The sequence below is a fragment of the Rhinopithecus roxellana genome, chromosome 2 (genome assembly GCF_007565055.1).
Source record: "Rhinopithecus roxellana isolate Shanxi Qingling chromosome 2, ASM756505v1, whole genome shotgun sequence".
NCBI classification, from domain to species: Eukaryota; Metazoa; Chordata; class Mammalia; order Primates; family Cercopithecidae; genus Rhinopithecus; species Rhinopithecus roxellana.
The window spans coordinates 83024022-83095922 of NC_044550.1; the positions used below are offsets into that span (position 1 = coordinate 83024022).

Consider the following 71901-nt stretch of genomic DNA (forward strand, 5'->3'; position numbering starts at 1 on the left):
GCAATTACCCTTGTGAAATAGAAATTCATGAAAATTCAGAGAGGTAGATGTTAAGGAGTGACAAAAGTAGAAGTTTGTGTATTATGGCACATGTGTTACAGGGATAAGCTTTTGCACAGGCTTCAAATGTAGCTCTCTTGAATATTCACTGGATCATAAGGAGTGGTTTGGGAAACCTTTGAAAGATTCATTTTACTACAAAAAGGAACAGACTTTCTGGGGTCTGAAGGGATTTGTACTTGAAGATGCTCCAGTCAGCAGAGGGTCATGTTGAGTATTCTGCAGACAGAATTGTTTCAAGTCTGCAGCTGCCTGGGAAACTTTTACGCACTTGAGCCCGGCCTCCAGCTGGAGCTGTTGAACCACTTTCTTCATAGCGGCGACACTGGAGGAGCCAGACATGGTGCACACGACGGCCGGGCCGATTCGTGGGTCGGTGGGTCGTGGGTCGGTGGGTCGGCGGGACCAGACAACTGAGCCGGTCATTCCTTTTAGAAGGACAACTCTGACAGTATAGCATGTGCTTCTGCTTTTCAGTGTGATTTATGTGACTTCTGTCTGCTGTCTGCTTTGAGATCCTACGTGCCTAAGTTCCCTGGTAATAGCCAGGTATTCCTAGTAAACTCAGGTATGAACAACTCAACTGAAGAACATCTTGGTGCAGCAGCATTTGTTTTTGCAGGAGTATTCAAGATTGGCAGGCAGCTATTGAGTATCATTTTACAACCTGAATGTCCCACTTATATAACGTATAATGTGTGGGGCGACAGGGTGAGATTGTCTCAAAAAAATATGCCTTTCTGTTCTTGGAGAGAATATTATTTTTAAGAGGTTGGAGAGAATATTATTTTTAAGAGGCTGCAGTGCTTTTGAAATTAACTTTATAGGAAGAATGGTTTCAGATTCCATTTTTTAAAGTTACTGAATTTCTTATCTTCCACAACTAAGGTATGTTAAGTTACTTGAAATATTTCACAGGCGTAGCTAACTAATTCATTATCTGAGTGACTTGGTCTCTTGGGTTGCTCTAACAGAATACCACAGACTGGGTAATTTTTATTTTCATTTTTTTTTTATTTATTTCAGTAGTTTTTGGGGTACAGGTGGTTTTTTTGTTATATAGATACATTCTTTAGTGGTGGTTTCTGAGATTTTGGTGCACCCGTCACCTGAGCACTGTACACTAGACTGGGTAATTTTCTTTCTTTCTTCCTTTTTTTTTTTTTAGACAGAATCTCGCTCTGTCACCCAGTCTGGAGTGCAGTGGTGCGATCTCGGCTCACTGCAAGCTCCGCCTCTAGACTGGGTAATTTTCAAAAACAGAAGTTTATTTTCTCACAGTTCTGGTGGCTGGGAAATCCAAGATCAAGGTGCCAGCAGGTTCAGTTGTCTGGTGAGGGCTACATCTTCCAGAGAGGAGGAATGCTGAGTCCTCACGTGGCAGAAGGCAGAGGGCAAACCAGCACACTGCATGAAGCCTTTTTTTATGCAGGCCTTTATCCTGTTAAAGGGCAAGTCCCCATGGTCTGCTTGCCTCTTAAAGACTCCCACCTCTTAATACTGTCCTATTGCCAAACACCTGAATTTTGGAGGGGACACATTCAAACCATAGCACAGGGTTTTGTGGCCTTTTCTTGGTCTCTTTTCTGAATAATTAATCATCATAGTAATCTCTTGAGCTTTTTCCTTTGAAGTCTCTGTTGATCATCCCCACCTAGTAAAGGAGGAGCTAGGACTCAAGTTCAGGCTCAGCTCATAAGCCTTGTTAAGAAACCACTCTGGTGATTATGTACTCCCTTAGGTTGTTGACATTAATAACATATCTCCAGTTTAATTTTATTTTTATAGTAAAACTAATGGATTCATATGGAATACTGAGGTACTATAATATCTCCTGTACTGCCTCTCACCTTTGAACTTTTGATGGCCCCATAGGAAGTAATAGACTTCTAGGGATTTTAATCTGTTTGACAATTGATTAAAGTAAGAACATTGTGTTCAATATCTTCTCAGTACCCATTTTATTGAAGAGATGAACCAGCCTGACCTTTTTTCTCTGTAGTCTTTAGGGAAAATTTTTCTATTTATAAAGATAATACATGTTTTAGTTTTGTTTTAATTTTAGAAATGTAAAAGGAAATAATAGAGAAAAGTATATAGAAGAAAGCCAAGTCTCCCCAATGCTACCATCCAGAGACAGTTTACCAATTTTGACCTCTATATAACCATAATTTGACATAAATGGAATCAGCTGTACATGCAACCTGATTTTTTTTTTTTTTTTTTTTTTTTTTAAACCATGAAACAATGCATTTAGTTTTGTGACAATATAGAGGGTTTAATGACTGCATAGGAATCTCTTGTGTGGCTGTACCATAGTTTTGTTTTTACTTCTAACCAATTTCCTGTTATGGACATTTAGGTGTTGACCTGTTTTTTGCCACTATAAACAACTCTTTTACTTTGACATATATTGTGAACAGTTGACTAAGCATCTCTTTAGAATCAATTCCCTGGGCTAGGATTTACAAGTCAGAGAGTATTCCATGGCCCTGCCTCAGAGAACCTGGGTTTGTCCTTCGTGTTCTCACCAACTCTTGTATTAGCTTTTTTTCATCTTTTCCAATCTAATTGGCAACAAGTAATATCTCGTTCTACATATATTTTATTTGTTTACTAATGAGATTCAGCAGTCTTTCACATGGATAGTAACTATAATTTTTTTTCCTCTTATGAATGTCTGTTTGTGGCCTTTATACGATTAAAACAAAATGTTCTATACTATTAGATAGCCTTACCAAAAGAACGTGCTTATTTTGTGGTTTACAAAACACCAAAAAAAAAAAAAAAAAAAAAGAAAACAAAACACAACGTACAAGAAAAACCTCCAACTCTCTGTAGCAGCTTCTGTTTAAGAAAATGTCTTGTTTTGGTTATGTATAGTAGGTTATCTCATGGAGAAGGAAACGGTTATATTTCTAACCCCCTGGGCAGTTTTTTTGTTTGTTTGTTTTTTGTTTTTTGTTTTTGTTTTTTGCCTTTGCTGTGAGAATAGATACTTTAATTAGAAGTGAACTTTTTTTTTTTTTTTTGAGACCAAGTCTCACTCGGTCACCCAGGCTGGAGTACAGTGGCTCAGTCTTGGCTCACTGCAGCCTCTGCCTCCCAAGTTCAAATGATTCTTCTGCCTCAGCCTCCCGAGTGGCTGGAATTACAGGCACCCACCACTACGCCCGACTAATGTTTGTATTTTTAGTAGAGACGGGATTTCGCCATGTTAGCCAGGCTGATCTTGAACTCCTGACCTCAAGTGATCTGCTTGCCTCTGCCTCCCAAAGTACTGGGATTACAGGCATGAGCCACTGTGCCCAGCCTGGACATTTCATTTTGAAATTCTTTTCATTAGTTTTCAAACAGGTTTGCATATTGTGCCTTAGAAGTTTCTTGCTCATTTATAATTGTGGCTTGTATGTAAAATAATACAGCAGGAAATGAGCTAAAGTTATAGCGTAAGCTTTCTTTGGCTAGGAAATAATTTTATTATTCACAGTCCATTCTGGTTCTTTGAGAGTTTACTGCTGTTAGCAGAATTCTGGTAGATTAATGTCTTATGCTGTCATTACACACACAATTTTGAAAGGAAACTTTTTTGTTTAGAGGATAATGGGGGCAGAGGCAGAGAGTGAGGAGCATATTAATGAAGTTAAGACATCAAATGAGAAACTATAGTCTCGACTAATTAAATCTAGTATTTGTTTTTACTTAATTTTTTTTTCTAGAAAATACCACTTTAAATTAGAGACAGAGTTAGAGGCTTGCAGATTTTCATCTTTTGAAAAAGATCATTAGGTCAAATTTTACAAAATTTATACCATCTTAACACAATTAAAGATTCACTCAAACTGTTTCCTTGAAAGCTCCCTCGAATGTTTTTGGCCATTTTCTCTATTAGTTTTGATTGGAAAATATTATAGCTATAACAAAACAGAACAAGATGTGTTATAATGCAATATGTTGCCCTATATTCTCAAGCTGCTCTTCACTGTGAGTCACAGCTTTAAGATGTTCTTTCGGGAGCACCTGCTGTCTCCTCTTCTATTATTTTAACAGATTGTGGAGACTTCCTTTTAACCCTGGAGTACATTCATCTGCTGTAGTAGATGTTGTAAAAGGATGAAATAAATCTGCCAGACCCGTATTTCACTTAGTGGCTGAAGTAGGAAATGCCACTGGAACCAAGGATCATTTGTTCATGCATAATTGCCCACCTTGTGCTTAGCTTTCAAAGAATGGTATTTTTGTTGGATTAGTCTTATTCTCTTACTTTTTTGAATGCTTTAAAAGTTGCTATGTGGTCATACATACCGTGAGGGAAGTGACAGTTTGTTGTTTTACCGGGTAGTAGTGGGTGCGTGACTACCTTCCTAGTCTTCATTCAGATTGGCATAGAGTTGTTTTGTGCTTAAGCTGTTGAGTTTCATTTATGATATGAATTTTTATATTAAGCATCTAAGAGCTAATGAATAAAGAGATCGTCTGCTCTAAGGTATACCTTGTAATTTTCAACTCCTACTTGCCTTGTATATCTTCTTTTTGACTAAATATGTCTGCAGGGGTCCTGGCTTGCCTGGATGGCTACATGAATATAGCCCTGGAGCAGACAGAAGAATATGTAAATGGACAACTGAAGAATAAGTATGGGGATGCATTTATCCGAGGAAACAATGGTAACATTTCTTCACCCTACAGTACAGCATTCATTCAAAATAAGCCTTTCTGTTTGTAATCCAGATCACCAAAGAGTTTACTAGATAATTTAAAAGTCCAGTTTTAGGCTTGATTATTTTAAAATGCTTATATGTCAGTTTGACCAGTTATTTTTTTAGATACATCATGCAATTTTTAAACTAAAATTCCCTCCTTCCCTTCCTTTAGTGATGAGGAACTGGGGGCATTGTTCTCCTGACCCAGAACCCTGCTCTCTTGAATATAGTGTATTATTATCTCCCCAACACATATTCCTGCTTCTTGTAGCCTGGAAGTTGGAGCTGTAAGAATGGGCACCATTTCCCTGCTGTCTTTGATTTGCATAATTTGGCAGTTTGTCCTATTTGTCCCTTCTCTATTAAACATTCAGATGCTTTCTGTGCAGATTTGCATCCTTTGATTTGGCAAAAATGGCAAAATAGAAAAAATAAAGTTACTCAGTTTTTTAACAACTAATAAATTGCTATGATTTTTATGGTTATTTTTAAGTGCCTAGTTTCAAAATGAAAATTATGATAAAGTCATATTTGTATTTTTGGTGGGGAGGGAAAGATAACAGAATTACGAGAATTACCCTACTTTTTGGTTCCATCTTCCAAATGAAACTCTGGGATTCTTGAGTTCAGATTTTTTGTTGATTTCTTTAATTCTGGATGTCTTCAACCCCCTAAATAGTTGGATGTCTTTGCTATAAACTAAACTTTCTGACTTTTATAATAGTCTGTCCCCTGTGCTTACAGTACCATATTTCTTCATATCATATTTTTACATACATTATTTCCTGACTTTCTAGTCCTTTTATTTATAGAATTACCCTATTTTTCATATCCTTATTTGACCTCCTCTTTTTCTTAAGAAATGTTATGATCTTGCCTTGCCTCAAGACAGCTAATGGCAGCAGTCACCAGCAGGTTGGGTTCTGTGCGTGTTGATAGGGTAGATCCTTTAATGTGCACACTACACCTAGGACTTGGGGGGCAGGGTTGGGGGGTGGCTGTACTGGCATTCTGATGCTTCCCTTCATGTCACATTTCCCATGATGTAATCCGTGACACTCATCTTTAGACTCCCTAGTTCACATCATTGGCTGTTAAAGAGGATCTTGACTTAGTTGATTGATCTGTGCTATGTTCTTTGATGAAGACACCTTACTGTTCACTTTGAGCAGACCTCTCAGAAGCCGAGTAGGCATGGAGGGTGGAAGGGAGAGCCATCTCTAGTTTGGCCAAAGTGACTCAAGCATTTCATTTTGTTTCATTCCTACGGACCACACATCGTAAGAGTTCAGGTTGGTAGTCATGAGAGGACCAGCTAAGCAGAACACTGGGTAACACCAAAGTATAAGACTTTAAAAGGAACTCAGAATAAGGACTTTGGTATCATTAAAAAAAAAAAAAAAAAAAACTCCTCAGCTCTTGTTTATCTAACTGTTGCAGTTTAGAACGTAAACACCAAGTTTAGAGATTGTATTGGGGAGATAGATGAAAATACGTTGTTTATTCTTAATTTGAGATCTAACCTGGTTAGATTTACTGATTTACTTTCTGAAAAGCATTTTTTTTTTTTTTTCCTGAGATGAAGTCTCGCTCTGTTGCCCAGGTTGGAGTGTAGTGGTGCAGTCTCAACTCACTGCAGCCTCTGCCTCTCAAGCTCAAGCGATCCTCCCACCTCAGCCTCCTAAGTAACTGGGACTACAGGTGCATACCACCATGCCTAGTTAATTTTTTTGTATTTTTGGTAGAGACGGGGTTTCACCATGTTGCCCAGGCTGGTCTCAAACTTCTGAGCTCAAGTGATACACCTGCTTTGGCCTCCCAAAGTGCTGAGATTACAGGCATGAACTACCATGCTCAGCCCTGAAAAGCATAATTCTTATACTTCTAACTATAGAGCATTCTTAGATGCCAGGGACTTTCACATATATTTTATTTTATCTTCCTGGTCACACTTTGCAGAGTAAATCAGACACATGGATGAGATTAGGATAGTTTTGTAAGACATCAAACCGGGGTGTAGATTCATAAAACTAGTGTCGTAGTACTTCTAGAGTTAATTGAATGATATGAGAATTCCTTTTAAATGTCAGATGTATCAGACCAAAACCTGTTGGCTTTTAAACATGCTACTATGTATACTTACAAGCAGGGTTTTTTTTTTTTATTTCAATTTATTTTTTTTCTTTTCAGTGTTGTACATCAGTACACAGAAGAGACGGATGTGAAGACACCAAGAGAGCAACGCTTTTCATAGTTGGATATATTTTTTTATGAATTTTTTCTAATTTTTCCTTCTTTTGTGATACAATTTGTCCTGTTTTTATAATAGTTGGTGATTTTTCACTGACATGTAAGACAAATATACACAATTGTGGATTTAATTGTGAAATGTTCTTTCACATTTAAGTTTCAGTCATTTTCTTATACCTCGTTGTCAGTGTACAGAATGCTAAAAGAATAAAAAAAAAAGACAAAATATATCTCTTCCTACAAGATTCTTTAACTTAAGTTTCGAGGAGTGTCATTTCATTTGACTTGCTTTTCATATCCAATATTTTATATAATGTATGGGCATATAATTAAAACATTTTAGAGGTATCCTCTTTTATTGCATCCTTTTCTGTTATACAAAATCCTTGGGTGAATATGTTCTAAAAGGCATCCAGTTTCAGTCTGAAGCTACAAAAAGGGGCCACAAGATCAGAAGTTCAGCCACTGATTGAGTCACCTAAATAGAAAACAGAATTGGAGAGCTAAGAGTGCCACTTGCACCTAAGGAGTGGGAATTTGAATTGAGGTGCTGGAGAAATCCTAAAGATGAGCAAGAGGGAGGAGAAAGCCCTCCTGTCAGCAGCCCACCTGCATCTCCTATGCAGTTAGACTTTTTAGGTTTCCCTGCTCCCTTTCAGGAGCATTGGCATCAATGTTATTCTCTCAGTTTATGAACACAGTAGGGGAGGGGCCATTCCTGTACATCTCCCACAGTCAGATTAAAGCAAAGCCTAGAGTTTGTAAACATAATTCAAGTTCTAATTGCCGAGCTGAGATTGGGAAAGAATTTTTCCTAACTTGCTTAGCAAGTGGCTGTAGGGAGGCCTTTCTCAAAAATCAGCTGTGTTTGCATGTGACATTGACCAGGAGCAGAGCACCAGGCTTTATGTTGCTTGGCACAAGGCATCTCCTCTGGTTATATGACTCCTGCTGAGAGGGTTTTCACAATTTATTAATGAGCTTTCCACAACCCTGCTTTCTTCTCCAAACAGTTTTACGCTGTCTCTAGGAACAACAAATATATCTGGGCACTGTGGTTGAATGAATACCAGACAATTGTGTGAATGTTGTATTGGACTTCCTCTTCCCTCCCTCCCCAATCTAAATAGCATTCCTGTTTCAGGAGCTGGTGGTGTGATTTGAAACAACTGCCTGGTTGAAGGATATGGGGGCAGGATCGTGAAGGAGGGAGGGAAGTGGCAGTGCTGATTCTGGAGAGGTGTATGTGGTATTTTGTCTTGGTTTATTTTAAAGATCAGAGAGTAATTTGAAACAATTATTTTTTAATTAATAACTTGGGAAAGGTGAACAGAAAGATTTCACAGGGTTTTACCGTGTGCACACTGAAAATAAAACACTTTATGCTATGCTTCAATAATTTATCACTTCTTGACAGGGGCTTGGAAAGGGTCCAGTCTAAGTACAAATCACCAATTTGCTCTTTTATAAATGAGTTCTTTTGAGGAGAAAATGGATGGCCCTCCAAGTGGAGCATATATGCTCTCATTTGTTTTGTAGAATATGTGGGGCTGCCAGGTTATCATGTCCTTTCATTCACTTACATCAGCCACCTCTAAAAGCAATTCCATTGTAGTCTCCCACCAATCTGTAGCATCCTATTTTTTCTAACTTCTTCTCTGACCTCCCCTTTGGTATATGAGTCTTTATTTTCCCCTTGCCGTCTCTCTAGTTTAATAGCTCTACAGTGGAGTACTGTTTTCAACCATGGAACTACTTTTAATCAAGATCGACTTTGGGAAATGCTGCCATTTTTATGGTAATAAAGGAGTGTATTATGTACTTGGACCCGCGCAAGTCGTCCCCTGTGTATACCTTCACATAGTAGAACCATGAAACAAAGTGTAAATGCCAAAATTGCTTTGTTCTTAACTGTAGTCTCCTAGAGGTCAGTGAATGATTTCTAGTTGCATTGTAGCGAAGACATTTGTTCCAGGTTGAAGAATTTTTTACTTGAGGATATAACATTTTCCCTGTCTCTGTGCCCCCAAACCCTGGCTGCCACACTCTTTCTCTTGGGCTGTGACAAAACAGAATGTTTAGCGAGAAACAAAATTGTGCTTGATTTTTCAGACTATCTGACTTCACGTTCTGTTTTGGTCTTTGAGCTATTCCTTGGCTAATCTTCCAAGTTGAATTGATTCTTATTTCAAAACTGTTTATCCAAAAACAGAGCTGTTGACAAGTACAAATACAGATGGCAGACATGTGGTATGATTTTCATGTTCTCATCTCAGCATTCAGGAAGGGAATGTTATTGAAAGATGGTTTACATCTGAAGCTTTCTGCTCAAGGCAATATGGAATGCATGCTAGGAGTGCTTAATTATGCTTAATTAATAATAGTAACAAATGCTTACGGGATTTCCTTAAGGTCTAAAAGTGCAGCAGCGTTGGACTTGTTGTGTAAGGCTTATCACCCTAGAGGCTATAATAATCTGTAAGAATAGAAGCAACCTCTAGGGGGTAAAATTGTCTTTGATAACCACTGACTCTTGAGTGACCTCCATACAGCATTCCAGGCCAAAGATCCAGATTGTTCCCTTACTGCAGGCAGACACGCCCATGATTGCACTGACCTTTGTCCTCCGAGCAGATGATCCTCAAGAGTACTGGCTAGCTCTTATATTTAGAGGTAAATCCCAGCCCATGCTGTGGCCTTGCTGTTCCCCACAGCCCAAATGCATTAACTATTATTTTTTTTCTCCACAAAAAGAAATTGTTGGTGAAAGGAAAACAAACTGCAGTTTTTCTCCCCACCGATCTGGTTTCAGGAGGCCGTGTGCTCTGTGGCGTGCCTCTGTCTGTCTGTCCTAAGCTTGCCCTGACCATTGTGGAGGTAGACACCACCTAAGAGTGGCAGGGTTAGTCCTGACCTCTGGGGTCTGAATATCCAGCAACTCCCTTAATTCCAATCGCTGCTGTCTTTTGTACCACCAGTGCCCAGCAGTACAGCTGTGTCTCTGTTGTTGACTGACTAACTTAGACTCACTGTTGAAGTCCAATTAGCCAGAGTGGGGGTGAGAATACAAGAGTGGACGGTGAGAGTGGTACATGCCATGTATGAGAGGACCGTGGAGAAAGCCCTCTCTTATACCTGTTATGTCCCTCCTTTAAAAGATGTGGGAGGTGGCCAGGGAGTGGGGATTTGAGAATGTGGCGACAGTAACCAATTTAGCATTTATTGGATGACAGCTGTAGACAGGCACTGTGCTATACCTTATGGGGGGTAGATACAAAAGGAAATATGACGTTCACACCTTCCTTACTGAGTTTGTAAGTTTGGGTATTTATGGGGGAAAATGGTACTCTCCATCCTTTTTTTAAAAAATTGGGCCAAAATTGTCAGAATTCTTTTAAAAATCTGAACATTTTAGATGGATTTGGTCATCTCAACTGTCTGTTCGTATCTTGAAATTCAGGACTGGGTAATTTTGAAATCTGAACGTAACTATGCCCTATTTACCCACAGACCCAGGTAGTTCAGCCTCCCATCTTTGTTTTTTTTTTTTTCTTCCCCTAGCAAAAGCCAGCCTTTGTGTGGTTTAGCCGAACAATCATGTTGGATGTTTTTTTTTGTTTTCTATTTGAAGACCCATTTTGATTCATCTGCAGCATTAAAGGATTTTCTTCATAGTAATTTGGGAGTTATAGCAGCTAGAAAGGCAGAGGCATATTCTAAGAACTTCATGAAATATAAAACACTGAAACACTTGGGATAGATTAGTTTTCAGTGCTTAGGTTACACAAATGTTCAAATTCACATGGGCTTCGTTTATTCCAAGTTTTATAATGGAATGGATGCTGGTGGGTTTGGCAATATTTTATACCAATAATTTGGATTAAAGGAGAGGTCAGTTTATGAAAAGTTCACATAAGAATCTTAGAGGCAATTTTATTACCATCACGTGCATACGGTATTTCAAGTCACTATTCAGTGTTTATGTCAAATAGGTGTTTTATTGAACTTGGAAAAATGAAAAAATTAAAAATGTGTAATATGTATGGTTGAGTGGATGTTGCTGGGATACAGGGCTCCTTGTACCCCGCCCACAGTAGTGTGTTAGTCACGAACCCCAAATCTCAGTGGTGTGAAACAACTAATGATCTTACTCTTGCTCCATGTGCACAGCGACCCATAGGTGGGATTCCGCTGATTGCGGTCACCTGGGGGTCCAGGCTGAGGGAGGCAGCACCTTATGTTTCCACCATCTCAAACTGAGGACTCAGCATCTACTGCAGCAGGGGAAGAGCATAAAGAATCACTCCCTGGCTCTTAAAACCTTTTGCTTAGAGCTAGTGTCATTCCTACCCCGTTATTAGGCAAAGCAAGTTACACGGTCAGGGCTTGCTTTAAGTTTTCAGAAAAGTATAATCCTTTCATGGACCCAGGAGAGACAACCAGAAATACTGGTGAACAGTGGTAATAACCTACCACATTATGTGTACTAGTCATGGTTCCTCCAGAGAAATAGAACCAATAGGATGTATAGAGAGATTTGTTTTAAGGACTTGGCTCCCACAATTGTGGAGGCAAGCCCAAAATCTGCAGGGTAGGCTGGCAGCCTGGAGACCCAGGGAACAATTGCTATTCAAGTCTGAAGGCTAGCTGCTGGAAGAATTCCCTCTTCCTCCAAGGAAGTCAGTGTTTTCCTATTAATGCTTTCAACTGATTGGCCGAGGCCCACCCACATTATGGGGGGGTAATCTGTTTTATTTACTTTAAATAGGTCTACTTATTTAAATTTTAATCTCCTCTTTTAAAAATAGCTTCATAGCAACATCTAGGGTAATGTTTGACCAAATATCTGGGTACCATGGCCTAGCCAAGTTGATATATGAAGTTAACTATCACGGTATGTTAACCATATCCTTCACATTATACATTTTCTTAATCATTAGTAAAGCATTCAGAAGTATAAAGCCTTGATGTGATTTTTACTGTATTGAAAAAAGAATTCTTTCTTTGTTAAGACTTGGGTTGAGGGACCTGTGCTCCTGGTGTCTTAATCTATTTATCATTAGATTCCAAAGAAAATAGTAACTGGTTTCTTCATGGTTTCAGAAGCTGAGTCTGAATAGATTGTTTTGATTTGGTTTTGTTGCTGCAGTTTAACTTACAATTTTCCATTTAATATATTCCTATAATTAAAAGAAAAAGCAGAAGGTAACAATCTTTCCCTAGACCAGGTAATTTTATCTCAAGCCAACCAAATGTGTTCCATCAACATACTGTGAGGAGAGATGATCATGGAGTCTTTAGTATACCTCAGAACTTGCCATATGTAAAACGTGTCTCAAAGGCACAGGGCATGTTATAGCTAAAACTTTACCTTACCACTTGATACAGTGGGTTTTTATGGCTCTCCCTCTTCAGGATATTCAAAACCCTTTACAAGTATCTTTCTCCTGAGAAAGTGAATGTGCTCCTGTCTTGTTTAAGATGTCCCATCAACAGGACCTGATCTCCAGTTTGCTTTTGTCTTTCTCCTAATTGTGATATTCTTGGCAGACCCTGCTTCACGCCCTGTTCCTTGTCTCCCTGGCACTGGCATAGATAGATAGATTTCTGAGATGATTTCTCCATGCTGGGAGTGCAGTAGAGGAGCCTCATGAGGATCAGACCTCCACCTTGGTTTCATTAGCCAACTAAGCTAATCCTCACATTCTCCCCTCGTGGTCACTGAACAAGGTAGTCCCCTTTTCCACATGAGGAAACCTGAAGCGAAGAGGTTAAGTGACTTGCCCAGGGTTACTTGAGGAGTCGCTGCAGCTACAGTAACAGTTCCCTCTGCTATTTGATCAAGTGTACAGGTGTGGGCTCCATCAATTTCTTCTTCTAGCATGCATTTAATCAATAAATCAATCTTCTCTTATGATTTCATCCTACCAGTAGTCGAATGAAGAAGGTCCCAAGATGTGCACACAGACTGCTGTCCTCTACATTCAAAGATGATGTTGCTGACAGTGATTTGTTATCCGGCTTGAGTGTGACAGGAAAGATGAATAGTTGGCCAACAGTCCTTTATACACCGGGCCAAGGTAGAAAACTGCTCCTTGGCTTGCGTCTGCAGGCACTGTTTTCAGAGACTAGCAGTTTTTGAGATGACTGTCTCTTAGAATTTGTTTTTTCTTCCCTGGAGTCTCTCTCATCCTAATTACTACTCAACAGGCTGTTTCCCAGCAGCCCTTTGCTGGGCCTTTGTGTTGGAAGCTGTACATCATCGGACCCAGTAGGTCTGTAGGAGAGAAGTGGAGACAGGCTGTGTGTGCATCTGAATCAGCTTTCCCTCCCTGGCCAACACTGACTGAATCTGTGGTTCTTTTGTCAGCAACTCATTTGCTCAGATGTTGAATGAAGACTGAAGTAATTTATTTTTATTTTTTATTTTTGAGACAGAGTCTCACTCTGTTGCCTAGGCTTAAGTGCAGTGGCATAATCTCAGCTCACTGCAACCTCCTCCTCCTGGGTTCAAGCAAATTCTACTGCCTCAAACTCCCCAGTAGCTGGAGTTACTTTTTGTATTTTTAATAGAGACGAGAGTTTCACCATGTTGGCCAGGTTGGTCTCGAACTCCTGACATCAAGTGACCCACCTGCCTTGGCCTCCCAAAGTGCTGGGATTATAGGCATGAGCCACCAGGCCTGGCCCCAAGACCGAAGTAATTTAATGTCTTTTCTCACGTGAGATTTGCCATGTCACTTGGCCCCCTTCTCTGTATCCCTCATTCTCATTTTGTGTACTTAGGACTTTGCCAGGCCCCATTCCTTGAGCACAGCCAATACCCCAAAACTGCTCTACCCTCAACCTTGGGCACACATTGCGTAAAATCACCATGCAATCATTTTAAATTCAACCATGTTAGGTTGTGCATTTTGTGTTAAATACATTTTTTTGTGACAAGTTTACTCACAATTTCTCTTTTCCTATTTTCCTTATCATTTTTCAGTGTATTATAAAACATTAAAACTTTTTTTAAATTTTATTGAAACTGATCACTTTAAGTACTGTGAGGGAAAAATGCAGGATGTCAAAGAGATACATCAAACCTTGATCAAAACGCCGTATTGTGTTTGCATTTCCAGAAAAAAGGGGAACATCTATTGTAAAAAAATTAAAATAGATGGGTGAGCGGTTGAGAGAAAATAGAGAATACATAATAGATACTGTTTCCCATGATTAGAACTGTTTTCCTGAGTGAACCTGTATACCCTGTTCAGAGAAATGAATTTATTTTAACTGAAAGGAAAACCAGGTTGAATGAGTATCAGGTAGACAGTTTTTTGGGAGGGGGGATGGGGAGCGGACAGAGTCTTGCTCTGTTACCCAGGCTGGAGTGCAGTGATGTGGTCATAGCTCACTGCAGCCTCAACTTCCTGGCCTCAAGTGATCCTCCCACTTCAGCCTCCTGAGTAGCTGAGACTACAGGAGCACACCACCATGCCCATCTAGGCAGATAGTTTAAAAGCCATTCTTTTTAATTAAAAACCAGTGCAGACTTTTTTTTTTTTTTTTTTTTTTTTTTTTGAGACGGAGTCCCGCTCTGTCGCCCGGGCTGGAGTGCAGTGGCCGGATCTCAGCTCACTGCAAGCTCCGCCTCCTGGGTTTACGCCATTCTCCTGCCTCAGCCTCCCAAGTAGCTGGGACTACAGGTGCCCGCCACCTCGCCCGGCTAGTTTTTTGTATTTTTTAGTAGAGACGGGGTTTCACCATGTTAGCCAGGATGGTCTCGATCTCCTGACCTCATGATCCGCCCGTCTCGGCCTCCCAAAGTGCTGGGATTACAGGCTTGAGCCACCGCGCCCGGCCCAGTGCAGACTTTTAACATGATTAATTTTGCTGCTGTCATTCATTTCCCTTTAATGAAGTGAAATTTACGCCAAATTAAGATTATCTTCCTTCTCCCTCTTTCTACTTCTGCTTTATGGGAGAAGCCAGCTTTTGAACTCTGTAGTTTGAATCCCCTACCCCCACCCTGCCTAAATTATCTAGGCATTATTTCTCTCCTATTTGCCCTTATTCTGAATTTCATGTCAATTTATTTATTATTTTACCAAGCTGACCCTTCCTCAAGCTTTCTGTGTGGAGGGGAAGGGGCTGTGCTGGAGTCCCTATTGTATCTCAGTGGAACCTGTACTCCTGACATAGTTGGTGACCTTGGGAGCAGTTGGTGTGTGAATGCCACTGACCTAGGTACTTTAGGAACTTGACAAAACCTGAAGAAAAGAGTTTCCTATCAGGCTTTTACAACAGTGAGACCAGATCAATTTCAGTGCCATTGTATATCGGAAGCTCCTTGAGGGCAGAGCTGTGTTTCGCTTGGCTTTTTATTTCCAGTGCCTGGAGGTGCCTGAGATATTGGTGTTCATTTGCTGTTTTCCTGCTGACAAATAATTACACAGAAACACAATCCTGGTGTCTTTAGATAATTTACCTAGGTTTTCGGTAAGCATTTTGGCTTCCAAATAGAACTGCTCTCATCCTCAGCATCAGGCTCATTATTATTATTTGAAAATTTGAAAAAACTGGCAGAGGCAAGTTGCAGTGCAGTAATAAGGTCCTTAATTTTCTACCATCTGCTGGAAGTTCATTCTGCTGCAAGCTGACCATCTGATGCATTTTTGGTTTGCTGGGCTGACAGTTTCACTGCTTAGAAATCAGAAGAAACAACAGGAGTGGCTGGTACTGGACTCATAAGGAGAGAAAGCTCACTGAATGGGGAATTGATGGGAATTTGGGAGAAAAGGTGGCTGTCAGCTTGGAGAGTAGGCCAGGGAGTGAAATAAATCTTAAGTATAGTCAGACACATATCCCAGCCTTTGTGAAAGCAGTTATAAAATGTTCAGTTCAGAAAAAAAAAAAAAAAATCATCTTGTGGGAAGACACTCCAAAGTTTAAGAAAATTTGTAAAGTCTCTTTTTGAATACAAACTCCAAAGAGAAAGAAAAAGAGATCCTTCAGAGAGCTAACACATATTCAAGTCTTACTTTGTGCTGGCCGTTGTTCTAAGCTCTTTACAAGTAATTTAATCTTCAGAACAACCCTATGAATTGATATTATTATTCCATTTGTAAATGAGGAAATTGAAGCACACACAAAGGAAGAAACTTGCTCAATATCACCAAGTTAGTTACTGGCAGAGGTGAGATTTAAACCCAGCCGTCTGGGTCCAGAGACTTTAAACCACTTGCACCTGAATATGCCAAAAAGCCCAAACCCATTTTTGAGTTAATTTTTATATATGTTGCAAGATAAGCATCCATTTTCATTATTTTGCATGTGGATATCCAGTTTCCTGGCACCATTTGTTGAAGAAACAGTTCTCTCTCCATTGTGTGTTCTTGGTACCTTTTTCTAAAATCAATTTTAGATGTGTGGGCTTCTTTCTGGAATCTCTGTCTGGTTCCATTGGTCAGTATGTCTGTTTTCGTGCTAATACCATGCTGCTTTGATTATTATAACTTTGTAATAGATTTTGAAGTCAGGCAGTGTGATGCCTCCAGCTTGTTTCTGTTCAGTATTGCTTAGCTATTTAGGGTCTTTTGTGGTTCCATACACATTTTAGGATTGTTTTTTCTATTTCCTTAAAAAGTGATATTGGAATTTTGAGAAGAATTGCATTGAATCTGTAAATTGTTTTGCATAGTATGGACATTTTAACAATATTAATTCTTTCAATTCATGAACATGGGATACCTTTCCATTCGTTTGTGTCATCTACTATTTCTATCATCAATGTTTTATAGTTTTCAGTGTATAAATCTTTCACCTCCCTGGTGAAATTTACTCCTAAGTGTTTTTTTTTTTTTTTAATATGCTATTGTAAATGAAATTGGTTTCTTCATTTCTTTCTGAGATAATTCGTTATTAGTGTAAATAAATGTTACTGATTTTTTTTTCTTTTTTTTAGACAGGGTCTCACTCTCATCACCCAGACTTGAGTGCAGTGATGTGATCCCTGCTCACTGCAGTCTCAACCTCCCAGGATCAGGTGATTCTCTCACCTCAGCCTCTTGAGTAGCTGGGACTACAGGTGTGCACCACCATACCTGGCTAATTTTTTGTATTTTTAGTAGAGACAGGTTTTTGTCATGTTGCCCACACTGGTATCAAATTCCTGGAATTAAGTAATTAACCTGCCTTAGCCTCCCAAAATGTGTGGATTACAGGTATGAGCCACTGTGCCCAGCCAGAAATACTACTGATTTTTGTGTGTTGATTTTGTATCCTGCAACTTTACTAAGTTCATTGATCAGTTAGACTTGAAACTGTAAAACTACTAGATGAAAACATAAGGGAAATACTCCATAACATTGGTCTGGGCAAAGATTTCTTAGATATGACCCCAAAAGCATAGGCAACAGAAGCAAAAATAAATGAGACTGCATCAAACTAAACAGCTTCTGCACAGCAAAGCAAACAATAGAGTGAAGAGAAAGTCCATAGATTGGGAGAAAATATTTACAAACGATGTAAGTGTAAGGGGATAATATCCAAAATATATAAGGAACTCAAACAATAGCAAAAACACAAGAACCCAATTTAAAAATGGACAAAGGACCTAAAGAGACATTTCTCAAAAGAAGACATACAAATGGCCAACAGTAAACATGCTCATCATCAGCAATTATCAGGCAATGCAAGTTAAAACCACGATAATATATCACCTCACACCTTCCAGAATGGCTATTATCGAAAAGTTGAAAGATAACATGTGTTGGTGAGGGTGCGGAGAAAAGGGAATCCTAGTGCACTGTTGGTGGGAATGTAAATTAATACAGCCATTACGGAAAGCAGTATCAAGGTTTCTCAGAAAACAAAAAATAGAACTACCCATATGATCCAGCAGTCCCCTTCTGGGTACATATCAAAAGGAATTGAAATCAGTATGCTGAAGAGATCTCTGCACTCCTGTGTCCATTGCAGAATTATTCACAATAGCCAAGATAAGGGAGGAACCTAAGTGTCCATCAACGGATGAATGGATAAAGAAAATGTGGTGTGTATATATATACAATGGAGTACTATTCAGCCTTAAAAGAGAAAGAAATTCTGTCATTTGTGACAACATGGGTGATCCTGGAGGACGTTATGCTAAGCAAAATAAGCCAGGCAGAGGAAGACAAATACTGTGTGATCTCACTTATAAGTGGAATCTAAAAAAGTCCAACTCAGAAGTAAGGAATGGAATGGTGGTTACCAGAGGCAGGGGGAAGGGGTGGATGGGTAATAGGGAGATGCTGATCAAAAGGTACAAAATTTCAAGTGGGAGGGATAAGCTTTAGTGATCTATTGCACAGAATGTATAATAATGTATATTTCAAGATTACTAAAAGAATATATTTTAAATGTTTTCACCACAAAAAAATGATAAATGTGTTAGGTGATGTATTTGTTAATTAGCTTGATTTAATCATCTCACAATGTAGACATATATCAAAACATCATATTGTATCCCACAAATATATATACAATTATTATTTGTTAATTAAAATTTAAAATAATTACTTAAAAAAAAGCCCAAACTCCCAGACATGCTGAGGCTTTTCAGAATAAGGTTAAAAACAAAGGGACAAGGCCACTCGTTAATGAGGATAGCCTGGTGTTAACAGATGGCATGGAGGCCGGGCCACTCGGGTCTTATTTTGTTTCTTTATCCTTCAAAAAGAATCATCTCCAAGCTGAAAATATTTCTAGGGGAGAAACATAATCCACCAAAATAAAGACTACTGGAGCTCCTCTAAGTTAAGCTCCTGGGGCACTGATGACATCACACTGCACAAAGCAACTTGCAGGTGACACAGGAAACACCGTTAGGAGCCTGTGAGACAGTGAGGAAAATGAGACATGAGCAAATAAATGCCCTGGTTTTAAAAAGGAAGAAAAGGCAGGGAAACAACAGACCAGTAACCTTGATGCAAAAACCATGAATACTCAAGAGAAGTAGAAAAGATGTAGGAAAAAAAAGTTGTGGTATTCGGAGCCAATATGGGTTCACTTAAAGAAGGCATGTCAAGACCACAGAATATTTTAATAAGTCTAGAAACTATACCTATTAAAATATGTAGAACCTATACCTTCTACACTACTAAACTAGAAGAATATCGTAATTGTAACATCATTGTCATCATTGATGCCACTATCATCATCATCCTGGGTAACAACTACTGAGCAGTTTCTTTGTTCCAGATGCTGTATGTCTGCAACACTCAGTATAAACTGTCTCATTTAATCCTTAGAACCAACCATCCTATGTTATAGTATGGTCTCACTTAATCTTAGCAACACATTGAACAAGATTTCTTAAGTATGTGGACAAAAATAAAATAGAGTAGTTGTTAGTATGACTGAGGATTTATAACTGCTTGGAAAAGAAAGGGCAGTGCACATAAATACAGCTATGTGGGCAACTGTACTTAAAATGTATCACAAGCTCCTGTACTTGGTTCTATAGAGTTTATTATTTTCATCAATTCCCAGGTAATAAAAGATTTTTTCACATTATGTAGTGTAAGGAAGGATGGATAATACTAGGAATAATATAATCAACAGTAGAAAAATTCAATAAGCTGGAATAAGAGAATGAAAGCAATAAGCTGGAGACAAAAGGCATTTCAATTTAGGATTTTTTTAAAAAGCTATGTAACACAGTTTGGGGAGACCCAGAATTATTGAATCTCATTGTTGGAAGAAATGTTTGGTCTTCTAGCCCACCCAAGAAGTCCCACAAAGTAGTTCTGTAGTTCAGTGTTTTTCAGTCTGTATAATATGGCATGGGAAATGAAATCAATTTAATGGTTGAAGGTCATCAACAAAAAAATGGAAACAAATCAATGTATACCATTTATAGCATTTAGTATTATTGTGTTAAATGTGCTTCCATTTTATTCTTGGTGTGGGTGCACTTGGGGCTGATAAAAAACATATTTTCTCCTATAGGTTGTGGTCGAAAATTTTGAAATCCACTGCTATGGCCAATACTTAAATACCTTTCTTTCATTGCCTCATTTACAGATACTATCTACAAGGAAATCTGGGGGGGGGGGGGGGATCCTTTGTGTCTTTGTATACATCTAGCTCATAGGGAGATATTTTTCTTTTAATAGTGAATTTAAATTTGTCTCACTGTAGCTTGAGCGCCTTGGTTTGTGTCTCAGCCTTGCCACATACTGGTCATAAGATCTTGCTCAAATTATTTTACCCCTTTAATCCAAAATTTTTCTTATTTGTAAAAATGGCAATATTTTTAATAACAGATCAATATTTTCCATACCTATTATGAGGGTAAAATTGATTTTTTAAAATAAAAGGCATATTAAAAACTGAAGATTTTACAAATACTATTCTTTATAACCCTTAAGTTTACCTTAAACAAACCTAATCTTTTGTTGTCGACCCTTCAGATATTTTAGGAAGCTATTATGAATCTTCTGTCCTCAAGATGAAACTCCTTGTTGGCTCAACTGCTCTTCACAAATGCATAATTTGGAGTCCATACACCACCCTGGTCGCTCTCTTCAGAGTACACTCCCGTTTGGTACATTTATTCTATTTTCAACTGTATGTTGATTTTAAAGTACAGCATGCAACGTGAAAAATAACATGCACGCAATGAGAGGAGCTGTGTTAGGTGAAGGAGCTTATTGATGATTTCTTTGCCTTTTCAAAAATTGAGTTTAATATTGACATACACCCTATCTTCCATAGAAATAAAGTAATGTGTTCAGGTAATTTCAAACGTAGACTAGTAATCTCAAAGTGTAATGGGACAATTATATCCCTTGTTCAGGAGACAAAATTGCCCCTAAAACCTTTTTTTGTTCTGTTTCTTCGTGGCATATTTTAAGCTTAAAACCCTAAAGGTTTGTTTTGTTATGTTTTTAAGTGCCTGCTTGTGAGCCCTATCTCCTCCATCCTGGCTTTAAGCCATTGGTTTTTTCTGACCTAAGAAACGCACTTAACATTTGTCCTTGTTTAATTTCATCTTGTTAGATTCAGCTCATTGCTCTGGGCTGTCAAGATCATTTTTCATGATATTCTGTCATGCAGTCATCTGCCTGCTCCTCCCAGTGGCTGGTCACCCACAGGCCAGAGGTGCATGCCCGCCACACCTTTCTCACACAGTGCTGGAGGGAAGCCATAGGGAACCCCTGTCCAGGTGACATGACAGCTGACAGCATTCTTTAGGGGATGTTCTGCAGCCAGTATAGAATGTATCTAGTTGTCTTTGTGTTATTTTAACCAATTTTTCTGTATATGGTCCCTAAAGGTAATGAGAAATAGGCAGCTGATTATGTTTACCATTTTTACTTATCTGCCAGGAGGCTCAGAGTATGGGCCAATGGTCCATTTTTAATGGGTCTAAGCCACTTTTAAAATCTAGTAAAAATAAAATAGTAACACATGGTATATTAGGGTTCTCCAAGAAACAAAACCAACAGGAAATAGACAGATATAGATCTAGATGTACCTATATAGAGAAATATAGTACTCCCTTCCTATCCGTGGTTTCATTGTGGTTTTAGCTATCTGTATCAGCCATGGTCTGAAAATATTACATGGGAAATTCCAGAGATAAACACTTCATAGGTTTTAAGTGTGCCCTGTTCTGAGCATGGTGAAATCTTGTGCTTTCCCACTCCATCCCACGTGGACGTGAGTCATCTGTTTGTCCAGCGTATTCATGCCATAGACACTACCTACCCATTAGTCACTTGGTGGCCATCTCAATCACCAGATCAACTGTTACAGTATTGCAGTGCTTGTATTCAAAGAAGCCTTATTTGATTTCATAATGGCCCCAAAATCCAAGAGTAGTGATGCTGGTAATTCAGATATGCCAAAGAGAAGCTGTAAAGTGCTTCCTTTAAGTGAAAAGAAGAAAATTCTCAATAAGGAAAGGAAAAAAATCATATACTGAGGTTCCTAAAATCTAAGATAAGAATATATCTATCTGTAAAATTGTACAGAAGGAAAAAGAAATTCATGCTAGTTTTGCTGTCATACCTCAAACTATAAAAGTTATGGCCACAGTACATAATAAGTACTTAGTTAAGATGGAAAAGATATTCAATTTGTGGATAGAAGACGTGAGTAGAAATATGTTCTGATTGATGACAATCAGGTTCGGTACTATCTGTGGTTTCAGGTATCCACTAAAGGTCATGGAATATATCCCCCTTGGATAAGGGGGAACTACTGTATAGATAGAGATGGAGATGGAGATGGAGGTAGAGATGGAGATAGAGATGGAAATGGAGATAGAGATAGAGATAGAGATAGAAGTATAGGTATACCTCCTTTTGTGCTTTGCAAATGTGTTTTTTACAAATTGATGGTTTGTAGCAACTGTGTGTTGAGCAAGTCTATGAGTGACAGTTTCCAACAGCATGTGTTCACTTTGTATCTTTGTGTCACATTTTGGTAATTCTCACAATATTTCAAACTTTTTCATTATTATTATATCTGTTATGATGATCTCTGTTCAGTGATCTTTGTTGTTGACTATTGTAATTCTCTTGGTGCACCATGAACTGCACTCATGTCAAATGGCAAACTTAATCAATAAATGTATCTGTTCTGACTGCTCCACCAACCAGCCATTCCGCCATCTCTCTCCTTATCCTTGGGCCTCCCTATTCCTTAAGACATGAGAATATTGAGATTAGGCCAATTAATAATCCTACAATGGCATTTAAGTGATCAACTGAAAGGAGGAATCAAAGGACTTTTACTTTAAATCTAAAAATGATTAAGCTTAGTGTGGCAGGCATGTTGAAAATTGAGATAGACTAAAAGCTAGGCCTCATGCACCAGACAGTTAGCCAAATTTCAAATCCAAAGGAAAAGTTCTTAAAGGAAATTAAAAGTGCTACTCCAGTGGACACATGAATGATAAGAAATCAAAACAGCCTTATTGCTCATATAGAGGAAGTTTTAGTGGTCTGGATAGAAGATCAAACCACATCATTCTCCTAAGCTAAAGCCTAATCCAGAGAAAGGCCCTAACGCTCTTCAATTCCATGAAGGCTGAAAGAGGTGAGGAAGCTGCAGAAGAAAAATTTGAAGCTAGCAGAGGTTGGTTCATGAGGGCTAAGGAAGGAAGAGTCATCTCCATAACATAAAAGCACAAGGTGAGGCAGAAAGTGCTGATACAGAAACTGCAACAAGTTATCCAGGAGATCTAGAAGATAACTGATGAAGTTGACTCCACTGAACAACAGATTTTCAATGTAGGCAAAACAGCCTTCTATTTTAGGAAGATGCCACCTAGGACTTCCATAGCTAGAGAGGAGAAGTCAATACCTGGCTTCAGAGCTTCAGAAAGCAGGCTGACTCTCTCGTTTGGGCTAATGTGGCTTATGACTTTAAGTTAAAGTCAATGCTCATTTATCATTTGAAAATCCTGGGCCCTTAAGAATTATATACCAAATCTACCCTGCCTGTGCTCTATAATGGAGCAATAAAGCCTTGATGACAGCACTTTTGTTTAAAGTGTTGTTTACTGAATACCTTAGCTCACCGTTGATACCAACTGCTCAGAAAAAAAAATTTGTATCGGGGGGGCGGAGCAAGATGGCCGAATAGGAACAGCTCCAGTCTCCAACTCCCAGCGCAAGCAACACAGAAGACCGGTGATTTCTGCATTTTCAACTGAGGTACTGGGGTCGTCTCACTAGGGAGTGCCGGACAATCGGTGCTGGTCAGCTGCTGCAGCCTGACCAGCGAGAGCTGAAGCAGGGCGAGGCATCGCCTCACCTGGAAGCGCAAGGGGGAAGGGGATCCGTTTTCCTAGCCAGGGGAACTGAGACACACAACACCTGGAAAATCGGGTAACTCCCACCCCAATACTGCGCTGTAAGCATACAGGCACACCAGGAGAATATATCCCAATCCTGGCCGGGAGGGTCCCACGCCCATGAAGCCTCCCTCACTGCTAACACAGCAGTCTGCCGCGATCTATCCGCAAGGCAGCAGCGAGGCTGGGGGAGGGGCGCCCGCCATTGCTGAGGCTTAAGTAGGTAAACAAAGCCGCTGGGAAGCTCGAACTGGGTGGAGCTCACAGCAGCTCAAGGAAGCCTGCCTGTCTCTGTAGTCTCCACCTCTGGGGACAGCGCACAGCTGAAGACCAACAGGGGAAGTAGTGGGAGCCGGTGCAGACGCGAACGACTCTGTCTGACAGCTTTGGGGAGAGCCGTGGATCTCCCAACGCGGAGGTTGAGATCTGAGAACGGACAGACTGCCTGCTCAGGTGTGTCTCTGACCCCTGAGTAGCCTAGCTGGGAGAAATCCCCCACTAGGGGCAGTCTGACACCCCACACCTCACAGGGTGGAGTACACCCCTGAGAGGAAACTTCCAAAGGAAGAATCAGACAGGTACACTCGCTGTTCAGCAATATTCTATCTTCGGCAACCTCTGCTGCTGTTACCCAGGCAAACAGGGTCTGGAGTGGACCTCAAGCAATCTCCAACAGACCAACAGACAGTCCTTCTGACTGTCAGAAGGAAAACTATCAAACAGGAAGGACACCTATACCAAAACCCCATCAGTACGTCACCATCATCAAAGACCAGAGACAGATAAAACCACAAAGATGGGGAAGAAGCAGGGCAGAAAAGCTGGAAATTCAAAAAATAAGAGCGCATCTCCCCCTGCGAAGGAGCGCAGCCCATCGCCAGCAACGGATCAAAGCTGGTCAGAGAATGACTTGGACGAGAGGAGAGAAGAAGGCTTCAGTCCATCAAACTTATCAGAGCTAAAGGAGGAATTACGTACCCAGCGCAAAGAAACTAAAAATCTTGAAAAAAGAGTGGAAGAATTGACAGCTAGACTAATTAATGCAGAGAAGATCATAAACGAAATGACAGAGATGAAAACCATGACACGAGAAATACGTGACAAATGCACAAGCTTCAGTAACCGACTCGATCAACTGGAAGAAAGAGTATCAGCGATTGAAGATCAAATGAATGAAATGAAGCGAGAAGAGAAACCAAAAGAAAAAAGAAGAAAAAGAAATGAGCAAAGCCTGCAAGAAGTATGGGATTACGTAAAAAGACCAAATCTACGTCTGATTGGGGTGCCTGAAAGTGAGGGGGAAAATGGAACCAAGTTGGAAAACACTCTTCAGGATATCATCCAGGAGAACTTCCCCAACCTAGTAGGGCAGGACAACATTCAAATTCAGGAAATACAGAGAACGCCACAAAGATACTCCTCCAGAAGAGCAACTCCAAGACACATCATTGCCAGATTCACCAAAGTTGAAATGAAGGAAAAAATCTTAAGGGCAGCCAGAGAGAAAAGTCGGGTAACCCACAAAGGGAAGCCCATCAGAATAACAGCAGATCTCTCGGCAGAAACTCTACAAGCCAGAAGAGAGTGGGGGCCAATATTCAACGTTCTTAAAGAAAAGAATTTTAAACCTAGAATTTCATATCCAGCCAAACTAAGTTTCATAAGTGAAGGAGAAATAAAATCCTTTACAGATAAGCAAATGCTTAGAGATTTTGTCACCACCAGGCCTGCCTTACAAGAGACCCTGAAGGAAGCCCTAAACATGGAAAGGAACAACCGGTACCAGCCATCACAAAAACATGCCAAAATATAAAGACCATCGAGGCTAGGAAGAAACTGCATCGACTAACGAGCAAAATAACCAGTTAATATCATAATGGCAGGATCAAGTTCACACATAACAATATTAACCTTAAATGTTAATGGACTAAATGCTCCAATTAAAAGACACAGACTGGCAAACTGGATAAAGAGTCAAGACCCATCAGTCTGCTGTATTCAGGAGACCCATCTCACAGGCAGAGACATACATAGGCTCAAAATAAAGGGATGGAGGAAGATCTACCAAGCAAATGGAGAACAAAAAAAAGCAGGGGTTGCAATCCTTGTCTCTGATAAAACAGACTTTAAACCATCAAAGATCAAAAGAGACAAAGAAGGCCATTACATAATGGTAAAGGGATCAATTCAACAGGAAGAGCTAACTCTCCTAAATATATATGCACCCAATACAGGAGCACCCAGATTCATAAAGCAAGTCCTTAGAGACTTACAAAGAGACTTAGACTCCCATACAATAATAATGGGAGACTTCAACACTCCGCTGTCAACATTAGACAGATCAACGAGACAGAAAGTTAACAAGGATATCCAGGAATTGAACTCATCTCTGCACCAAGCGGACCTAATAGACATCTATAGAACTCTCCACCCCAAATCAACAGAATATACATTCTTCTCAGCACCACATCGCACTTATTCCAAAATTGACCACATAATTGGAAGTAAAGCACTCCTCAGCAAATGTACAAGAACAGAAATTATAACAAACTGTCTCTCAGACCACAGTGCAATCAAACTAGAACTCAGGACTAAGAAACTCAATCAAAACCGCTCAACTACATGGAAACTGAACAACCTGCTCCTGAATGACTACTGGGTACATAACGAAATGAAAGCGGAAATAAAGATGTTCTTTGAAACCAATGAGAACAAAGATACAACATACCAGAATCTCTGGGACACATTTAAAGCAGTGTGTAGAGGGAAATTTATAGCACTAAATGCCCACAAGAGAAAGCAGGAAAGATCTAAAATTGACACTCTAACATCACAATTAAAAGAACTAGAGAGGCAAGAGCAAACACATTCAAAAGCTAGCAGAAGGCAAGAAATAACTAAGATCAGAGCCGAACTGAAGGAGATAGAGACACAAAAAACCCTCCAAAAAATCAATGAATCCAGGAGCTGGTTTTTTGAAAAGATCAACAAAATTGACAGACCGCTAGCAAGGCTAATAAAGAAGAAAAGAGAGAGGAATCAAATAGATGCAATAAAAAATGATAAAGGGGATATCACCACTGACCCCACAGAAATACAAACTACCATCAGAGAATACTATAAACGCCTCTACGCAAATCAACTAGAAAATCTAGAAGAAATGGATAAATTCCTGGACACTTACACTCTCCCAAGGCTAAACCAGGAAGAAGTTGAATCCCTGAATAGACCAATAGTAGGCTCTGAAATTGAGGCAACAATTAACAGCCTACCCACCAAAAAAAGTCCAGGACCAGATGGATTCACAGCTGAATTCTACCAGAGGTACAAGGAGGAGCTGGTACCATTCCTTCTGAAACTATTCCAATCAATAGAAAAAGAGGGAATCCTCCCTAACTCATTTTATGAGGCCAACATCATCCTGATACCAAAGCCTGGCAGAGACACATCAAAAAAAGAGAATTTTAGACCAATATCCCTGATGAACATTGATGCAAAAATTCTCAATAAAATACTGGCAAACCGGATTCAGCAGCACATCAAAAAGCTTATCCACCATGATCAAGTGGGCTTCATCCCTGGGATGCAAGGCTGGTTCAACATTCGCAAATCAATAAACGTAATCCAGCATATAAACAGAACCAAAGACAAGAACCACATGATTGTCTCAATAGATGCAGAAAAGGCTTTTGACAAAATTCAACAGCCCTTCATGCTAAAAACGCTTAATAAATTCGGTATTGATGGAACGTACCTCAAAATAATAAGAGCTATTTATGACAAACCCACAGCTAATATCATACTGAATGGGCAAAAACTGGAAAAATTCCCTTTGAAAACTGGCACAAGACAGGGATGCCCTCTCTCACCACTCCTATTCAACATAGTGTTGGAAGTTCTGGCTAGGGCAATCAGGCAAGAGAAAGAAATCAAGGGTATCCAGTTAGGAAAAGAAGAAGTCAAATTGTCCCTGTTTGCAGATGACATGATTGTATATTTAGAAAACCCCATCGTCTCAGCCCAAAATCTCCTTAAGCTGATAAGCAACTTCAGCAAAGTCTCAGGATACAAAATTAATGTGCAAAAATCACAAGCATTCTTATACACCAGTAACAGACAAGCAGAGAGCCAAATCAGGAATGAACTTCCATTCACAATTGCTTCAAAGAGAATAAAATACCTAGGAATCCAGCTTACAAGGGATGTAAAGGACCTCTTCAAGGAGAACTACAAACCACTGCTCAGTGAAATCAAAGAGGACACAAACAAATGGAAGAACATACCATGCTCATGGATAGGAAGAATCAATATCGTGAAAATGGCCATACTCCCCAAGGTTATTTATAGATTCAATGCCATCCCCATCAAGCTACCAATGAGTTTCTTCACAGAATTGGAAAAAACTGCTTTAAAGTTCATATGGAACCAAAAAAGAGCCCGCATTGCTAAGACAATCCTAAGTCAAAAGGACAAAGCTGAGGCGTCACGCTACCTGACTTCAAACTATACTACAAGGCTACAGTAACCAAAACAGCATGGTACTGGTACCAAAACAGAGATATAGATCAATGGAACAGAACAGAGTCCTCAGAAATAATACCACACATCTACAGCCATCTGATCTTTGACAAACCTGAGAGAAAAAAGAAATGGGGAAAGGATTCCCTATTTAATAAATGGTGCTGGGAAAATTGGCTAGCCATAAGTAGAAAGCTGAAACTGGATCCTTTCCTTACCCCTTATACGAAGATTAATTCAAGATGGATTAGAGACTTAAATGTTAGACCTAATACCATAAAAACCCTAGAAGAAAATCTAGGTAGTACCATTCAGGACATAGGCATGGGTAAGGACTTCATGTCTAAAACACCAAAAGCAACGGCAGCAAAAGCAAAAATTGACAAATGGGATCTAATTAAACTAAAGAGCTTTTGCACAGCAACAGAAACTACCATCAGAGTGAACAGGCAACCTACAGAATGGGAGAAAATTTTTGCAACCTACTCATCTGACAAAGGGCTAATATCCAGAATCTACAAAGAACTCAAACAAATATACGAGAAAAAAACAAACAACCCCATCAAAAAGTGGGGAAAGGATATGAACAGACATTTCTCAAAAGAAGATATTCATACAGCCAACAGACACATGAAAAAATGCTCATCATCACTCGCCATCAGAGAAATGCAAATCAAAACCACAATGAGATACCATCTCACACCAGTTAGAATGGCAATCATTAAGAAGTCAGGAAACAACAGGTGTTGGAGAGGATGTGGAGAAATAGGAACACTTTTACACTGTTGGTGGGATTGTAAACTAGTTCAACCATTATGGAAAACAGTATGGCAATTCCTCAAGGATCTAGAACTAGATGTACCATATGACCCAGCCATCCCACTACTGGGTATATACCCAAAGGATTATAAATTATTCTACTACAAAGACACATGTACACGTATGTTTATTGCGGCACTATTCACAATAGCAAAGACTTGGAATCAACCCAAATGTCCATCTGTGACAGACTGGATTAAGAAAATGTGGCACATATACACCATGGAATACTATGCAGCCATAAAAAAGGATGAGTTTGCGTCCTTTGTAGGGACATGGATGCAGCTGGAAACCATCATTCTTAGCAAACTATCACAAGAAGAGAAAACCAAACACCGCATGTTCTCACTCATAGGTGGGAACTGAACAATGAGATCACTTGGACTCGGGAAGGGGAACATCACGCACAGGGGCCTATCATGGGGAGGGGGGAGGGGGGAGGAGGGAGGGCTTGCATTGGGGAGTTATACAAGATATAAATGATGAATTGATGGGTGCTGACGAGTTGATGGGTGCAGCACACCAACATGGCATAAGTATACATATGTAACAAACCTGCACATTATGCACATGTACCCTAGAACTTAAAGTATAATAAAAAAAAAAAAATTTGTATCAAAATATTAACTGCTCATTGGCAATGCACTCAGTCATCCAAGAGCTCTGATGAAGATATGCAAGGAGATTAGTGTTTTCATGCCTGCTAACACAACATCCATTCTGTGGCCTGTGGATCAAGGAATAATTTCCACTTTCAAGTCTTATTATTTAAGAAATAGATTTCATAAAGTTATTGCTGCCATAGATAGTGATTCTTTTGATGAATCTGGGCAAAGTAAATTGAAAACCTTCTAGAAAGGATTCACTATTTTAGATACCATTAAGAACATTAAAGATTCATGGGAGGAGGTCAAAATATCAACAGTAACAGGAGTTTGGAAGAATGTGATTCTAACTGTTACGGATGATTTTGAGGGTTCAAGACTTTACTGGAGGAAGTCATTGCAGATGTGGTAGAAATAGCAAAAGAACTAGAATTAGAAGTGGCGTCTAAAGATGTAACAGAATTGCTGCAATCTCATGATAAAACTCTAATGGATGAGGAGTTGCTTCTTATGGATGAACAAAGAAAATGGTTTCATGAGATGGAATCGGCTTTGAACATTGTTGAAATGATGCCACGGCTTTGGAATATTAGGTAAAGTTAATTGATAAAGCAGAGGCAGAGTTTGAGAGGATTGACTCCAATTTTGAGAAGTTCTACTGTGGGTAAAATGCTATTAAACAGCATTGCATGCTATAGAGAAATCTTTGGGGAAAGGAAGAGTCCATCAATGTGGCAAATTTTATTGTTTTATTTTAAGAAATTGCCACAACCACTTCAGCTTTCAGCAACCACCACTCTGATCTGTCAGCAGCCATCAGCATCGAGGCAAAACCCTCCAACAGCAAAAAGATCATGACTTGCTGAAGGCTCAGATGAGCATTAGCATTTTTTGGCAATGAAGTATTTTTATATTAAGGTATGTACATCATTTTTTTAGAAATAATGTTATTATACACTTTAAAGACTGTAGTATAGTATAAACATAACTTATATGCACTGGGAAGCCAAAAATATTGTGTCACTCTATTGTGATGTTTGCTTTATTGTGGTGATCTGGACCCAACCAAACCTGCTATACCTCTGAGTTATGCCTGTATAGATACAGAGAAAGAGATTGGTTATAAGGTATTGGCTCACTTGATCTTGGAAACTGAGAAGTTCCATGATCAGCTTTCTATAAGCCAGAGACCCAGGAAAGCCAGTGGTGTCGTTTGAAGGCCTGAGAGTCCAAGAGTCACCGGTATAGATTCCAGTTTGAGTGCCAAGGCCTGAGAATCAGAATCTCTGAGGGCAGGAGAAGCTCAATGCTCCGGCTCGACAGTCGGACAATGAATTCAACTGTTCTCAGCCCTTTTGTTCTAAGCAGGTCCTCAGTGGAGTGAATGAGGCCCACACACACTGGGGAGGGCAATCTACTCAGCCCATCAACTCAAATACTAATCTCTTCTAAAAACACCCTCACAGACACATGTAGAGATAATGTCTAGCCAGCTATCTGGTTTCTGTTGACACATAAAATTAACTATCACGAGTGGTAAAAGCAGAAAAAAATAACTATTGGGTACTCTACTCAATACCTGGGTGATGAAATAATCTGTACAACAAACCCTCATGACACGAGTTTAACTATGTAACAAACCTGCACATGTACCCCTGAACCTAAAGTAAAAATTGAAGAAAAAAGAAAAGCAGAATATACTAAGGACTATCATATAAGAATTTTGTATAAACTTAAACTATTTCAAGTAGTATTTTCTGCTTACCTATAGATTCTTCCATCAGAGACGTGTGAATTGGGCTTTGTGGGGCAAAGTGCAGGTGCTTTGGTGGGAGGAGTAGAACTTATGCTAATCGTTGCTGCTCCCCTATCTTGTGAGACAGGGAAACCAGTCAACATGGGGTTTAGTGAAAAGATGGTGTTAAAGAAGTTTCATTGGCTTGGCCTATGGCAGACCTTCTGTTAAACTCTTAAGGGATCTATTGCCATGTGGATTTTGCTCACGTTGCTGAAGGGTTTTTATGGGAACAAATTGTTAAGCACTGAAGGGGAATTGGGAAATCTGGTATTTCTACTTCCAGCTTTTCTAGACTGCTTGCTGGATGATTGGAAACAAATGATTAAATTTCCTGAGGTGCCTCAAACTCATTAAGCTGGGGCCACTCACATACTGGCAGTGTGCTAAGAGGGCTCCTGGGATTCTGTGTCACCAGGCAGTTTGCTCCCAGGAGAACTGGCTCAGATCCTAGCAGTAAGTGCTGGCGTAACGTTTCACAGCTTTGGGGTGCTGCCCGAGAAGTTGACTCTATTGCTGTTTCACAGGAGGTGGTGAAAGAGGCCTGTCGGTTTTAGATGTCTGTTTAGTAAAAGAAAGGACTGTGATGGCAGACTTGCAGCTGGTTTGAGGGAAATGTGGATCCAGCTCTGGAGCTGAGTCTTAGAGCAAAAGAAGGAATTGGTCCTGCAGAAATGGTCCATGAACATGAACCAGAGAAACACTTTTGGAGTTTGGTATTTGCAGGTTCTTTGAAAAAATGTTTCATAATTAAAAAATTTGATGAAGGACTTTCTCATTCAAAGATTTTAGTATTTCCCCATTGCCAAGGGAGAGTGGGGACTAACCAGACAATTAGCTGCTTCTTGTTGCAGAGTGGATAAGACGTTTGGATTGCCTCTTTAAAGGAGAGTAAACCCTGTTTGTTGTGACTGCTTCTGTGATGGGTGATCAAAGGGCAGTGTGGATGGTGAGAAAATAAAGGATGACATTTAGATACTCAACCATAATGCTGCATTCTTTACTTTTAAAAAGAGAGAGAAGGAAAAAAAGAAAATATATCCTTACAATTTTTAAATGTTCTTTAATTTGAGAAAACCTGCCATGGATGGAAGGAAGGACAAACATTTGACATTGTTCAATATTGAGGACTCCTGAAGTCCAGTTACCCTGAACTAGCTTTTACCTTCTTGATTTGAAGTAGTGGGTCCCAAAATCAGTTTGCCTGCTTCTGGTAGATTTGCAGGGTTAGGATGTCAGGTCTGCAGAGAAAGAAAGTTTCGGCTAGATTTCTTACTTACTCAGAGTGGCCCTCCAAACCCTGGTCCCTGTCAGAGAAGCAGGAAACCGAAGTCTTGTCTCCCATCCTTAATTAGCTTTTTGTAACCATCCCACATCACTTTTTCGGTATGTTTCCATGTTCATGACTATACAAAGGCCATTGTAACAGCTTAGAAGTTAGGGGCACAGGCTCCAGAGCTACTCTGCAGGGGTTTGAAACTTAGCGCCTTCATTCATGGGCAATGTGACTTCAAACAAGTTGCTTTAATCTTTCTGTGCCTTACTTTTCTCATCTGTAAAGTGGAAATGGAATTAGAACATATTTTATAGGATCATTGTGAGGATTGAGTGAGTTCATACATGTTCAATGTTAGCTGTGTGACTGGCACATGGTAAGAGTTCACTACACGGGATCTATTATCCTTGGAAAGGTTGGAAGAAGGATGCATTAAAATAAGTGGAACACATAGAGTTCTGAACAGAGAGATCCATGTACCTTTGTCTTCTTTAGCGTGGGTCTATGCTACATTATTTCACAGGTAACTTACAATGTGCATAGTGCTGTGCTATGCATCCAAGCTCGGCAATTTTAAGACAGTTCCTACCCTCCAAGGATTTAGAGCTAGGTCAGTAGGAAAGATGGCATGCTTAAAGCTGATCAGCTGCAATCCAGGGCAGTGTATGGAATCAAGTGCCTACACAAGGATAATGGGTATACATGGTGTAGGATCCTAAAAAGATACTATAAAACATTCATATATGTATAATAGAAGTCCCCAGAATTATTCAATACCAATCTTTGAGGTTCATTTTTGCATGCAGTCACAAGATATGAATGTTTAGGCTTTGAAAAGGGAAAAAGAGCCTCTTAATCAACTCCAGGTAATGCTTTTTCTGTCCTGCTATAACAATACATGATCATATTTCTCTAATCATTTATCTCATTGTTTTGCAGTTATCTACTGATGCACTACTCTCCTTTATCAGCCCTGGAGGGGTGAAGACTATGTGTTACTCATCTTTATACCCTGCCTGGAGCCCATGGCCTGCACTTAGTAGGCATTTAATAAAGGTTGGCTGAAGGAATGAATAATTGCTCAGAGTACATTTCCAGCATAACTAAAATTGAATACCACCAACTTCCCTCTTTTGGACATAGCTTATAGTATTTGTCCAGACTCCCTAAATGCTAATTTTTGACCCCTCCTTTGCCTCCATACAAATAGTCTCCAAGTCTTACTTCCATTTACTCTCTCAACATCTCAGTCCCCACTATCCTATGTCAAATGGGCCTCATTTTATGTCTGGATAATTACAACAAGCACAGCTAGTGTTCACACCTTTGTTTAAGCTCTCTCTTGCTTTGTATATCCTGTTAGCCATCTCCATCTATCTAAACTCCAACTAACCTCTAAAATCAACCATATTTTCTGGATTCTACTTGAAATATTCTGGTGTCCCAGACTCTGGTAACCTGGCTTTTATCTCTCTTCTGATCATAGCTTGTTTACTGCTGTGCATCACTGCTAGAGCATCTAGTCCTTACAACATCTTTGTCAGAAATCTAATAGTCTCCCCATTTTGCAGATGGTAAAACTGAGGCTCACCAGCATTAACTTTCCAAGGTCACATAACTAGTTTGCTGTCTGACTTCAGAGCTCTTTCTTCTGTACCTTGCTACCTCACCCCAAGTAAAATGTCAGCTCCTAGGGAGAGGATCCTGCCAATACTTTATCAGCAGACTCTCTTGCAAGTTGCTTTACAAATAGTAAGAATTCAAATGTTATTAATTAGCTTAAAAATCCTGTTTGAATGTACTGTTCTTGAACAGGGATAATGAAGGAGAGGATTATTGGGTAGAATAAAAGCACTAGGCCAGGCACAGTGGCTCTCACCTGTAATGCCAAGACTTCGGGAGGCAGAAGCAGGAGGATTGCTTGAGCCCAGCCAGGAGTTTGAGACTAGCCTAAGCAATGTGGTGAAACTCCGTCTCTACAAAAAATACAGAAATTAGCCAGGAGTGGTGGCATGTGCCTATAGTCCCAGCTACTCAGGAGGCTGAGGCTGGAGGATCACCCGAGCCTGGGAGTTGAGGCTGCAGTGAGATGTGATTGCACCATTGCACTCCAGCCTGGATGACCTTGTCTCAAAAGAAAAAAAAAAAAAGGCACTCAACTGTTTTTTTTTTTTTTAAATGGCAGAAAGTGCACAGTAGCATGGAGGATGACACAAAAGTCAGCAGACCTGCTAAACCTACGTGAATGACCATTGACTCCCCACTTTCATGTAGAGTTTAAAGAGAATCATGAGTATTTTTCTCTTACATGGATTATCCCAGCACTCCAGAAATGTTTAGGTATTTTAAAAACATCTATCTAAACGTTAAAATGCTCATCACAATGATGATACTGGAATAGCAGATTACTACATAAAAACACCAGTCAATCTCAGCAGCAAGTCATTACCAAGGTAGGAAAAACGTTTGGATAGGAAAGGCTGTTCATGAGTTACCAGAGCCATGATCTTCATCTCCAAGATCTTTGAAAATGAAGAAAATGTCCACTTGTCTGCTGGAGTGAAGGAGCAGGAAATAGGACTAGAATAGTGAGCTCAATAGATTACTCCTTCATTTGCAAACTTTTCCAAGGCAGACTCTTAAACCAGGAGTGAGTGTGGGATGGCATCAATGCAGGTTATAATTATGTGCTAGACTTTAATGCATGCCATCTCAAGATGTTTTAAGAGTAGCTCATTCTTATGCCTTTATAACTAAAATAAAACCTTAAAAATATGTATCGTTTTTTTGCTGGAAGAAATTGAAGAGATTATTTAATTCAAACCTTTTTATTTTATACCTGAGGCAACCCAGAGAAGTTAAGTGATTTACTGAAGGACACAGAGTATCTGATTTATAACCATAAAACCCACCCCAAGACTTTCCCTTGGTATGACATTAATATAACTGTTCTACTCAGGGCCAGGGGATGTTAATGTAACAGATTCAGTCACGTTAATATATCAAGTCCAGCCAAATTGCAAGTGTGAGATGACCTCAAGCAGATTCACAAAAAAAATTAAAAAAAAAAAAGCTAAAAGCAAACAAAACACAGTATTTTCTTGCTTTCCAGGTGCACACAGCTGGGTCTCCTTCTTGTGGGCCGGGATTGGAGGCCAACTCACTGCTCTCTCGGGCTTTGAGCTTAGCTCATGGTCTTGCTCACAGCCACACTCTCTCACTGCCTCATCTCTGTGGTGGGCAGCACCCCTCTCTGTGGCTCAGCCAGCTTTCTCTTTCCCCAGACAAAACAGGTGTTGAGCCCTTCTTTTGTCTCACACCCCATACTAAGTGCCACCTGCTTATTATCTAATAGCTCATTGAAACTTCACCAGCACTTCGGGATGCAGGTACAGGAACTGCAGTTATCCTCATTTTGTAGAGTATGTTACAAAGCTCTTCTATGGCAAAACTGTAGGGAAAAACCTTACCTATCACTGCCTGAATGCTGTGGGAACTTTTGGCAAGTTACAGAAACACTGTGACTCAGTTTCCTTATCAATAAAATGAGATAATAATAGTGCAGACCTCATTGTGTTGCTGTGTTGATGAGGTAATTTGCCAACTAGCTGACTAGAATAGTGTGTGGTACTATGCAAGCACTGTATAAATATGCTGTTATGTTTAATTACCATCCTATCCCCTCAGTGCCTCTTACACATCCTGCACGTGTACAATATGGTCCTCAGGTCTAAGCCCACACCACAACCTGTGGCTCAACCACCTTCCTTCATATAGATATGGTAGCAGCTTACCACATGTGGCTCCTGAGCACTGGAGATGTGTCTAGTCTGAATTGAGACGTGCTGTAAGTGTAAAATACCACTGGATATCAAAGACTCACTGTGGAAAAAAATGCAAAATATCTCACTAATGATTTTTTATATGCTGATTGCATGTGAAAGGTTTTCAATATATTGAATTGACTAAATTTATTATAAAAGCAAATGTCATTTGTTCCTTTTCATGTTTTTAAAAATAAGGCTAGTCCAGTTTTTTTTGTTTGTTTTAGAGATAGGGTCTCACTCTGTCGCCCAGGCTGGAGTGCAATGGCATAATCTCAGCTCACTGCAACCTCCACCTCCCAGGTTCAAGCAATTTTCCTGCCTTAGCCTCCCGACTAGCTAGAACTACAGGCATGTGCCACCATGACTAGCTAATTTTTGTATTTTTTGGTAGAGACGGGGTTTCACCATGTTGGCCAGGCTGGTCTTGAACCCCTGACCTCAGGTGATCTGCCCGTCTCAGCCTCCCAAAGTGCTGGGATTACAGGCATGAACCACTCTGCCTGGCCTAGAAAATTTTAAATTGCTTGTGTGACTTGCATTCTATTTCTGTTGACCAGCACTGGTATAGAGTAGCCTTCTATGTGTTCTCGGTCAGATTCCCAGGGAGAGTTTCTGGCTCAGCCCTGAATTAGCAGAGCCCTCCTCTGTGATGAGTACCCACCCTGGTACAATCAGCTTTGTGGGGAGAGTGGCATAAGATGGGCTGCTGGCTCAGCAGAGGCTGTGGGTGTGGTGGGCAGGATAAGGCCATGTCTAAGATAAGGTGTCCTCCTGTTTGCAACAAGAAATATTACATGAGCAAATGGCAGGATTATTTATTGAGCCACATAGGTGCACTCTCTCTACCTTTGCACTCGCCTCCTCATTCTAATTGGTAGTTGGGCCTTTTGAGAATCCCTGTATCCGGGGAGTTTGTGGTTCAGGGCCAAAGCAGAGGTGTTGGAGATTACCCCTCTATCTGTAGTAGGTGGATTATGCCAAGTGACCCAAGGTAAAGGGGTGAGGTTTAAAAAAAAGGAGAAGAGGGACACTTTTGTCTCTAAGACTGGTACAGGAGCAGAGGGGAGTGGAGAAGAGGTTAGCCACTCTCCTGCTAGGAGCAGAGATCTGTGTCAGGACCCAGTGGAGGGAGTGGGAAGAACCTCAGCAGGGGAAGGCCACAGGGTGCACCTGGGAGGCTGAGCTCTCAGCACCCAGGCCACAGCCTTGCTGAAGACCTGAGCCCCTTTTTTTGCATAGAAGCCTTCCAACTAACAGTCTTCAAGTGACCACATGAGCTCTGAAAACTATCATAACAGCAGCCATGGAAGGAACGTACCCTAATTTTCTAGACCTCCCAGAATTTTTCATGACTCAGTGGGAGATTGAGATTTCCTCCATCCTAGTGGGATAGAGGCTTAGAGAAACCAGATTGAATTTGTTTTATTTTGTTCTGGGTGTGGGGAATACTGGAGTCCTAGGCCAAGGAAGCCCAACTTCACTTGGTGTTTATAAGATAGATAGTCTCATCTACACTTGCAACGAAAGGCTTAGCAACCTGGTCCCTAAGCCAGTGCCTTGCCTATTCAGTCACTCATATCTTTGGGCTTTTCTGAGTGGAGACAAGGCCTAACAGTCAGGACATTGCTCTCTCTGCAGCCCCCTACTCCGTATCACCCAGGACTAGCAATCCTAGTATTCTCTCAGACACCTTGCATTCAAACGGCCACCAAATCCTACCTCCACCTGATCTCCTGAGTCCATTCCTCTTTCTTTATCTTCACTGTTGGTGTTGCAAGCTTCTAGGTGATGCTGGTGTTGCACTCTGGGGACCACACTTTGAGAACCACTGATCTATAGGCTCTGTGGTATTATCAGGTGGCTCAGCAGATTCTTAGATGCATGCAAATGTGAACTCCAGCTTTCAGGCAGTTGATACAGGAGGTGCCTATGCCATGTGTTATATTTTTGTACCAAACGTTGCTCTTGGGCTAACATATCAATTCTACTTCACCAAGAGTAACTTCAGTCCACACTGACTCAAGAAACCAAGAATGCTGAGACACATTTCATTCAAACATTCTCCCCTTGGCAGGGAGATCAAGATGGAGGCATCCGGCTTCTGCCAAGGATGTCAGTGTTAGTCCTATGTAAAACCAGTTCCGGTTCTTTCTTGTTCTTCACACAGGTTTGAACAATGATGCGACTGTAAACCATGTGTGTGTATGTGTACGTGTGTGCTAATGCGATTTAGGCTGGATTTGGACACTGAGGGACAGTTCCTGGAGATGCTGAGGATTAGTGGTAACAGCTGTTACTCTCCCCATTAGAGGAAAAACTGAAAGGAGAAGAAAATACTTTTGTGTAAGGGATGGGTTTGCAACTCTGAGGGAGGAAGCCATTCTATCAAGCCTAAAGAAAAGTGTGTTCCTAGGTAAGTGGATGTTTTCTTTTTATTTATTTATTTTTGTAGAGACAGGGTCTCCCTATGATGCACAGGCTGGTTTTGAACTTCTGGCTTCAAGTGATCTTCCTGCCTCACCCTCCCAAAATGCTGGGATTACAGGTGTGATCCACTGTGCTCAGCTCCAAATGGATGTTTTTCAGCATTCAGGTAGACAAGATGCTGGTGGGAAAGAGGACACGGTGAAACCTAAGGCAGGAGGGTGGGAGGTGGGGCTGTGGCTGCAGTCTGCGAGACAAGGCACTCACTCCCCTTCCCTTGTAGGCACCTTTGTCTGATCTGCCTTTGGAAAGTAGACCACTTGCCATCAGCAAGGGCTTGAGGAGCATTTTCATTTCATTTCTTTCTCTTCTTTTCAGAGACAGGGTCTTGCTCTGTGCCCAGGCTGGAGTGTAGTGATGTGATTATAGCTCACTGCAGCCTCAACCTCCTGGATTCAAGTGATCCTCCTGCCTCAGCCTCTTGAGCAACTGGAACTATAGGTGCGCACCACCATGTCCAGCATTCGAGGGGCATTTTCTATGTGACCCTTGTGAAAGAAAATGAGAAGGCCCCTGAGCCCCATTGACTGAGAAAATGCTTTGACAGTTCATCTTCATTATCTCCTAATGTGTCTGAGAAGCCGTAGCAATGGTTCCCTGTAGTATGGAGATGTGTGACTTTGGTGCTTCATAGAAAACAAACTTAGAAAAGAAAGGCATTGTCTGCAGGACTCTTAAATCTAAGAAATTTGAGGTATAGATCATATTCCTGTCTTCTTTTAGCTTGTGAATGTAAAAGGTGGTTGTGTGTGAAGAGACAATAGGAGTGGAGGATGCTTGATTATTTGGTTTATGAATTATTTCCTTAGTCTATGGTTTTGATAGCTAGTTTCACTACCTTTTCAGGATGTAATTTTTACCTTTTAAAACCAGCTGACTACAGGGGAGGGCATTTTTTTTTTTTTTTTTTTTGTCTTGCATTGCTCCTTAGGTCAAAATATTAGCCAAACTTCTAAAATGCCTGTGTGCAGGACTATAAAAAAAAACAGAAACAACTGGTTTTGTTGTTGTTGTTGTTGTTATTTTTGGAGATGGAGTCTTGCTCTGTTGCCCAGACTGGAGTACAATGGCACGATCTCAGTTCACTGCAACCTCCATCTCCCAGGTTCAAGCAATTCTCCTGCCTCAGCCTCCCGAGTAGCCATGGCTACAGGCACATGCCACCACACCCAGCTAGTTTTTTGTATTTTAGTAGAGACAGGGTTTCATCTTATTGCCCAGGCTGGTCTTGAACTCCTGTGCTCAGGCAATCCACCCACCTCGGCCTCCCAAAGTGCTAGGATTACAGGTGTGAAGCACCACACCCGGCCTAAAACAGCACTGTTAAAAAATGCCTGTGATAATCCTAAATATTTATGTAGGCATCCATCTGCCTTGTTTGCTATCTCTCATTTTATTTTTGTCAACTTCTTTTACATTGCCAAATTTTAATTCTTCCTCTTGATGGGAATTAGAGGTAGTAAACAAAAATAAAATTTACTCTATAAATGCTATTTTATTGAATCATTGTATTCTATTCCTGAGCCAAAATTTTTATGAATATGTTTAAGAAGGTATAGAATAAATTGAGTATTTCTTTCTCTGCTCATCTTCTTTACTAGGATATAGCTAAAAACAGCCAAAGAAAGGACAAAGGGATATCAAAGCATTGCCAATGTAACAGTCACCTCTAAATAACTGATAGTTGGTAGACGTTTCGTAGCACTTAGCTTGGTAATTTTCAGTTGTGACAGAGATAAGATGCTCAGCCAAGCCACCCCATGCCATGCCTCGTGATCATAGTGGTGTATTGGGTGTCTACTTCAGCAATAATGTATCAGAGCTCACACTGCCCTTGGGTACCAGTCAGCTTGTAAGGAGCTCACGCTAGGATACAAACATTTTCTGGTTTTATTTCTTTGACTCAGTAATTAAAGCCTCTCTTTTGAACAACAACAACATAAAAGCAGTCTGGTCTTACGAGAAAGTTATAAGAATAGAAGTTTTTGAAAAGGTGTTTGGAAATGAAACACTTCCTTTAGCCTGGCATTTCTTTTTGATCTTGGCCTTGAGCATTAGCAATCCTGGGAGGCTGCACTAAAAGCATCTCAGGTACAGAGGCAATGTGGGGTTCAGGTTAGTCACATCCCAAGAAGACTTTATGTCATTTTCCTCAATAGCGTCTGGACTGAAGCTGCTGTTTGTCATGATACAGGAGAGGGCAGGATGAGGATGCGGGCTGCCCTCGTGGGCTGGGCTTGTACCACCCTCTGCCTGGTTTCCTGCTCATCTGCCTTTTCCCATGGTGCCAGCACGGTGGCCTGTGAGGACATGCAGCCCAAGCACATTCAAGCCCAGCCTCAGCACCAGGACACCCATCACGTCACCATCCACACCCGCAGGTCTTCCTATGCACCAGGTGACAAGATTCCAGGTATGTACCGGAGAGGCTTTGAGAGACTTCAAGGAGCCCCAGAGCCCCCATGGATCTTCCAGTTTGTGTTTGTCCCAGTCAGAAGCTTCCTGGACTAAATTTGACTTAATCGGTTTTTTTTTTTTTTTTTTTTGTAGAGATGGAGTCTCACTATGTTGCGCAGGCTGGTCTGGAACTCCTGGGCTCAAGTGGTCCTCCCACCTCAGGCTCCCAAGAAAATGGGACTACAGGCACATATACCACTGTGCCATGCTAATTTTTTGTATTTTTATTTTTTTAGAGACAGAGTCTTGGTATGTTGCCCAGTCTGGTCTCGAACTCCTGGGCTCAAGTGAACCTCCTGATTCAGCCTCCCAAACTGCTGGGATTGCAGGCACAAGCCACCATGCCTAGCCTGGCTTAATCTTAAGAAGCAATTATCAGCTTAAAAATAAGCATAAAATATTTGTGTCATAAAAGCCACATAACTAAACTCTGCATTGATTGTGATCTGTATAAGAAGGCACACATATCATTATTATAGACAATTATTTTATCCTTATAATAAGATATAAATGTATCTTATTATGGACACAAATATAGTTACTCTGAACAACCTTCATGTATCATCTATGTGTGTGACATACACTTTTTTCTCATTATTTAAAACTAAAATTCATCCATCAACAGACACTTTGGTGAGAAGATGGATATTTTAATTTGCTTGACTCTAGTAACCATTTCACTCTGTGTAAGTATATCAAAACATCATGTTGTACACTTTAAATTTATACAATTTGATATTTTTAAATTAAAATATTAAGGGATGAAAAAATCATTTCCTGCTCTTTTAGTTTAGGTGCCTATAAAAGCAGGGAAAGAACATAAGCACAGGTGGTTTATGTGAGAGATCATCCCAGGAAACACAGGTGAGGAAGAGGGAAAGGGAGCTGAGCAAGAGGAGATGATAATCAAGGGCGTGCAACTGAGCGGGTCGCTGCTGTGGGCACCCGAGGTGCATTCCGGTGGGGACCCTCTGAGAAGCCATGTGAAACACCTCTGAATCATCTCTCAGGAGGATGCAGGGGCAGGGCACTTATCAGTTTTGGGTTGCCCTCCCAGGGGTGTTTCTACTTCCATGCCCACCCCCACTCCCCAAACTCACACACACTCTTCAGAGTCCATCGCTTACCTTGGACCAAGCTTGGAAGTGGCAGTGAGGGACAACAGGGGAGGAAGCTATAGATGCTTCAGATGCCACTAAGTGTAGGCAGAAAACTGCGCACCCAAGGCGAGCTCCATCAGCAACTTTTGCCCTAAACCCCTCTTGATTTTTACTGATTCTTTTGATGGGAACTAAAGGTGACAAACAAAAATGAAATTTACTCTATAAATATTGTTTTATCCATTCGTTTCGTTCTGTTGAGAAGTGTGAAAAAACATGGGTGGATAGTACATGAGCTCAACATCAATATACTTCCCAATATACTGAATTAAGGCTGTTGTAACAGAACTTCCCAAACTTTGTCGCATCATGACACAGAAAGCGAGTCTGTGTATATAGCACACCGGGGCAAATGCAAGAGGATCCCCAAGGAAGGCCACTTCTTTGGGGTCTCCAACCACCCTAGTATGCATCCAGCCCCTCCCAGCATGAAGGGATTGGTATGTCAGTATCCTAGTGTTCTGTGGCTAGGGGAATAACAATGGTAAGAATCAAAACTATGTCAGCCAGGCTTGGTGGCTCACGCCTTTAATCCCAGCACTTTGGGAGGCCAAGGTGGGTGGATCACTTGAGCTCAGGAGTTTGAGACCAGCCTGGGCAACATGGCAAAACCCCATCTCTACAAAAAAACAAAAAAAAACAGAAATTAGCCGGGCATGGTGGCTTGCACCCTGTGGTCCCAACTAGAGGCTAGTGCTAGAGGCTGAGGTGGGAGGATTGCTTGAGCCTGGGAGGCAGAGGTTGCAGTGAACTGAGATAGCACCACTGCACTCCAGCCTGGGTGACAGTGACAAAGTGAGACTCTGTCTCAAAAACAAACAAAACCCAAAACCAAAAAACCACTATATCAGGGAGAAAAATCTGCAGAAATAACTACAAATATCGTGATCCCTAAATTCTGAAGGTATCCTGAGGGAAACATAATTGGATTGTAACTGGAACCAAGACAGCATATGTAATAAATAACTTAAGGGAGTGCCTCATGGATTCAATGAGAGTCAGCTATTACTCACTTACGTTGTAAGTATACTGTTTTCTTACCGGGATCTGTGAGCTCCTTGAAGGTAAGGGCCATGATATCTTGCTCATAGATATATACTCAACACCTAGCATAGTGCCTAGTGTTCAATAGTTCTAAATATTTGTTCAAATGTTGTTAATAAAAATTCAAATGTGTGGAAAATAAAACAATCCTAGACACCAAGCTGTATTTAGCCAATTTGTAAAGGTCTGACCCTGGTTTTAGCCACTCATTCCCTTGAACATGAGTGGCTAATTTTTAAAAAAAAATTTAAAATAGCTTAAAGATATTACATGCTTTAAAAATGTTAGAATAGTATCAAAAGGTAGAAAATTAAAAGTACTTTTCCTTCTCTTGCTCTGAACACTCAATTTGATTCTCCAGAGGTAACTCTTGTTAAGTTTCTTGCACCTCTTTTCAGAAGTTTTCCATGCATATAAGCATATGTGAGTGAGATCTCAAATTAATATAATCTTAAGCAGACACAAATTAAATGTCTGTGTAATGTTTATATTTTTTTTTTACCTGACAATCAGATTGATATCTTTTATTGAATACAGAGCTTGGGTTTTGTTTTTTTTTTTTTTTTGAGACAGAGTCTCGCTCTGTCGCCCAGGCTAGAGTGCAGTGGCGCGATCTCAGCTCACTGCAAGCTCCGCCTCCCAGGTTCACGCCATTCTCCTGCCTCAGCCTCCCCAGTAGCTGACACTACAGGTGCCCGCCACCACACCTGGCTAATTTTTTTTTTTTTTGTATTTTTTAGTAGAGATGGGATTTCAACGTGATAGTCAGGGTGGTCTCGATCTCTTGACCTTGTGATCCGCCTGCCTCGGCCTCCCAAAATGCTGGGATTACAGGCATGAGCTACCGCGCCCAGCCACAGAGCTTGCTTTTAATGATTTCATGACAGTCCATTGTCTAGAGGTCACATGATTGATTTAACCAGTTTCTTATTTATGGGAATTTACTTTAAAAATTTTTTTTCATAAACAGTTTTGATGGACATCTTTATTCATATGTCTTTGCTTATCATATGCATCAGGATTGTTTTAGCTGCAAGTATCAGAAAAAATGATTAACAGAAACTTGACGAGTAAAAACATTTAATTTTCTCTTTTAAGTCTGGAGGCACAGTTTCTGTATTGGGTGAAGCCATTCGATACATCATCGAGATCCTAAGATTTTTCCATTTTTCTGCTGTCATCAGCGAGTTGGGTTTTCATTCCTTTGACGTCACACAGTTTCAGGATGAGTGCCGTGGTTTTAGGCCTCACACTGGGATGACAGCTGGAATAAAGGCCTTACGTGAAAAGATTGATTCTTAGACATTAGCTGTTCTCTCAGCAGATTTGGCCTCATTGGCCAGAGTTCTGTCTGGTGAAGGGGAACTGAATCACCAACACTGGTTTCAGTCTAATCACGGTTCATCCCCTGGAGAAAAGGAGAAGCCTAACTTCCCTGAAGACAGGTGGTCTCCACTTGCCACATGAATGTAGCATCTGGGTTCTGTTAGCAGAACCATCTGTTCTGCTAGCAGGGAATAAGCAGACAATCGTTGTTGAGTATTGGACATCAGTGTTTGCCATATTTATTTGTTCAAGTTTGTCAGTGGGGAAAATTCTTAGCTGCAAAATTTCTAGATCAAAGAGTAATCATTTTTGGAGGGCATTTCTTTTATTGTGTTTATATACATGTATCATAAACTTTACCATTATAGCTGTATACAGCTCAGTGGCATCAAGTGCATTCACAATGTTGTACAGCCATCATCACTATCCATTTCCAGAACTTTTCCATTATCCCAGATGGACACTCTGTACTGGCCATCCTTCCCTGTGCCCAGCCCCAGCCAACTTTAAATCTTCTTTCTGTCTCTGTCAATCCAACTGCTCTGGGTGCCTCACAGAAGCGGAATCATGCAATATTTGTCATCTTCGGTCTGGCTTATTTTACTATGTTTTCGGGGCTAACTGATAAGGTAGCAGGTATCAGAGGGGTAATTGCATTTTAAATGTGGAAGATGTTGTCAGGTTACACCACAAAAAGTTGGATGGTTTATAGTCCCAGCACTAGTGAATGAATGCCCTAGTTTTTCCATAGTCTTATCAAGACTGTTTACAACCACACATTTTAACATTTGCTAATATGAAAGGTGTAAAATAGTATCTCATTTATAATTGCTTTAAAAACATTACTGAGCAGCTAGGTGTGGTGGCTCACACCTGTAATCCCAGCACTTTGGGAGGCTGGGGAGGGCAGATCACGAGGTCAAGAGATCGAGACCATCCTGGCCAACATGATGAAACCCCCGTCTCTACTAAAAATACAAAAATTATCTGGGCGTGGTGGCGCGTGCCTGTACTCCCAGCTACTTGAGAGGCTGAGGCAGGAGAATCGCTTGAACCCGGGAGGCAGAGGTTGTAGTGAGCTGGGATCGCGCCACTGCACTGCAGCCTGGCGACAGAACGAGACTCTGTCTCAAAAAAAAAAAAAAAAAAAATTATTACTAAGCTCGTTTTATTTTCTGTTTGTATCCTTTCATTATTTTGAGGGAGTCATCTTTTTATGGATTCACCATGACTCTGATTATTTGTCTGCTTTATGTCTTACAAATACTTTTCTTTGGAAAATAGTTTTTTTAATCATCTGTCCTAAGTTCACCTAAACTCATATTTTAAAAATATATAACACACTTTACTCATCTTTTCCTTTATGGCAGCTGGGTTTTGCTCAGAGAGGTATTTCTAAATCCAGTATTTATAAAAAGAAAAAAATGTTTCTAGTTATATTTTATTTCATTTTCGTATACCTTTGATCCAAATGGAATTTATTTTGGTGTGAAATAGGACTTCAACTTTTCCCCACCCCCAATGAATTGTTCACTTTCTAGGGGTTGATCTTAAACTTTTAGTTTTGAAAAAACCTGCATAAAATCACCAAATGGAACTAAGTCACACATGTTCATGTTGAATGGGTGTTTTTGTTGCAGTGACGGTGAGAAGCAGTCGTGATTTCATGGGATTTCTCCTTCAGGCTCGAAGAGTGTCTGATCATCAAATAGCTGGGACTTTTGTTTTCATTCCTCCTCATTCCAAACTGATGACTTGTTTTCAAGAGGCTGATGCAGTCACCCATTCTGACAAGTCCCTGAAGAGAAACCTGTCGTTCCTGTGGAAGGCCCCTGCCCAGCCTGTGGGGGACATTAAGTTCCTGTAAGAGAGTGAAGTGCTGCTTCTTAGAAACTGAGCCTTTTACTTTGAAGAGAGGGGAGCTTCTCTTTGCCCTGCCTTCATATTCCCTCTCCCCCTCCTTATGTGGCCACCTTATAGCAAGGACAGGGTCACGGATGCTGCCTAAACTGGAGAGCCTATGCAGAGGGGAACTAAATAAAATGTTGCCCCCAAACTCATCCCTTCAGCACTATCCATATTATCTCCCTACCTCCTCAGGCACAGGTAAATCTTGGCCAACCTCTCCAGGAATTTCTGAACAGAGGACAGAAGGGCTGGCGGTGGGAAGGCAGGAGAGAGCCAAGAAAGAGACAGGCAGATGGACAAATGGACACATCCCTGGGCCCAGGAAAAGCCTCTTGAGGCTCTGTGCCTTGGCTTGTTGTCTATAAATGGGCATAACCACAGCACCTCCCTCAGAGGGTTGTGTATGGATGAGAGAGCCTATGTTTGCTCAGAACAGTTCCTGGCAGCAGTAAGCACTTTAAAAGCGTCATTACTACTCAAAATGCGGTACTTGTTTTGTCATTCTTTTCAGACACTTGCATTTACCAAGAAAGATAATTTTTTTCTTTCAGGAAAAGGTGTGTGTTTCTGTTTCTTTTCCCTACACCCTCCTAAATATGAAGGAGATTGCGTCTGCAGGTGGAGGTCATCCAGGGCATGTGCTTACCTCCAGGACTCCCCTCTGCTCTGGGGAGCAGTGGGAGAGGAGGTTGGTGGCCCCAGCCTGTGGTGTCCCTTCTCCTCCACTTCCTGGTGGCACAGGGCAGCAGACAGGACAGTAAGAAGGGAAACACGTGCCTTAGGATTTTTCCTCTTTGGAAGGCCCAGGGCCTGCTTACCCATGGGTGTGCCCAGCTTCTGCCCTTGGCTTTGGTTCTTATGTAGTACAGAGGGTGTCTGACACTTGAAGTCCTTAAACCTGTACAGTCACCTTTCTTTCTCAAAGCACCTCCATTCCTATTTTTGGATTTACCATCATAGCTGCTGCGTGCCGCATAGCAAGTAGTGTAGAAGCTATGATCTCCATTTGACAGAAAAAAATGAGCTAAGTCACTTGATGAGATGCCTGTCCTAAGTCGCCCTGTGATCTCCCACCTCTGGGAACCCTCGCGCACAATAACGTCCGCCAAGTCTGGAAACCGCATGTTGGGGCCCTGAACTATGACTCTCACTGAGTCTCGAGCCTCTGGGTGACCTCGGCCAAATTAATCGCCTTGTTATGACTGCCTCCTGAATACTTAAAGTGGGAAAAATGATGCTTGCCAGTAATCCCTCCTTTACTGAAATATTTGGAAGAACAAATGGCATAATGTTTGTGAAACTGATTTTTTACTGAAGAATTATTTTTCAAAAAATTGTTTAGAATATTAAGGATTTGTCTCTGATTTCCAATAGAATCTACAACGACAATAGACATGTATAATTATACAACAGAATTATGAGACCTTCAAATCATGATGTAATAACAGTATATCAGGAATGGTAATAATAACATTGACAATAAAACCTTTTATTGGAGTCTAAAGAGTTTAAGGAGAAACTTTTTAGTTAAAATGAGATTTTAGTGACTGTATTTATTCAAGAGGACCATTGATTTGTTCATATCCTCTCCTATTATAATTATTTGCAACTGTGGGGTTTTTGTTTTTAAAAAGAATGAAGTCACTCTTCATTCTTGAAGTAATAACATGATCTCTCTCTCATTCTTCTATTTATTTAGTTTTGTTCCTGTTTATCTGTTAGTGTGTTCTCTCTTTTCTATGAGGCTGGCCTGAGTTATTATTTAAAGGAAACTAAATCCGTGAACCACTCTGCGCTTTCTCTTTCCACAGTTTATCAGTAGTCCAGTCATATTTCGTTTACTGGGCAAGGATTGAATCATCTGTTGTGTCTCAACAGACACATAGCAGCGCCCATTCTGACGACCGCATGGAGCCCAGATTACTGATGCCAACCCTTCACCAGAGGCTGGGCGATGTTGAAAGAGCTGCCCCAGGTACAGCTTGCCATTGTATTTGCCAGGCTGGTTGTCATCATTATTTTTACAGTTATCTATTTTCACTTAAAAGTTACTACTGCCAGTTTCCTGTCCCTGCAAAACAAGTAATAAACACCTGCCGTGGCCAACTGCAGCAGTTCCTGGGGATGTGATAACGCAGCAGTGAGAGGGAGGGAATGCTTGCGGTTGCTTTGTTTGTTGCAGCAAACACACTTTGGCTCAACCTAACACATTAAGTCAGGCCCCGGGGTGGACAGTGAGAGCTGTGCTGCAATACCAAAAAACAGCATACACCTCTTCCCCCACATTTACTAGTCCTCACAATATTTCCGCTGTTTTCCTTAGTCCCCTGAAGCTACACAGGGAGCACAAAAAAGAAATGAGCTTTTCTTCGTCTTTTCTCATAAAAACGCATCCAGTTTTTATTGTTAACTTTTCACGGTAGGTAGATGGCTCTTTGCAACCTGGGTTGGAGAACAGAATCAGGAATCACTGTTTCAATGGGAAGGGATTTTTCCTTGCTCACTACATGGCTTTATATTCCATTAGTCCATGAACTCCTGAAAAAAGAAAAGAAAAAAACAAAACAAAGGAAAACCTCTAGCCAGCTAGAGGATGTTTGACCTACCTGAAAATCCCTGGTGGTATGGAACTCCTTTTTATTGCTTATTTCTAGTTAAGTTCTATGAACACAAGCACTCGTAAAAGCATCCAGGCACATGCACGCCAGACTCTACCCTTAATCCATTCGTTCTCCTCTTCCTTTATTCTTTGCTAATATTTTAAGGCCAGAATCCAGTCAGAATCCCTGCCTCTTCTCAGTCGAGCAGACCCAGGTACAGAGACAGTGGGGACCACCCTCCATACTCTGTCTTTGTCCCCAAACCTTTGTCTTCTCCCATTACCCAGCACAGCTCCTCCAACCTTTCCACCAAGACACTCCTAAAAGCAGAGTAAAGATCTCAGAGCCTGAGACTGTGGCCTGGAGAAGACCCTGCACCCCTGACATATGTTTGAAATCTCATGTTTTATTTTATGAATGATGCAAATGTCATGTTTTAATCCCAAGTATAACCACGTTTGTTTGAACATGAATATGAATAAAACTGAAGTTTCAGGAAGAAGTGTCATGTGGAGCCTTGGGCCTTTCTATGCCTGACTCTGCTGGAAACCTTGCCTGCTAGGGGCCACAGCTTCCAGCCCAAGCAGTTTACAGGGTAACCTCCTCATTACATTGCCCACATTCCTTTCCTTCTGGCCCCAGCCTGTCTTCCCCATTCATTCTAGTACCCAAACCCTAGTGATTCCCAAAGGAAAAAGAAACGTGTATGTATGCATGTGTGTGCATGTGTGTATGTATGTGTGTGTGCGTGTGTGTGTGTATGCATGTGTGTGTGTGTGTATGTATCCTGGGAAGTTTATCTTTGTACAGTTAAGAAATCTATTCACCTTATTTCATCTAATAAAGTGAAATAGATTTCTTAACTGTACAAAGGATTCAGTAGGCAAGTATAAATTATAAATTTTCAAAATTGGGAAAGTAGTGTATTGTGTATCTGAAACTTATCTCCCAATAGACCAAGACACTTTGGGTCCTCCTCCACCCCATTAGGTATGGTCTACTTTTATATTTTAGTCCCTTCCCTTCTGATACTTCCTCAAACTGGACTGTTCCACATGACAGTTCTCTGCATCTTTCAAGGTACAGTTCAAATATCTCCTTTGTGAAACTTTTCCTGATATTTCTTGGTAGGCAAGTGTCTTAGTCTATTCCAGCTGCTATAATAAAACATCCTAGACTGAATAATTTATAAACAATAGAAACGTATTGCCTACATTCTGGAGGTTGGGAAGTCCAAGATGAAGGCACCAACAGATTAAGTGTCTGGTGAGGGAGGGATGATCTGTGCCTCAACAATGGCACGTTCTTGCTGTGTCTTCACATGGTGGAAGGGCTGAACAAGCCCCCTCAGTCCCCTTTTATAAGGCTACTAATCCCATTCATGAGGGCTCCACCCTCATGACCTAAGCACCTGCTAAAAACCCCACCTCTTTACACTATTGCATTGGGGGTTTGATGGTTTGATTTCAACATGTGAATTTTGAGGGGGACACATTAAGACCATAGTTGCAAGTATAATTGCTTCCTTAGCTCTGGTATTAATTGATTAATTAATTGATTAATTAATTTTGAGACACAGTCTCTCTCTGTTACCCAGGCTGGAGTGCAGTGGTGCAGTCTCAGCTCACTGCAACCTCCACCTCTTGGGTTCAAACGATTCTCCTGCCTCAGCCTCCCAAGTAGCTTGTAATTACAGGCATGCGCCACTGCATCCTGCTAACTTTGGTAGTTTTAGTAGAGAGACAGTTTCTCCATGTTGACCAGGCTGGTCTTGAACTCCTGACCTTAGGTGATCTACTTGCCATGGCCTGCCAAAGTGCTGGGATTACAGGCGTGAGCGTCCGGCCTCTTGTATTAATTTAGGTAGTTTGACATGTAAGGGTGTCTCTTCCCAGTTTTGAGTTCAGGGATACCAATTACAAGTCTGCATTGTGTTTGCATCTCCAACAACTCTAACAATGCCCAGCACACAGTGGGTCTGCAGGAAATATCCAAATGCTCTTAGAGTTCAAGAAGGAATTTGAAACTATCAGTTTGCCATGTTTTGTATGTCTGGGTTAGGCTGCTTTGTTCTTCACTTCAACGTTTTTGAGTGTTAAAAACATTGGAGCAAAGGGGTACCTCCTTCACCCCCATGAAAGAAGCTGGAGCCCTTGCCAGAGAAACTTCTGCCAACACTGTTTTGGTCAATGCCATCATGTCATCCTCATCATCATTGTGGTAAACCCTCTGTGCATGTTGCCTGTGCCTGTGTGCCAGGCACCTGCTTCACGTTTCCCCATCAATGAGTTCATGTCAACCCCTCAGCAATTCTATGCTGGCCTCATTTTGCAAATGAAGAAATTAATGCTCTGGGAGGACTTCCCCAAAGCCAGGAATTAGTGGAGGACTGAACCCAGACAAGAGTCTGACTCTACAACCTGCACTTGCTTGCTTGCTGCTCCGTGTGAAGCTCTTTCTCATGCTCTGGGCTGTCAGGTTAGCCAGTCACAAATGGGAAATGAGATGGTGGAGGGCAGTGGAGGGCAGTGATCTTGTCTCTGCTCATAGCAGATGTTCAAGTTATTATCACCAGGGAAAGAAACTTTGAGTGTTAATAATAGAGCAAGAAAGATCTAGGGCTTTGAAAAGTCTGATTTGTGGGATTCCGCTCTTTTTTCTAGCTAGAAGCAGTTTTTGGCAGAGGTGAAATAAATACAGTGGTCACAGTGCGTTCTGCATTCCCTGAATGGTGGCTGTTAAGAAGGTACAAGCCCAGACAGGCCAGGGACTCACTCTAAAAAGATATAAGCCCTTGCGTGGTCAGGGGCTTGTGTGATCAAGCAGGTCATCTGTATGCTGACACTTTTAAGTGCCTTACACTTAATGGTCTCTCCTTGAGGAACATTAGAGTCACTGCTGTTTACCCCCGATCATAGCTGTTTGTACCAATCGATACGGGGAAAATGCTCTCACTCTCTCTGCACTGTCTTTGGACCTCTGCTTAGCTCCCAGGGCCCCCATCACTCTTCCACAGAAGCACACACATGTCTTTGCTGTTACCCTTCCTGGAGCTGCAGAGGAGGACAACCTAGATCCTGTTCCTGCCAGTATTTGGGTGACAAAGTTTCCTGGGGATGCAGAGACTCTGTCCCAACCATCTTCACACACAGCCACTGAAGGCAGCATCGACCAGCAACCCAGCATGGACAGCAATCCGACTCTAGAGCCGTCCCTGGAGGTCCACAGGCTGGAGAGGCTCGTGGCCCTCAAGAGAGTCTCCTCAGAGAGCTTTGCTTCCAGACTTAGCATCCATCACAGGTAAGGGTGATGGGTGGGCCATTCAGGACAGGTGGTGGGACTAGGCTGAACACTGGAGTGCATCATTTGGAGTCTGACAAAGAAGACCTCAGCCATATTTATTCTTAAGTGTGTGTAAAACCCAGGATGTAGCAGGGCCACTGGTCTGAAGGACTGGGTATGATAATTACCCAGGGAAATTATTCTCTTGGATGGGGTGAGATCTCTGAGATGCTGTTATAAATAAAACAAAACTTTAAAAGCGACTTTTTATATTTTAAATATATTTATAATAACAATATGGAAATGTATATTTTATATAAAATAATAAGCGATAGCATTTGGTGAGTTCTTTGCCACCATTCTCACTCATCTCTCCCCTTCCTCTTCTCTGTGGTTCCCAACTCCAAACTCAGAAGTTTTTCAAGTGGATCTGATGCCATCTGCATACACAACAATGGTAGGAAACATTGCTTTTTGGTCCAAAACTTAATGACCTGTTTTCAGCCCTTCCATTCTTCCCTTTAGAACTCAGGATGATCCCAGCTTTGATTCACTGGAAACTTGCCTGTCCTCAGTTGGGGGTGAACAGGTAAGAACCTAAACTGTGAAGAGGGCTTGCGACTGATGTTTTGATCCTAGACTGGCCAGTTTCAGGCTGGGAAATCAGAGCTGTTAGACTGGAAGCTAAAGTCAGAGAGAAGAAGGCAAAGTATAATATACACACAGTGTCTTTCTACTAATCAATACCTTTCCATTATATGCAGTGTCTCTGAAGTGATCGGCAATTGTAGAAATCGATGTTTTCATGATTTGTCTTCTCACTTAGCCATAGTTAATAGTTACTCTCTTCTCTCCTCCTCCATCCCTCCTTCATAACATTGACCTCAGAGCACCATGTATGGTCCCAGAAGTTAGATCAATGGGCAATATAAAATATAAATGCCCACTGATTTACTATTCCTTTGAAGTCTTAGAAGGAACACAAAATAAAACATAGTGTAATATTCTTACTTACATTTATCAGAACCTACAGTGAGGTTAAATGGTCCCTCTTGCATGGGTCCTATCATAAAAAGACACACTAGAAGCTTTCAGCCATAGAAGATGATGCAATCACCCATCGATATTTTGGTTTGGAAACCTCTTAAAGGATCCTTAGCTTGTTCTTGTAACTGGCTTCCTTGTTCTCTGTGGGGTTTCCATTAGCCACCCCATCCCCATCAATAACAAGTGCATTTGTATCTAGTTGGGCATTTTGCTTTGAGCTCCTTTAGTAGCAAAAAAGAGATTGGGTTTTCAGCTGCTGCCTGGGAGTATTTAAGGAACCCCAGTTAGTTACAAAGTTCAGTGGCAGCTTAGGAGGAGGACCAGTACCTTTGACTCTTTTTTCCCTTTGTTTTTCTAGGACAAGATGAAGGCCTCTAACAGGACCGTGACACAGCCTCCTCGGTACACCTTCCAGCTTACCCGTCCCGGGCGCCTCTGGTCCTCTGAAACTTTCACAGGGAATGGGGCGGGGGCAAGCAACCCAACCCCTGTCCTCCAGACCTCTGGCACTTCTGGGCTACCTGCTACTGGTGACCAGTCAGAGGCATCCAGGGCCTCTGCCAGCTTCTTACCTCAGTCAAAGCACGAGGAGCTCAGAGCAGGGAAGGGAGATGGAGAGGGTGGAGTGGGATACCCTCAGCAGACCAACTCACAGCCTGACGCCGGGCAAGAGGGGGCCCAGGCCCCTCTGGGGATCCAGCTCAGAACTCCCCAGCTGGGAGTTCTGCTTTGCCTGTCAGCCATCCTGGGCATGGCCCTGGCTGCTGGCCTTCGCTACCTGCACACCCAGTATTGCCACCAGCGGACAGAAGCGTCCTTCAGCGAGCCCTCTTCAGATGCTGTTGCCGGGAGCGACAGTGGTGAGACTGTGCACATCAGGAAGATTGGGGAGAATAGTTTTGTTTTGGTTCAAGCAGACTACAACTGGATCACTCCTTCTGTGGGTAGCAAGAAAACAGTCCTCTGAGAAGACCATCACCCCAGACATCTCAGTGGCCCTCCTTGGGCCCTGGAGAGTGTCCCAGACAGAGCAGACCTAATGAGAATACCTGATGAAGACAGGGACTCATTGTGCCTCTGTCAATGTGCAGTTCATGGAGGAAGCCAGGAGAGGACAGTTTGATCAACAGAGGGAGTTATTTCTGAGCTTTGTTGTCTTAACATCTGTAATTGAGCTTCCTTTTTTTTTTTTTTTTTTTGCAATTAGACGTTCTGTTTGAAGACTTAAACTCAACACAATGAATATTGTATAACCTGCTCATTAACTAGACCCCTGTGGCCGCTAAGCTTCCTCTGTTGCCTTAAGGAAGCCATAGAAATAGAAATACTGTCCCTCCTTAGTGTCTCAGCCTCATCTCTTCTAACTATTTGGGGAAAAAAGTAATGTTGGGTTTGTGTCTCCTGCAAGAAAAAGAACTGCAGCTCTCACTTTGCCTTCCTAAACCACCCCCAAATAAGTTTTCTTTTCAAAACTAGAATTCAACTACTTGCTAGAGTTCTGATTGGGATGGCTAGGTGAATGCAAGGGTGTTTGGTCTTCTGGGCAACTCAGCAGCCTGGCAAATCGCTATGGAAATTGATCCAAAGTCAGGAAAGTTTTTGAGAGCTTGATTGAACACATCTTTAGGAAAACATATACATGCAACACAAGGCCATAAACATCAGAGCGGGGTAAGCGAGCCTCTTCATCAGGTGTAAATGGATCTGAGACCTCCCATCCATTTACACTTGATGGAAAGATTCGTGTATTCCAGCAGCTAGCAGACATATTGCCTTTTGCCAGAGGTCAGGCTGGAAAACGTTATTATACCAGCACAGTTTGAAGAACAGTCTTTACTTGTCTTTTCAGGGAATATCAGGCAGAAAGCTTCATGGACGAAGGTCATCTATCTGATCTCATAACCTTATGAAGATTGCTTTGATTTAACAGTGGCTCCACAGATACTATCTGAGGTCAAAACAACAGATCTGAATGTAACTCTTAAATATGCTCACCTAATATAGCACATTGGAATTAGCTGCCTTTCAGAGTGAAACCTATTATAGAGTCACCATTCATTTTAATGCAGAAACAAAAATCACTACAAATTCAGAAAGGATATTTGTTTATTGAACACCTAATTCATACAGGAGCTGTGCTAAGAAGTTTGCGTATATCTTCACTTTTAACCCTCACAAAAATTTAATGAGGAATAAGTGCGGTAACTTTCCAAGGAGAATGAAGCTTTCCTTACATCTCAATTTAACAATTTTTAAAAATTGGGTGTTCAGGAAAGAGACAGCTCCTGCTTTTTCCATACCTCCCTTTAGCTCATTGGTCATCAATTCCAAGACTGTCTCCTCCTGGAACAGAGCTAGATAGCTCTGTTCCCTGGCTTCAGTCATTAGATGCATGGAGACCTAGGTAATTTGTGCATTCACAAATGAAAGTGTTCTAGGAATGCTATGGAAAGAAAGAAATGTACTGTACTCTAATAAGGCCACAGATATCCCTTCTGCATGCCTAGGAATGCCCTCTAAAAGATGTCCTCCCCGAGAAGCAAACAAGGGACCCCATTAGTGGAGAGCTCTCATCTGGCCACATCACATCAGAGCCAGATGCATCATGTATGCAACACTTTTTAGATCTTTTCTGTCTAAGAGAGAATTTTTCCTATGTAAACAGACTGTTTTGCTTATCTGTTGATGTGAACAGATTACCTCCAAGCTTAGTAGTTGAAAATAAAATCACCACCACCATCATTTATCATCTTTCACGATTCTGGGGTTGCCTGGGCTCAGTTGGTCAGTTCTTCTGCTTTTGATGTTATTGAATGGGATGGGACAGCCTAGTTGACTCCCTCACATGGCTTGCAGTTGGTGTTGGCTGCCAGCTAAGGGCCCAAATGGGGCTGCTGAAGAATGTGGGAAGCAATATGGTTCTGTTCTTTGTGTCTTCTTATGCCATATGGTGGCTGAGTTCCAAGAGGAAGTGTGCCAAGCACACAAAACCAAAGACTGCATGTCTCTTAAGACCTAACCTTGGAAGTGGTCATAGTGAGTCACACCAACTCTCATTATTCAAAAGGAAGGGCAATAGATTTCACTTTTTGATGGGAGAAGTGACAGAGGATTTGCAGCCATCTTTAATTCACTTTCCCTTCTGCTTAGACTGCTGACCTGCCATGGGGGCATTGCGTGAGACTTGAAGAGATGCCATTCATCCCTGGGAGAAGAGGGAGGTGAGAGGAGTCTCCAGATTTCAGGATCAGGTATTTTCTCTTCTCCGGTTGGACTTCTAGCTTACACAAAACAGTAAAGTGATGCAGAAGGGTTAGCCAGATCTCTGAGCCTCCTCTTCCTCATCAGAGAAAAGAACATCACAAAATCATTCAGCTCTTTTGGTTGATATAAAGATTGAATGCATACACAATATTTAGCTATCTGTAACCAAACTGACATGCCATTGTCATTAGTGTTATCCTGAAGCTGCAACATTGTCTTTACGTGTAGTCCATTTAGAGAAATTCTGTGATCAGGAAAAAAAAAAGTCACTTTGTTTCTATGACAAATTCTCCTTTTTTTTTTTTTGAGATGGAGTTTTGCTCTGTCACCAGGCTGGAGTGCAGTGGTGCGACCTCAGCTCACTGCAACCTCTGCCTCCTGTGTTCACGCGATTCTCTTGCCTCAGCCTCCTAAGTAGCTGGGACTACAGGCACACACCACCGCATCCAGCTAATTTTTGTATTTTTAGTACAGACAGGGTTTCACCATGTTGACCAAGATGGTCTTTATCTCTTGACCTTGTTATCCATCCACCTCAGCCTCCCAAAGTGCTGGGATTACAGGCGTGAGCCACTGCACTCGGCTGACAACTTCTCTTGAAGCAACCTTCCCACCTCACTTCCCTGGCTCAGCCACTTGAAGTCCACATGAGTTGTCATGGCAGTCATTGGCTACAATTCCTACCATGTATCAGATATTTTTTTGCTGCAACATTCTGACTAGACTCTTTTTTGGCCAGGGCAGCTGGAGTCCATAGGCCTATACTCAAACTACATAAGTGATCGTGAAGGTCCTCTAAGCTTCACAGAAGCCCCAGAGGGGAATGAGTAGGAAGTGTTAGCCTACTTGAAGGCTCTTACTAAAGCGCAAAGCCATTAAAAGTTAAAAAAAAAAAAAAAAAAAAAAAGGAGAAAGGACTCAAATACAACATCTTAAAATAGCTTTTTCATTTTGTTGAAACAGCTACAAAATTGCTCATCCAACCTCTTCTTGGAGGAAAGATGGTATGGGGCTAAACACACATTTGAGGGAAAATGATGGATTGCTGAAAATTGCTGAAAACTCTTTATATTTTAAACAAATGCTTTTGTGTCTATTGTGCTAATTTAATAACTATACACCATGGGTAGGGTAGCCTTAATCTTTTTACATTCAGAGACCATTTCTGATATTTCCAATTAATTTTTTCTCATAGATACAATTTTGGTAAACTACAACTTAATGTTTGACTGTAGGTTGTCTTGCTGTCCCACTGTTGAGGCTCTCTGCATGAATTTGCTGTTAACACTGTTTGTTTTCCTTTAAAAAAAAAAAAGAAAAATTCTGATTAGCAAAAAAAAAAAAAAAAGGTCAGCAAGCCAGTACATATTTAGACATGTGTCACACTTTATTTGCAAGTTATCTGGGAAGGGCTGGCAATTTATGAATAAATTTCAAGTGACGGCTATGTCCTCTCCCTGTCTCAGACTTCCGATATGAATCAGTGATCCTAGCCTTTCTGGGACACAGACTGTGTGTTCTGATTTCATTTCACTCCAGCCTGTCCCTCTTCTAAAAGTGGCAAGAAACTTCTTTTATTCAAGTGAAGTTAATTTGCATTAATTTGTTTTATTAAACTTGAGAACTTCTGCAGACTTACAGTGTTCTGAGCGCTCTGCTCCATCTACCCTGGCATGGTGCAAAACCGGGGGTGGTCATCTCTGGCTCCCGGTTTATCATATCAGCATGGCATTTGTGACAAAAGGAAGACTAGCATTTTGTTTGTTTGTTTTGCTCTTTAAATGCAAAAAGAAAATGGGAGCGTTTTGAGACTCCTGTTCTACCCATGACGATTGAGGCCACAAGGACAACTATAGCCTGTCAGATGTTTTCCAGAGATTTTTTGCTTTCAAAACATAAATCAGTTCATGTCACTGTCTCTGAATTCCCTAATGGTTTTCCATCTCTCTCAGAATAAAATATGGACATCTGATTGGGCTGACTATGTCCTGCGAGAGCTGGCCCTCTGACATTGCCCTCTTCCTGCGTGTTCACTGTGCTGCTCTGAGCCCTCCAGGAAGCTCTGTGCAGTTCCCTTGCTCTCCTGTTGTCTGGAACGCTGTTCCCCCAGGCACCCAGCCTTCGGAACTTTCTTCCAGTGCTGCCTCAGCAGAGAGCCTTCTCCTGACCATTGTAACCTCTAATCAACCTAGGCTTCTACACTGTATAATAATATTGATAGCACTTATAACCACTTGAGCCATATATTTATCTGTATTTATTTTCTGCCTTCCCCAGACACAGATCCTTCATAAAGACAAGGACTTTGTTTTGTTCACTGCTATATTCCTAGTACATAACTTCGAGTCCACTATTCCTAGGACGTAGTAAGTAATCAGTAGATACGTGTTACATTTTTAAGTGAAAAGTTCAATACCCATGTTACTATCACCAGCTCTTAGTGTAGATTAAAGTTGAATATATGGCACCTTGAGTAGCTCCAGAGCACTTGGGAATCAGGCAATGTAAGTTTCCCTCCTAGAGGTGAATTTAAAAGAGTCTATGGGTGACCATCCTCAGTGCAGGAAATGCTCTTATGTCTCAGATCCAAGGCTCCCGGGAGTTCTCGGCAGGGAAGAACCAAGAATAGACTTCCCTCTCGATCTGCGCTGCGGCAGAAGGAAGGCTGAGCGGAGTCTTTCCAACTCCGAAGCTCACCATGGGCAGCTTTTCTTCAGGTCACATCATCTGTCACAGGGTTTCTCAGCCTCCATGCTGTCACCATCTGGGACTGGATATTGCTTATTTTGGGGGACTGTCCTGTGCATTGTAGGATGTTTAGTAGCATCCCTGGCCTCTACTCAATGCCATTAGCTCCCTCCTCCCCAGTTGTAAAACCAAAAATGTCTCCAGACATTGACAAATGTCCCCTGGAGGGCAAAATTACCCCTGTTGGGGAACCATTGGTCTAGAACATAAGGCATGTGACTATAGGCCCCAAGCTGAAGTGGCATTTCCCACATGATTTCCACACCCAGGGATGAAGTGGGCAGTACTGAGATGGAGAACTATAGAGTTTACAAATTGGAGTGCCTTTACAGGTCTTCTGACTCAGTGGTTTTTAAAAACCAAGTCAGTAAACCAGTAAAAGATAAATGCTTTAGGGGAGGTTTGGGGATATCTTCCCCTCCTGTTTCCTTCTCCCAGCCTCCCTTTTGCCCATTGCCTCAGAAACTCAGGGCTCCAACAAATAGGGATTGAAACCCATGAACAATGCCTTCTTCAGATGAGGAGAACAAGGCCACGGAGAGGTCAGTCCAACAACAAGTAAGTCTAGGGGAGTCCTCAGATTCCTCTGACCCACCCTGACTTCCAAATCTGCTTTTCCTTCCACCATACTTGGCAGCTCATTTATTCTCTTGGATCATGTTAGGTATTGTAAATATTTCAACAGATCCAGAGAGAGCCAAGAATCAAGCAGAAAAATGGCCTGGAATGATTACTTTACAGCCGCCCTGGGAATGAGGAGGATGATAGGACACTGGGGACTGGTCAGTCATACTGAGTGAGGCCTGGGCATGACCTGCCAGGCTGTGACAGGGCCCCAGCAGTGGGCCAAAGGGAGGAGAGACAGCAAGGGAGGGAGGGGCAGTCATTATCCCAGGTAGGAGCCCACCACAGCAAGAAGATGTTTCTCATTGGTTTACAGCCACCATTTTGAACTCACTGCCTTCCTTGCTGTGGGCTCTGCATTTTCCTTCCTTCAAATGGCATCTTGGGAGCATCTTCCCCCCTCACCTGATGATAGATGGCTTCTGCAAAGTGTTTTGTTGGTTTATATAGGAAAGAGGGTGCCTGGAAGTACATTCCATTGGATATTAAAGATTGTATTTCCCTGATTTATTGTCAAGCTATGCAGGATTGTCTGAGAGGCAAGGAACCAATGGGGATATCCATTTTGACTAATGATTAATTATTATATCGAAAGTGATATTTTGCTATCAACCGATAGGCAGGAAAAGTAGACTAGAGCTTGCTAGGTTAGCACCATGGGTCACAGATGTTGCCTCTGCATTTTCAGATTATATTATCCATTACAGGCGGCACCTTCTCATTTAAAAACATAATTTGTTGTTCTCCCAGACGAAAAAAAAAGCTGACATTTCACATGCAAGCCAAAGATTAGAATCACTGCATAGGGCCGCATATGGAAGTACATTAGGATGTGGTGTCCCTGAATCAAGGACACCAGGCAGCCAGTGCTGGGAGAGATGTAGAAGGCAGTGACTTCTGATCTTTATTATGCAAATGTGCGGTCCCTGAGCCAGGCTGTTTAACCTCATCAGGGAAATGTCACTGATCATTTCAAGCTCCAAATGTAGCACAAGCATTAGTACTAGTATGTTATTATTGTTATTATGATTTGGCGGGCATATGGAAGCCCAAGCCCTCTGATTTAAGCTCAGTCCCTACTTGCTCAGACCCTCTGGGATTGGACATAAACTCCTCTTGATATTAAACAAACAAATGTTTTTTTCTTTCTCTTTGTAATGCTTGTTGGTGAAACACTTTGCAGGCCTGGTTGTCTGCCAAACATGGGTGAGGATGGTGAGAGCTTCATGAAATGCAATCTCTACCCCAGAGGCTTAGTGACAGGGTGCCTTCTCTCTCCTCCAGGACTCTATGCCCCAGTGGCAGACACATCTAGAGAAAGCATAAAGAATGGAGTAGAGGCAGGAGAAAGGATGGATCGGGGAGTAGAAATGGTAAGGAGGATTGAAAAGAGAGATGCTGCATGGGCTTAGAAGGGGAAAGTTCCCTTATTCCCACTTGTGAGTCATTGCTCTCTCAGAGCCACAAAGGAAACTGAGGAGCTGTCGAACAGGCAACAGAGAAGAAATTAAAACGAGATGGGGGAAAGTCAAAGACAGCTGATTCGTGGCCCAGGGTGGTTGAAAGCACAGGCTGAGCATCTTTGAAATCCAGATCGCTAGACCTCAGTTGGCAAGGTCCGACTTTTAGAAGAAATTAAGTAAATAAAAGTGAAACATTAAGCTGTAGTGACATTCTAGAGGAAACAAAAAGCAAGCAGTTCACATCCCCTTTTCCTCCATCAGCCTGGAACTAGGGGAAAGGTCCAGCTCTAATAAGTTACCCAGGAGGGAGATTGGTCATTGCACAACTGGAAAGACTAGAAGCTTCTCCAGAGACCCTCAGAGTCCTTCTCATCTAGCCCCAAATCCTCTTCATATAAACACTGATATTGGGATCCCAGTCCAAGTGAATCAGTTTTTGTGAGTGGAATCAACATCCCTATTTTTTAAGGCTTTCCAGGAGATTCGAAAGTGCAGCCAGGGCTGAGGCTGCAGCTCTGGATGCTGATGAGCAGGAACTCCACAAGGGCTGGAATTCTTGAATGTTTATTTTCTGCTGCATACCCCAGCATCTAGCACAGAATCTGGCTCATAGGAGAAATGGAATATAGATTTACTAAATGAAAGGGCAATGGGGGAAACAAGGCATTTCTGTAACAGATAAAAGTATGAGCACTTTGGGAGGCCGAGGTGGGCAGATCACCTGAGGTCAGGAGTTCAAAACCACCCTGACCAATAAAGTGAAACCCCGTCTCTACTAAAAATATAAAAATTAGCCAGGCATGGTGGTACGTGCCTATAGTCCCAGCTACTCAGGAGGCTGAGGCAGGAGAATTGCTTGAACCTGGGATGCGGAGGTTGCAGTGAGCCAAGATTGTGCCACAGCACTCAAGCCTGGGTGACAGAGCAAGATTCTGTCTCAAAAAACAAACAAACAAAAAACAAAAACCAAAAAGAAGTCTGTATATAATTAGGCCATTCAAGGCATCTGTGGAGGAGGCCACCTCCCAGAGCCCTGCTGCCAGTCACTTTTGTCCCTCATTGTTCTGGCAGTGGTAGACACACAACATGTTCCCAGCTCTTCCTGGGTGTAAAGGGGAAGTTGTATCTACGGACCCAGCAATTGTCTACAGAGAGTGGCCTCAGGGAGGCAGAATGATTCCCCTTCCATGGGCAGGGCTTCCTGAAGGCCTCCTTTGTGTCCTGGAGGAAACCCCTTTGTCCTATCTCCATCCTTCTCTGGCACTGGTCAACACTGACTTGGAGAGGTTGAACATCAAGAAATGAAACCGTCAAAAGGGAGGGCTTAGGCTGAAAGGACAAAACTAAACACATGCTAAGCTGGAGACTCAACTGGATCCTGAATGAATTGGGATCACTCAGGGAAATGTTGATTGAGCACACACCAAGGGACCAGATTTGCATTGGAGGTTGAGGAGACAAAGGGAAGTAAGGCTAGGACCCTGCCTCTAAAGAGTGGGCCAGTGGCAGGGTGGCAAAATCATCCAATGTCAAAGGGAAGTAAGGCTGGGACCCTGCCTCTAAAGAGTGGGCCAGTGGCAGGGTGGCAAAATCATCCGATGTCAAGGCTGGCCCTAGAATTGACACTAAGCCAAATGTTAGTCCAGACTCCCACCTCCACCCATCTCTTTCCTCTCTTCCAAGCATCAGAAGTCCTTTATCCAAAAAGGATCTGCTCTTAATGGAAGCCCAAGATGTAAATCCAACCAAAGCACGGTTACTCTGCATAGGAGGAAAGTCCTGTCCTCTCACCTGTTCTTTACCTGTCCCTCCATTATCCCCCCCTCAAAAATGCTTTCCTTAAGCCTTTGGAGGCTGAGAACCCAGGCTGCATGCCTTTGCTCTGAATAACCTGGTATTTCTAGATTCAGGTTGTTTAGCTGACACTAAGTCAACAATGCTAGCACCAAGGAGGATCTAAATTTTCCTCCGCTGGCTTCCTGAGATAGACGGTGTGACAGTATGGCCTTCAAAGGAGACGAGGCTTAAGCCATCAGTTTTTACCATCTGCATGGAGCCAGCTGTGGGTTGTTGTTCTTCTCCACCAGTGGCTGAGAAACAGTCAAGGCCCTTTCTGGTGGCCTTCTCTTCCTCCTTGCTCCTGCTCAGAGTCTGGTCAGTGATGAGTTTTGTGAAAATGAAGGATGTCCTTCTCCCAGAGTCAGGAGCCCTGTCCCTTTAGCTGATGGATGAGAGATGTCACATGAAGGAAAGCCGAAGAGGAACCCTGGGCGTGGACTTAGGTCACTGAGTTAGTTTGATGGAGACCTCAGTATCTCATTAGGACATAGGCTGAGAGCGGCTGACATCAACTGCCTTTCTTCTGTACCACTCAGTGTTGAGAGCTAGTAAAACAATGTATTTGGTTGGAGCTGTAGCCAGTCTGCCACCTCAGTCCCTACTGTGTACTCTAGCAAGAGCCCTTCAGCCAGATGCTGAGAGACCACTGGAGCAGTGTACTGTTAACTCACGTGAGACGGCGCTGTGTGTCTGCATAAAACCTTGAGCTAAGAGAGATGTTGGGATTTCATTGAGTGTGTCTCCTTGTTTCTAGTAAGCACCATGGCATAGGAAAAGAAAATATATGGGAGTAGGACAGGCCTTAATTCAAATCTTGACAGTGCTCCTGATGAACTCAACAACTCTTTTTCTTTTCTTTTTTCTTTTCTTTTTTTTTTTGAGATGGAGTCTTGCTCTGTGGCCCAGGCTGGAGTGCAGTGGTGTGATCTCCGTTCACTGCAACCTCTGCCTCCCAGGCTCAAACAATTCTACAGTCACAGTCTTCTGAGCAGCTAGGACTACAGGCACAAGCTACCAACAGCCAGCTAATTTTTGCATTTTTTGTAGAGACGGGGTTTCATCATGTTGCCCAGGCTGGTCTCGAACTTCTGAGCTCAGAGCGACCCATCTGCCTCGGACTCCCAAAGTGCTGGGATTACAGGCATGAGCCACCCAGCAGATTCAACAAGTTTTGGCAAGTACTTTCGTATCCTTTACACTCATTTTTCACATCTATAAAATGGGGATGACATTATTTACTTGGCAGATTTGTGGTGAGTAGTAGATCTTAGAAACTCAGCTGTTTGAAATCCTGTGAAATTATTATTTCTATTGGGCTCTGAAGTCTTTGAAAGGACAGATGGTATTTTCTTCATCTTTGTATACTTAACCTCTAATATAGTAAATATCTGGCACCTAGTAGCTACTTAAATGTAACTTTTCAGAAAACTCTGCCCCAATACTTCATCTAAATAGGTATCCCCTTGTTATTCATTATATTATTTTCCTTTATAGTCCCTGAAATGATATAGTATTTGTATATTGTCTACTTTTTCACTAGACTGTAATTTCCACGAGATTAGGAATCTTGTCTGTCTGGGTGGCCAGAGTCTAGAGCAATGCCTGCTAAGAGCAGGTGCTCAAAATGTATTTGTTGAATGGACACATAAATGAATGGTAGTTGCTTAATTATTACTAGTAGTAGCAGTGGTTTACATGGTATCAGAACCAACACAAATGGACACGACTTAGTCATCTTTGCAAAGCTCACCAGAAAGGATGACAATGATCAGAAACCTTTCAAGTTTCCTCCTCACAGAATTCTGCCTGGGAACTTTTATTAAGGATGGCCGATTTCACCAGGCCTCCACCAGGAGGCCCTTTATGCCAAACTGAGCAGAGTGAATGTTTTATGACGTGGACAAGGGCTGCCTCAGAGCCTGAACTGGGGCCATCTGGGGGGAATGGGGTGGGGCCACACCCTCTCCCTGGGCTCTGCATCACTGAAAGGCTCCAGACGGCTCGGGCCCTGGGCCAAGCTGCTTGGTTCCAGTGGGAAAGCTGACCTTGGCCAGGAAGAACCAGGAAGAGGCACAAATGACTCATTGTCCCACATCCTCCAAGGTAAAAACCCAGCAGTGTGTGTGGCCTTTAGGGCTGGATGTTATTGCAGCCTTGGCTCCTTCCTCAGCCAAAATAAAAGCACTCGGCCAGTAACACTTGCACAGCCTAGGATACAACCAACGGCTCTCTTCCGTTGTTCTATTCAGCACACTTCCCTGCACTTAAAGTTTTAAAATATCGTACACATAACATTATGATTTCAGTTCTAAATGTAAACCATAATTTCTTTTTAAAGACGTACAGCAGCGTTCATTTCCAGTCAAGGCATGTGACATTTTAGGGTCCCGGGGAAGAAATGCGATATGCTTTCAGGTCACGTGTGAAGGAGGTCTCACCGGAAAGTGCTTAGTTTATTCAGAAGTTTGGAATCTAAAGCACTCATTTGTAAGATGTGCTGCTGCCTCCAGATTTCCACTAGAGGGCAGTCTTGGAAAATGTTTATAGATACATATTTTATTGCTATGTCTAGGAAATGTGTCTTGTTTTTAAAAGGAACAAACAAACAAAAAACCCATGTAAAATTTAGGGCAAGCTCTTTGGCTCCACTTGGAACAATTCCTCATTCTTCCAGAAGGAAGCCGGGGAGTATGAAGGCAGCTGCTTCCCTCGTCTCCATCCCTTTGTCCACATGGGATGCAGCTAGCTGCCCAAGCTGTGAAGCTGGCCTCGGTGCCCAGATCCCTGTCTTCCCACACCCGCCTCTGGCCAGCCCTAGTGGGCAAGGAGAGGCACCTTGGAAGGGAATGCGGGGTCCTGATTTAGGGACCCCTGGTTTAAATTCGGCCTTGGCTGAGATCCTCTCCGTGGAGTCCCATCTTCTGCCCTTCCCTCGCAAGCTAGCAGTGGCCGGAAATTCTCAGAAAAGAGCCAGGAAGGGTCAGAGGGGTGACTGGGGAGTACACAATTAAAAATAGGCCTTCCAGGCAGGCAGCCATGGAGATCTCACTCGATATGTAAATAAGTGTAAATAAGACAGGCCAAGTCTTGGCGCTGGAAGGACACGGCACATTTTGTGCAGCCAGGGTTGTCTGGGGCAATGGTAAGCACTCCCCCCGCCTTCTTTTTTTTTTTTTTTTTTTTTTTTTTTTTTTTTGCTTTCTTTTTTTTTTTTTTCACACAGCCCAATTTAAGGACAAATTATAATATATATAATATATAATATATAATATTTTTTCACCCAAGAAGAAAATAGCTTTACTGAGCTCCATTGGTGGTGGTGGGAAGGACAGATCATTCCTACAACTTGGATTTCTTACTTGATGAATAGAAGAATGTCAACAGAGAAATTAGAGCTGCTTTATAGCCACAACAACCTTATTTCTGGAGCATATTTGATACACAGCACTCAACTTTCCCATCTCTGACATTTGTGTCACCCTTTAGAGTTTGTATCACTGAGTCATGCGAGTGACCTCATTTCATCCTGGAAACAGCCCTGTGTAGGTGTCATCATCATCAGCCCCATTGTAGAGAAGGACACCAAGCCCAGGAAGGAGGAGAGATTTCAACAGGGTCCCACAGCACTGGCGGTGGGGCTGGGGCCAGAATCAGTTCACCTCTCCTATATCATGTTTTACTGGGCATCTGCTGTGCACTGAACTTGGGGCTCGGTGTGAACAGGATGCTGCCTCTTGCCTTTCCTCGGAAACAGGCTCTGTGAATGTCAAGGCAAGCGCCTTGACTTCCCTTGGAACTACTCATTCTTCCAGAAGCTCAGCTAGAGGAGGAAGCTGGAGAGCGCAAAGGCAGCTGCCACCTCTTGCACGCGTCGGGGTCGCGGAGTAGCAGGGGTGCTCTGTGCCAGGGGCTGGGCGAGCAGGGGCGTCCTCCCTGGGAGCAGCAGGGCCTTCCAGACGGCCCGGGAGGTCTCGGGCGTTCGGACCTCAGCCTGCATCTCCGCCCCGCCCCTCTTGGGGGGCATCCCTTCTGTGCACGCCCACGTGTGAGCAGAGAAGCAACTCTCAGAAGCCTTTTGTGTGTTCAGGAAATGTGCGCGGGCGGCTTGTTCCCTTTTGCTCTGTCTGGGGTGAGCCTAGAGGTTGCATCTCAAAGTAGACTGAGGGTTCTTTGGGAGAAGTCAGGTGTGCCCGGGGGAGCCCTGAAGAGCTCCTCTGTGGTCTCAAGGCTAAGGCAGCAGAGAACATGGGACAGGCAAACAGCAGGGGGGCCACAAGGTGTGTCCTGCAGACCGCCCCTCTTACTGGACTCCATTCTGGGTTTTTCTCAATGAGCGCAGAGCTGCTCCTGCTCAACCTGTTGGCGGAAGTGGCGCCATATGCTGGACTAGTGACTGCGCATGCGGATGCGGAGCCTCGCCGATGACAGTGCGCAGGCAATCTGTATTGAAAATGTCTGGTGGATGTGAACAGCAGCAGATACAATAGGGGTTGTCTCTCTTTAATAATACCAGTGTGTCGGCCAGAGGGTAGGAACAGAAAAGATGCATGAGGGGAGTTTGTGGACTTCTTTTGCAAGATTGCTTCAGAAAACTCTGAGGAGGGCAGTAAGAAATTGGGGAGGGGAGACAGGCAGGAGCAGAGGCCCTGGCCCTGTTACCAGTGCTCCTGGGAGCGCTTCTGTGCGCCCCCCGTGCTTGGGTTTCTTCTCCCCAATTCATCTATATAGGGTGTGGGATGGAGCTCAGGTCGGGGGACCACTCGCTGCATCCTAACCAGCCCAGTGTAGGGGGCAGAGAGAGGAGGAGAAAATGGGTAGCCCCGAGACAGAAACATGACAGTGAGCTCCCTGGCTCTTCACTCCTAGGAATTGCTTAGAAGTTTCCACCACATACCTCGGCCAGGTTCCCACAAGAGCTGTGGGAACCACCACTCCACCCTCAGGGCCGGTCCACTGTTCTGCCCGCTGCACTCAGCAGAGGGGAAGATGCAGGCGGTCCGGTGCTGATCAAAGGAATCCCTGGACTGCAAACTCCCTGGGGACGGACCCAAACTGATGAGTGGGCTTGTCTGTCTAGACCCAGAGACCGTCGGGAGGACTGAGTGTTTCTGGAATGATCCAGGATGGGGCGTTCTGTAGCAATTCCCCCGAGGAATTACACAGGACACCTCTGATGATGAAATCCTCCAAGGGCCAAAAATGAAATTGCAGAGTGCTGTCAGGTTTCAGGGCCCCAGAGAAGGAGAGGGAGTTCGGAAATGTGGAGCTGAATAAAACTATGCTCTGGATTTGCTAGAACAACCCAGAGGTGGCTGAGTTCCTCCCAGTAGGGGGTTATGGTAAGAAAAAAATGTACCCTGTGTTTGGAGGATACTTTTCTGAGGATGTGGGAAGGCATGTCTGTGCACAGGAAGGGAAGAAGGGTCTTTTCAAACTTGCAGTGCCTTCAGATTGGTGGCTTAGATGGTTCTAGGAGGGAAGAAGAGAGAGGTCCCTAATGTGTCTCATTCGAAGAGTTTTTTGGTGAAGGCCACTCTGCCCTGCCCCGCTTACCCTGTTCAGTAGCCTGAGCCTTCTGTGTGGACATAGCCCCAGCTCAGCCCTGCCCAGCTGAGGTTTCTCTGGACTGTAAGGGAGTGAGCTCATTCAAGGCGTCACTGTGGAGTCTGAGATGAGTAGCATGACAGGACACTCCAGGACCAGGCAGGCGACTGTTGGCATGAACAGACTGGCCCTCCCCACGTGAGTGCTCTCGGGCAGAGCACTAGGGGATCAGCTGTCCAGAGCCAAGCTGTCTTTACCTTGCCATATCAGCAAATATCAGCAAAGGGCCATATCACTGTGGTCCTTCTGGGAGGGAGGTTGTTTATTGAGGAATCAGATCCGTGTGTGAACTCCCGCTCCCTATAGTCTGAAAGTCCAACCCTGTGCCTTTGGGCATCTCTAGGAAGGACTGAGTTACTGTGGAGTACTGGGTGGAAGGACTGGAGAGGTGAGGTAGACTCTGTCCCGAAGGTTCCTCTGGAAATTAGTTTCCTTTATTATTACAGTGTTGAAAATTTTGAGGCACTTAAGTGATTGAACCCAATTTAGGGCCAAGGATAAAAATGTTCGCTGTAGATATTTTTCTGTTGTGATTTTGGCTGACCTTATTTCAGTGCTGCAGAATGAGATTTTCTCAATTGTTCCATTACCTCAAACTGCTTGTTAAACAATGTCTTTGGAGGCGGTGGGGGAACCAAAAACTGGCTGATTAATAAAGTGCTCATGAAAGGGGTGAGACAAGGGAGCTGTCAGACCCACACACAGAGATGCCAAAATGTGGACTCGGCCTGACCTCAGAGACCTGCCTTGACACTGTGTGACTTTTGTATGACTTCTCTGTCTCCACAGAGTCGAGATCTGCTTAGTGCCAAGTGTGATGTGGACACTTGCCTGCTGGATGGAGACAGAAACTCATTTCCCATCTATCAAGCAGCCTGACACAGAGTTGGTAATGATTTTCTGTCAGGCGAGGCCTGGCTGGATTTGAACCCATGACCCAGAGGTAACAGGGCCTGATGTAGGGCTCCCTTTACAATAACCGGCTGCCTGTGCCTTGTTACTCCCAGCCCAGGACTCTCTCTCACATCTGCCCATGCTTTCTCCTCATGCAGCTGAAGTTTGGTTAGATCCTGACTTAGCACTGGGGCTAAGTGATTGATGCCCCTGGGCAAGCAGAAGATGCATTAGTGTCTTAGGGAATGGGAAATGAAAGGTGGAAAAAGAACAGGATAGTAGGGCTGCGGTGTGATTAGCATGAGGCCAAAAGCCGTGTGCTCCTGTGAAGGCAGGGCCTGACCCTCTCAGGATCTTTGCAGCCTGTCAGCCAGCCAGACGGCTCCCATGCAAAAGCCACCAGATGTGTGGGTCTGGAGTAATACTGAGTCTAGATTCTCTGGGTTTCAACTATGCTGGTGTTGAAATTGTCATTATTCATACCGATTGTTTTCATGAAAAAAGAGTCCCTTTCAGGAGCATCCATAGATGATTAACATGATGATCCCCCATTCACTGAATGATAATTAAGAGTCACACACCCCTCTCCGAAAATAGTCCTTCACAGGTGGAAAGTATCTGTCCTCCAGAATCAGAAGAGCAAACTGGAGGGCCTTAAGGGTTAACTAACTCATTATTAAACATTTATTGACGTTTCTCCTAGCAGACAAGTGTTCTATCAGGGTTATAGACATAAACAAAATAAGGTTCCCATTGAAGAAATTAATCATTTGGTGGGGAAGAGACATGTTGACAAAGAAAACCTGCCACAATCCGATAAGTCATATCAACAGCAAGTGAAGAAATTCAGTAGCCAGTTGAAAATGAAGGCCTATGTCTCACGATGGTGGGAAGCGCAGAGGGAGCCTGGGAATTAGAGCAGAGGTAAAGTGAAGGGAAGCACAGGTGTTGGCCACATCAGAGACCCAGCTGGAATCTAGGCTTTCCCACTTATAAGCTGTGGAACTTGGAACCTAGTCTCATGGGCCCTCCACATTCTAATCTGTAAAATGAGAATAATTACACCAATGTCAAAAATTGCTGTAAGGATTAAATGGGTAAAGCATTTATCAGAGTGTCTGGCACCTCGTAGGTGATTGATAACTGTCAGCAAAGGGCTTCATGAGTTGGACAGGGGCAACACTGGAGGAAAAAAGAATAGCTGGGAAAGGTATTTTTAAGACAGTGGTAGTGGGAAGCAGAAGAGGGTAGAGGTAAAAAGGGGTTTTGCAGATGGAATCAATAGAATTTGGTGACTAACTGGATATAAAAAGTGAGATGTGAAGGTTGAGGGGGAGGAGAGGCATGCGGTTGCTATGCCTACAGAGGAAGCTGGTGGAGAAGATGGAACATAGGGAAAGAAAGAGGTTATTGAATTTTCACTCAGGACATGTGGGGTTAGAGGTGCCTGAAGATACCCAAGTAGGA

General features: G+C 42.2%; 3 protein-coding genes across 6 annotated transcripts in view; 2 read left to right on the top strand and 1 right to left on the bottom strand.

Moving 5' to 3' along the window:
* LOC104660849 (guanine nucleotide-binding protein G(I)/G(S)/G(O) subunit gamma-5) overlaps positions 1-473 on the bottom strand; it is a 517-nt gene extending 44 nt beyond the window's left edge. The window contains exon 1 of the mRNA XM_010361332.2: positions 1-473. This exon is cut by the window's left edge and continues 44 nt beyond it. Coding sequence (XP_010359634.1) covers positions 196-402 — 207 coding nt within the window. The 5' untranslated portion in view covers positions 403-473 and the 3' untranslated portion in view covers positions 1-195.
* Positions 1-7359, top strand: part of LSM6 (LSM6 homolog, U6 small nuclear RNA and mRNA degradation associated) — a 14871-nt gene extending 7512 nt beyond the window's left edge. For all 4 annotated transcript variants that reach the window (XM_010361337.2, XM_030919142.1, XM_030919138.1 and 1 more), the window contains 2 exons: positions 4614-4727; positions 6954-7359. In XM_010361337.2, the coding sequence (XP_010359639.1) occupies positions 4614-4727; positions 6954-6988 (149 nt within the window). In that variant the 3' untranslated portion in view covers positions 6989-7359. The remainder of the gene's footprint in view (positions 1-4613; positions 4728-6953) is intronic.
* Positions 7360-30300: 22941 nt separating this feature from the next.
* Positions 30301-56737, top strand: REELD1 (reeler domain containing 1). Its single transcript, XM_030919153.1, has 9 exons — positions 30301-30710; positions 33803-33919; positions 39000-39615; positions 41369-41587; positions 46802-47024; positions 48881-49044; positions 52657-52969; positions 53477-53540; positions 54357-56737. Exons 4-9 carry the CDS (start codon positions 41380-41382, stop codon positions 54963-54965), a joined length of 1581 nt encoding a protein of 526 aa, XP_030775013.1. The 5' UTR covers positions 30301-30710; positions 33803-33919; positions 39000-39615; positions 41369-41379; the 3' UTR covers positions 54966-56737.
* The last annotated feature ends 15164 nt before the right edge of the window (positions 56738-71901 follow it).

Bases quoted from the DNA above. Each gene is read 5' to 3' on its own strand.
- REELD1 (XM_030919153.1), top strand. From the start codon at position 41,380: ATGAGGATGCGGGCTGCCCTCGTGGGCTGGGCTTGTACCACCCTCTGC. The intron at 41,588-46,801 runs GTATGTACCGGA...TTTTTGTTGCAG, and splicing joins ACCAGGTGACAAGATTCCAG to TGACGGTGAGAAGCAGTCGT. The intron at 53,541-54,356 runs GTAAGAACCTAA...TTGTTTTTCTAG, and splicing joins CCTCAGTTGGGGGTGAACAG to GACAAGATGAAGGCCTCTAA.